The sequence below is a fragment of the Nicotiana attenuata genome, chromosome 7 (assembly GCF_001879085.1).
Source record: "Nicotiana attenuata strain UT chromosome 7, NIATTr2, whole genome shotgun sequence".
Lineage (NCBI taxonomy): Eukaryota > Viridiplantae > Streptophyta > Magnoliopsida > Solanales > Solanaceae > Nicotiana > Nicotiana attenuata.
The window spans coordinates 111,024,772-111,096,860 of record NC_031995.1 but is presented as its reverse complement, the minus strand read 5'-3'; the positions used below and the strand labels follow the sequence as shown (position 1 = coordinate 111,096,860).

At 38.1% G+C, this 72,089-nt stretch overlaps 3 protein-coding genes across 3 annotated transcripts; 1 reads left to right on the top strand and 2 right to left on the bottom strand.

The window, feature by feature from the left end:
* Window positions 17,017-20,091, top strand: LOC109229710 (60S ribosomal protein L24). The gene is made up of 5 exons (XM_019395241.1): window positions 17,017-17,111; window positions 18,735-18,810; window positions 18,934-19,035; window positions 19,503-19,651; window positions 19,751-20,091. The coding sequence occupies exons 1-5, from the start codon at window positions 17,101-17,103 to the stop codon at window positions 19,905-19,907; spliced, it is 495 nt and encodes a 164-aa protein (XP_019250786.1). The 5' UTR covers window positions 17,017-17,100; the 3' UTR covers window positions 19,908-20,091.
* LOC109230363 (putative homeobox-leucine zipper protein ATHB-51) lies at window positions 22,753-26,086 on the bottom strand. Its single transcript, XM_019395868.1, has 3 exons — window positions 25,987-26,086; window positions 24,833-25,173; window positions 22,753-23,004 (listed from the first exon to the last, which is right to left on the bottom strand). The coding sequence occupies exons 1-3, from the start codon at window positions 26,084-26,086 to the stop codon at window positions 22,753-22,755; spliced, it is 693 nt and encodes a 230-aa protein (XP_019251413.1).
* Window positions 38,708-44,970, bottom strand: LOC109229709 (ubiquitin-activating enzyme E1 1-like). The gene is made up of 7 exons (XM_019395240.1): window positions 44,863-44,970; window positions 44,386-44,729; window positions 43,474-43,691; window positions 41,699-42,493; window positions 40,395-41,263; window positions 39,885-40,317; window positions 38,708-39,602 (listed from the first exon to the last, which is right to left on the bottom strand). Exons 2-7 carry the CDS (start codon window positions 44,714-44,716, stop codon window positions 39,006-39,008), a joined length of 3,243 nt encoding a protein of 1,080 aa, XP_019250785.1. The 5' UTR covers window positions 44,717-44,729; window positions 44,863-44,970; the 3' UTR covers window positions 38,708-39,005.

Below are 72,089 nucleotides of genomic sequence, written 5' to 3'. Positions count from 1 at the left end.
CCAGATGTTGACTTATGTGTAAACGATCTCGGATTTGAATTCTGCTGGTTCTGTTAGCTCCGTTAGGTGATTTTGGACTTGGGAGCACGTTCGAAATGTGATTTGGAGGCCCATGGTAGAATTAGGCTTGAATTGGCGAAAGTTAGAATTTTGGCGATTTTGGTCGGTAGTGAAAATTTTGTTATTGGGGTCGGAATGGAATTTCGGAAGTTGGAGTAGGTTCATGGTGTCATTTTTGACTTGTGTGCAAAATTTGAGGTCATCCGGACGAGGTTTAGCCGGTTTCGGCATCGTTTGTGAAATTCAGAAGTTTAGTTCTTAGGCTTGAATCCGAGTGTAATTTGGTTTTGATGTTGTTTTGAGTGATTTGAAGGTTCGACTAAGTTTGTATGATGTTATGGGATGTGCTGGTATGTTTGGTTGAGTCCCGAGGGCCGAGGGTGAGTTTCGGGTGGTTAACGGATCCTTTTTGGCCTTAGGATGTTAGTTGATTTGTTGGTATTTTGTCGTTGCTGGTTTCGTCTTACGCGTTCGTGAGGCATGTCTCGCACGCGAAGAGCATCTGGAGATCGAGAGAGATTTGTTCTTCGCGTTCGCAAAGGAAGGGACGCGTTCGCGAAGGTTTGGGAGTTGAGTGCATCGCGGACGCGAGAGGAGTACCGCATTCGCGAAGAAGAGGAGAGACCGCTCGGAACCCCAAGCTTTTGGTCTACGTGTTCGCAAGGCAGTGGTCGCGTTCGCAAAGAGTGGGGTCGGCAAAGCTTCGCGTTCGCGAGGCCGGGTTCGCGTTCGCGAAGGGTTAAATTGAGGGGCAGTTAGAATGGTCTACGCAAACACGAGAAGGAGGTCGCATTCGCGATGAACGTATCGTTGGGCGGTATAAAAAGGTTCAAATGAGGGTTCCAGGATTTTTCACACTTCTAACATTTTTGAGCTCATTTTTGGAGATTTTTGAGAGGATTTTGAAGGTGATTCTTGAGGTAAGATCCTTGTGTTCATTTTTATTCAATAATTATGTTTCCCCGCTGATTTTCCCACCTAGTTGGTGTGTTTTTGAGATTTAATTTGGGGGTTTTAGGCTTGTGAATTGGAGAGATGATTTTGGGGATTTGAATGGTCATTTCGTGTCAGATTTTGATGAATTTGGTATGGTTAGACTCGTGAGTGAATGAGTTTCTTAGTTTTGTGACTTTTGTCGAATTTCGAGATGTGGGCCCGGCGGTTGGGTTTGAGCCAATTTCGGGATTTGAGCCCAATTTAGTAGTTTTCATATGGAATTGGTTCCTTTGGCATATATCGATTGTGTTGTATTACTTTTGGCTAGATTCGAGACGTTTGGAGGCCGATTTGAGAGGCAAGGGCATCGCGGAGTAGGATTTTGCTCGGATTGAGGTAAGTAGCAGTTATAAATCTGGTCTTGAGGGTATGAAACCCCGGACATTGTGTCTTGTGACTATTTTGGAGGTGACGCACATGCTAGGTGACGGGCGTGTGGGCGTGCACCAAGGGGATTGTGACTTGGTCCACCCCGTATAAGCTGTAAAGTTGAATTGTTAGCTATATGCTCTCTATGTGTTATGGAAATTTATTGTAAATCATGTTAGAAACGATGTATAGGCTATGTGTTGGTACTGTTGAGTCCCATTGAGGCCGCGTTACTTGTTGAATTGCCTGTTATGTGCTATTTGTACTCAGTCATAGTTATTACTCGAATATAATATCTCAGTCTCTGTTATTCTATCTGTCACTTCATGTTATTACTATTTAGGCTGATTTTCCTGATTCCTGAGAGCCCGAGAGGCTGGAGAGATTGATAACTGAGTGAGGCCGAGGGCCTGATTGTGAGGATATTTATTGGATCGGGCTGTACACCGCAGCATGCTTTATTGATTTATGACTGAGTGAGGTCCAGGGTCTGATTGATTTATGCCATGATTGGCTTGTTATAGCGCTTTAGCTGAAGGAGCCCCTTCGGAGTCTGCACAACCCTAGTGAGCGCAAGTACCTATTGAGTGTGAGTGTCGAGTGCCGAGTGCTGAGTGATTGTGAGGAATGAGTTACTGGGAGGAATAAGTGATTGTGAGGTTGGAGTGATTGGGAGGACTGAGAGATAATTGCCTGGGAGGCAGTATATGATTACATTATTGATGCACATTGTTGCCTTATATCCATATTTTGAAAACTGTTGAAAGATATTCTTATCTGGATTTACTTGACCTTGACTAAAATAAATTGATTTGACTTGAACTATCAGAACTTGGGAAGCATGACTATTTGCCTTTCTGGAATTATTGAAAATGAACTAAAATAGTGTAGCTCGTCACTATCTTCGGTTCCTTATTTATTATTGTTACTTACTGAGTTGGTGTATCCACATTACTCCCCGCACCTCGTGTGCAGATCCAGGAGTTGTTGGATGTGGAGGTTGTTGATAGCACTCGTAGCTGGTCATTGGAGATTGCGAGGTAGCTGCCGGTGTTTGCAGCCCTGCTTTCTTCTTCCCTATCTTTCCTTATTTCTTGTATTTTGGATTCTAGACTATGTTAGTCTTGATACTTTTGGATCGGTTATGTTAGATGCTCATGACTAGTGACATCCCGATACCGGGCTTTCTTTCCGCACTTTTTTTAGGGGGGTTCACCCCATTTTTATGGCAAAGATTTCAGTTGTTTTAAAAGCCTTGATTTATTTCTGGTTATTGTTGAAAGCGTTTTGGAAATGTTGGCTGGCCTAGTATCATCGATAGGCGCCATGATGACGGGTTGTGTTTTGGGTCGTGACAAGTTGGTATTAGAGCCTAGGTTACATAGGTCTCACGAGTCATGAGCGGGTTTAGTAGAGTCTTGCGGATCGGTACGGAGACATTTGTACTTATCTTCGAGAGGTTGTAGAACCCTTAGGAAACTTCACATTCTTGAATTCTTATCGTGCGAATCTGTTGATACTGGTAACTAAACTTCTGTTATTATATTCTCTCACAGATGGTGAGGACACGTGCTACCGGTCAGGACGGACAGCCACCTGTAACATCAGTTGGGGCCGCGAGAGGCCGAGGTCGTAGTAGAGGCTGTGATAGGGGCAGGGGTATAGCCCGCACAGCAGCTAGGGCAGCACCTGCAGATCCACCAGTTGCCCCAGTACAGGATCAGGTCCCAGTTGTGGATGCACCAACGGGACCAGCTCAGGCACTAGATCTGCCCCTCGTGATTCCAGGTCTTCAAGAGACCTTAGCTCAGATTCTGACCGTGTGCACCGGTCTTGCTCAGGCAGTCTCTGTTTCTACTACAACAGCCACTTCTTAGGCCGGGGGAGGCAATCAGACTCCCGCCGCCCGCATATCCGAGCAGGTTGTTCAGGGACTTCAGACACCGGGGGCACCACCAGCCTAGTCGGTTTCACCTGCTCAGGACTATGTGGTTCCGGTCATACCTGATGATGAGCAGCGTAGATTGGAGAGGTTTGGTAGACTTTAGCCTCCGACTTTCAGCGGTGCAGAGGGCGGGGATGCCCAGGGTTTCTTGGATAAGTGTTAGAGGATTCTCCGTACAACAGGTATTCTGAAGACCAGCGGGGTCTCGTTCACTACTTTTCAGTTCTCTGGAGCTGCCTTCACTTGGTGGGAGGCTTATGAGAGGCGTAGGCCTGTTGGTGCAGCGCCCCTTACCTGGCAGCAGTTCTTCGTTCTCTTCCTGGAGAAGTATGTGCCGCAGTCCCGCAGAGAGGAGCTGCGCAAACAGTTTGAGCAGCTGCGTTAGGATGACATGACGGTGATGTAGTACAAGATGAGGTTTTCTGATTTAGCCCGTCATGCTATTTGGTTGGTTCCCACAGATAGGGAGAGGATCAGAAGGTTCGTTGATGTCCTCACATATCAGCTGCAGATTTTTATGACTAGGGAGAGAGTGTCTGGTGCTTCTTTTGAGGAGGTTGTTGACATTGCTCGGGATATAGAGTCGATTTGCCACCAGGAGCGAGTAGAGAGGGAGGCCAAGAGGCCTCGTAGATCCGGTAGTTTTGGTGGTGTTCCTTCTGGGGGTCAGTTTCACCACGGCAGGGGTCGTCCCTTTAGGCATGCTTAGACGGCTCATCCAGCCCATTGTGGTGCATCATCTGGCCATGGTTTTCACAGTTCTCAGCAGGGTCACTCATCTCTCAGTGCCCTTCCAGCTTAGAGTTCGTCCCGTGCTCCATCGATTTAGGGCTCATCTATGACAGGTTCTTCTACCAGTTATCCCGCTGTTCGGGGCTCCCTTCAGTCCCCACCACCATCACGAGGGAGTTTTTTTAAGTGTGGGGAGTTTGGGAATATGTGGAGGTAGTATCCTCGTCGTCAGGGAGGTCCAGCGCAGCAGAGGGGTCAGGGTGCATCTTCAGCACTAGTTATATCACAACCCGCAATCAGCTCGGGGTGGAGCTCAGTCAGCTAGAGGTCGCCCAAGAGGGGGAGGCCGATCAGGTGGAGGTCAGGCCCGTTTCTATGCTCTTCCTGCCAGACCAGATCCATTGCTTCAGACACAGTGATCACAGGTATTGTCTCAGTATGTCCCCGAGATGCCTCTGTGTTATTTGACCTTGGTTCCACCTATTCATATGTATACTCGTATTTTGCCCATTATCTAGATATGCCCCGTGAGTCTTTAGCTTCATCTGTTCATGTACCTACTCCGATGGGCGATACTATTATTGTGGATGTTGTGTATAGGTCGTGTGTAGTGACCATTGGGGGATTCGAGACTAGAGTGGATCTTCTACTACTTAGTATGGTTGATTTTGATATGATATTGAGTATGGATTGACTGTCACCTTATCATGCTATTTTAGTCTGCCACGCTAAGACTGTAACGTTGGTGATGCCGAGGTTGCCTCGGTTAGAGTGGTGAGGTTCTTTAGATTATGTCCCAAGTAGGGTGATTTCATACTTGAAGGCCCAACAGATGGTTGGGAAGGGGTGTTTATCTTATTTGGCTTTTGTGAGGGATGTCAGTGCAGAGGCCCTTACTATTGATTCTGTTCTGGTGGTGCGCCATTTTTCGAATGTGTTTCCTGCAGACCTGTCGAGCATGCCGCCAGACAGGGATATTGACTTCGGTATTGATTTGGTGTCGGGAACTCAGCCTATTTCTATTCCACCGTATCGTATGGTATCCGCTGAGTTGAAGGAGTTAAAGGAGCAGCTTCAGGAGCTCCTTGGAAAGGGATTTATTAGGCCTAGTGTGTCACCTTGGGGTGCACCTGTTCTATTTGTGAAGAAAAGGATGGCACTATGAGAATGTGCATTGATTATAGGAAGTTGAACATAGTCACAATCAAGAACAAGTATCCTTTGTCGCGCATTGATGATCTATTCGACCAGCTTCAGGGAGCGAGGGTGTTCTCCAAGATTGATCTCAAGTCAGGGTATCACCAGTTGAAGATTAGGGACTTGGACATTCTTAAGACAACTTTTAGGACCCGATATGGTCATTATGAGTTCATTGTGATGTCTTTTGGGCTGACCAATGCCCCAGCAACGTTCATGCATTTGATGAACAGTCTGTTCCAGCCTTATCTTAACTTGTTTGTTATTGTATTCATTGATGATATCCTGGTGTGCTCTCGTAGCCAGGAGGAGCATGCCCAGCAGTTACGAATTGTGTTACAGCGGTTGAGCGAGGAGAAACTTTATGCTAAGTTCTCCAAGTGTGAGTTTTGGCTCAGTTCAGTGGCGTTCTTGGGGCATGTGGTGTCCAGTGAGGGTATTCGGGTTGATTCGAAGAAAATAGAGGCAGTCCAGAGTTGGCCCAGACCGTTCTCAGCCACAGAGATTCATAGCTTTCTTGGTTTGGCGGGTTATTACCGTCGGTTCGTGCAAGGTTTCTCTTCTATTGCATTGCCTTTGACCAAATTGACCCAAAAGGGTGCTCCTTTTAGGTGGTCGGACGAGTGTGAGGCGAGCTTCCAAAAGCTCAAGACTGCCTTGACCACAGCTCCAATGTTAGTTCTGCCATCAACTTCTAGTTCGTATTTAGTATATTGTGATGCTTCTCGGATCAGTATTGGATGCGTATTGATGCAGGAGGGTAGAGTGATTGCTTATGATTCTCATCAATTGAATCTCCATGAGAAGAACTACCATGTTCATGATTTGGAGTTGGCTGCCATTGTTCACGCGTTGAAGATTTGGAGGCATTATCTCTATGGTGTGTCTTGTGAGGTGTTTACTGATCATCGTAGCCTCCAGCACTTGTTCAAATAGAAGGATCTCAATTTGAGGCAGCTGAGATGGTTGGAGCTGCTAAAGGACTATAATATTACTATTTTGTACTATCCGGGAAATGCCAACGTAGTGGCCGATGCCTTGAGTAGAAAGCTAGTGAGTATGGGTAGTCTTGCATTCCTTCCTGTTGGTGAGAGACCCTTGCAGATGATGTTCAGTCCTTGGCCAATCGGTTTGCGAGATTGGATATTTTGGAGCCCAGTCAGGTCCTAGCTTGTGTGGTTTCTCGGTCTTCCTTGTTTGATCGTATCAGAGAGCGCCAATATGATGATCCTCATTTGCTTGTCCTCAAGGACAAGGTTCTGCATGATGATGCCAGAGATGTGACTATTGGTGATGACGGGGTATTGAGGATTAGGGGAGGTCATAATACCGGCCGAACCGTGAATTTCGGTTTTTTAGTTTCTATTTAATCGATTATTCGATCGCTGCACGATTTTTAAATTATTAAATTTTGGATTTTCGGTGCAGTTTGCGATTTTGGTGTTTCTTTTCGGTTAAACCGAAAAATTGAAATTTGTATATATAGCTTTCTCATTCCATATTTTCATATCCAATGTTATGGTGTGGTGGGTAGTTTCTTAAATGGTTTGATTGGAAAGCTTTCTGCTTGTTAGCATGTTATTTGTATATATAGATTTCCCATTCCGTAATTCCATATCCAATGTTCACTTTTTAGGCATCCATGAATTCCATAATTGAAAACAAAGGTATTTTAGATCAGTAGATGGTCTAGTTTTGTTTTGACCAGAGCTGCTTTTTGACATGGACAATTGGAGATGTCTAGGGCCAGGGTGGACATTGTGTGTTAACAGTCTCTGCGGACTTCTCATTTGAATGATGTATACATCTTAGATTTGCTTTGATGGTGAAGTTCACGAGTCACAATAACGCTCAGTTTTTGTGTTGGAGCCTTTCTCCACTGTATATATTCTCCACCGAAACAATGAAAGAATAACCACTGGTCTGGAAGTTTAGGACCACTGGAAGTAAATCCAAGATATAAAAATCTTCAACCGTTGATAATCGAAAAAATAAACCGAAAATAACCGAACTGAACCTTGAAAAATCTGCGCCGAACCGTAAATATTTGATTTGGTTATTAATATTACAAAACTGAAAACCGATAAACCGAACTGTACTTTCATAATAACCGACCGAACCGATCGATGTCCACCCTTGTTGAGGATGCAGGGCCAGATATGTGTGAACAATGTGGATGAGCTACGGGAGTTGATTCTATAAGAGGCCTAGTTCGTGGTATTCCATCCATCCGGGTGCCGCGAAGATGTATCTGGATTTGAGACAGCACTATCTGTGGAGGAGAATGAAGAAAGATATAGTTGGGTTTGTAGCTCGGTGCCTCAACTGTCAGCAGGTGAAATATGAGCATCAGAGGCCGATGGCTTGCTTCAGCAGATAGAGATTCCAGAGTGGAAGTGGGAGCGGATCACCATGGATTTTGTAGTTGGTCTCCCACAGACTTCGAGGAAGTTCAATGCTATTTGGGTGATTGTGGATCGGCTGACCAAGTCCGTGCACTTTATTCCTGTGAGTACTACCTATTTTTCAGACTGGTTGGCAAAGATTTATATCAGAGAGATTGTTCGCCTTTACGGTGTGCCGGTTTCCATCATTTCAGACAGAGGCACGCAGTTTACATCGCAGTTTTACAGAGCCGTGCAACGAGAGTTGGGCACTCAGGTTGAGTTGAGCACATCATTTCATCCGCAGACGGACGGGCAGCCCGAGCGCACTATTCAGATTCTAGAGGACATGTTACGCGTTTGTGTCATTGATTTTGGGGGTTCATGGGACCAGTTTCTACCACTCGCAGAGTTTGCCTACAACAACAGTTACCGGTCGAGCATTCAGATGGCTCCGTATGAGGCTCTATATGGGAGGCGGTGTAGATCCCTAGTGGGATGGCTTGAGCCGGGTGAGGCTAGACTTTTGGGTACAGACTTGGTTCAGGATACATTGGACAAGGTGAAAGTGATTCAAGAGTGGCTTCGTACCGCACAGTCAAGACAAAAGAGTTATGCTGACAGGAAGGTCCATGATGTGTCTTATATGGTTGGGGAGAAGGTTCTACTGAAGGTTTCACCCATGAAGGATGTTATGAGGCTTGGGAAGAAGGTCAAGCTGAGCCCTCAGTTTGTTGGGCCCTTTGAGGTGCTTCAGAGGATTGGGGAGGTGGCCTATGAGCTTGGTTTGCCACCCACCTTATCGAGTGTCTATCCAGTATTTCATGTTTCTATGCTTCGGAAGTATATTGGCGATCCGTCTCATGTTTTGGATTTTAGCACGGTTCAGTTGGATGGTGATTTGAGTTATGATGTGGAGCCGGTGGCTATTTTGGAGCGTCAGGTTCGAAAGTTAAGGTCAAAGGATATAGCATTAGTGAAAGTGCAATGGAGAGGTCAGCCCGTGGAGGAGGCTACTTGGGAGACCAAACGGGAGATACGGAGCAGATATCCACACCTATTTGAGGCTCCAGGTATGTTTCTAGACCCGTTCGAGGACGAACGTTTGTTTAAGAGGGGGAGGATTTAATGATCTGGCCGATCGTTTCAAGAGTAATAGCCCTGTTTCCCCATTTCCTGATTCTTTTGTATTCTACAGCAGTATTATGTCTTACCGGGTCAGTTGATTTGGGTCCCGAGTGGTTTTGGAGTAAATTGAGATACTTAGTCTCTTATGAGAAGGTTTAAGTTGGAAATGTTGGCCGGATGTTGACTTATGTGTAAACGATCTCGGATTTGAATTCTGATGGAACTGTTAGCTCTGTTAGGTGATTTTGGACTTGGGAGCATGTTCGGAATGTGATTTGGAGGCCCGTGGTAGAATTAGGCTTGAATTGGCGAAAGTTAGAATTTTGGCGATTTTGTTATCGGGGTCGGAATGAAATTCCAGAAGTTAGAGTAGGTTCGTGGTGTCATTTTTGACTTGTGTGCAAAATTTGAGGTCATTCGGACGAGGTTTAGCGGGTCTCGGCATCGTTTGTGAAATTCGGAAGTTTAGAAGTTCTTAGGCTTGAATCCGAGTGTAATTTGGTGTTTTGATGTAATTTTGAGTGATTCAAAGGTACGACTAAGTTTGTATGATGTTATGGGATGTGTTGGTATATTTGGTTGAGGTCCCAAGGGCCTCAAGTGAGTTTCGTGTGGTTAACGGATCATTTTTGGCCTTAGGATGTTAGCTAATCTGCTAGTATTTTGTTGTTGCTGGTTTCTTCTTACGCGTTCACGAGGCAGGTCTCGCGTTCGCGAAGAAAATCTGGATATAGAGGGAGATTTGTTCTTCGCGTTCGCAAAGGAAGGGACATGTTCGCGAAGGTTTAGTAGTTGAGTGCATCGCGGACGCGAGAGGAGTATCACGTTCGCGAAGAAGAGAAGAGGCAGCTGGGAACCCCAAGATTTTGGTCTACGCGTTCGCGAAGAGTGGGGTCGGCAAAGCTTGCCATTCGCGAGGCCGGGTTCGCATTCGCGAAGGGTTAAATTGAGGGGCAGTCAGAATGGTCTACGCGAACGCGAAAAGGAGGTCGCGTTCGCGATGAAGGCATCGCTTGGCAGTATAAAAAGGTTCAAAAACTATGGTTCCGGAATTTTTCACACTTCTAACATTTTTTAGCTCGGTTTTGGAGATTTTTGAGAGGATTTTGAAGGCGATTGTTGAGGTAAGATCCTTGTGTTCATTTCTATTCAATAATTATGTTTCCCCACTGATTTTCCCATCTAGTTGGTGTGTTTTTAGGTGTAATTTGGGGGTTTGAGGCTTGTGAATTGGAGAGATGATGTTGGGCATTTGAATGGCCATTTGGTGTCGGATTTTGATGAAGTTGGTGTGGTTAGACTCGTGAGTGAATGGGCTTTCTAGTTTTGTGAATTTTGTCGGACTTCGAGACGTGGGCCCGGGGCCGTATTTGAGCCAATTTCGGGATTTGAGCCCAATTTAGTAGTTTTCTTATGGAAATGGTTCCTTTGCATATATTGATTGCGTTGCATTACTTTTGGCTTGATTCGGGACGCTTGGAGGCCGATTCGAGAGGCAAGGGCATCGCGGAGTAGGATTTTGCTCGGATTGAGGTAAGTAACTGTTGTAAATCTGGTCTTGGGGGTATGAAACCCCGGACATTATGTCTTGTGACTATTTTGGAGGGACTCACATGCTAGGTGACAGGCGTGTGGCGTGAACCGAGGGGATTGTGACTTGGTCCGTCCCGTATAAGCTGTAAAGTTGAACAACAAGTTGTTAGCTATATGCTCTCTATGTGTTCTGAAAATTTATTGTAAATCGTGTTAGAAACCATGTGTAGGCTTTGTGTTGGTACTGTTGAGTCCCACAGAGGTCGCGTTACTTGTTGAATTGCCTGTTATGTTCTATTTGTATCAGTCACAGTTATTACTCGCATATTATATCTCAGTCTCTATTATTCTATTTGTTACTTCATGTTATTGCTGTTTGGGCGGATTTTTCCTGATTCATGAGAGCCCAAGAGGCTGGAGAGAATGATAACTGAGTGAGGCCGAGGGCCTGATTGTGAGGATATTTATGGGATCGGGCTGCACGCAGCGACATGCTTTATTGATTTATGACTGAGTGAGGCGGAGGGCCTGATTGATTTATGCCATGATTGGCTTGTTATAGCACTTGGGATGAAGGTGCTCCTCTGGAGTCTGCACACCCCCAGTAAGCGCAGGTACATACTTAGTGCGAGTGCCGAGTGCTGAGTGCTTGTGAGGAATGAGTGACTGCGAGGAATGAGTGCTTGGGAGGTTGGAGTGATTGGGAGGACTGAGAGGCAGTATATGATTACATTACTGATGCACATTGTTGCCTTATATCCATGTTTTGAAAACTGTTAAAAGATATTCTTATCTAGATTTACTTAAACTTGACTAAAATAAATTGATTTGACTTGAACTATCGGAACTTGAGAAGCATGACTATTTGCCTTTCTGGAATTATTGAAAATGAACTAAAACTGTGTAGCTCGTCACTATCCTCAGTTCCTTATTTATTATTGTCACTTACTGAGTTGGTGTACTCACGTTACTCCCTGCACCTCGTGTGCAGATCCAGGAGTTGTTGGACGCGGAGGTTGTTGATAGCACTCATAGCTGGTCATTGGAGATTGCAAGGTAGTTGCCGGCGTTCGCAGCCCTGCTTTCTTCTTCCCTATCTTTCCTTATTTCTTGTATTTTGGATTCCATACTATGTTAGTCTTGATGCTTTTGGATCGGTTATGTTAGATGGTCATGAATAGTGACACCCTGATGCCGGGCTTTCTTTTCGCACTTTTGTTTTGGGGTTCACCCCGTTTTTATGGCAAAGATTTCAGTTATTTTAAAAGTCTTGGTTTATTTCTGGTTATTGTTGAAAGTGTTTTGGAAATGTCGGCTGGCCTAGTATAATCGATAGGCGCCATCAGAACGGGTTGTGTTTTGGGTCATGACATATATTTTGACTCAAAGTATAACGAAGGATATATTTAAATTTTTTCTTATAGTACAGGGGTATATTTGGCTCTTTGCTGATTACAGTAAATAGTCATGTAATATGACTCATTTACAACTAATATATTATGTGAAAATAGAGAAAGTCAAATTTATTTATAATGTGAAAATAATTAATTAACTCTCGTGATATTGTGCATACAATTAGGGGACGTTTGGTTGCCAGTTAGAGTTGTGCAAGTATTAGTTCTACATGTATTAGTTATGTATGTATTACTTATGCAGAAATAAGTAATGCATGGATTAGTTATGTATGTATTCGTTATGGAGGGATAAGATACGCAAGGTTGAGTTATGTTGAGATTAGTTATGCGGTAGTTAAATAAGTATTAGTAATATAAATGTAATGTAAGTGTTATTTATTTTTAGCTTACTTTATTTTATTAAAATTGTTAGTATAGTTTAAATATACTTTTTTAAACAAAAAAATACAAGTTTGAATAAAGGGTATTCTTGTCATTTTGTGTTTTAATACAAGTATTACTAATACATGTATAAGTTATTCCACCTTCTACCCTACGTAAATAATACATAGATTCCCTCATAGCTTATACATGTATTAGATATGCGGAAAAGAAAAACATGAACCAAACATTGTAAACTTATGTTAGCTTCTATGTGGAGATTATTTTTCCCCTTCTTTTAACCAAACAATGTATAAAGTTATCCTAATTTTAATACATGAGTAAGAGCCCGCTTGGGTTGGCTTAATTTAAGTAGCTTTTAAGCATCTAGTGCTTAAAAGCACTTTTTGTGTGCTTGAGCTTAATTTTTAAATGAGCAGTTATGTGTTTGGATAAATGTGCTGGAGCTGAAAATAAGCAGTTGATGTGTTTGGAAAAAATATGTTCATAAGCACTTTTTCCGTAAAATTACTTAAATGCCTTGAAACTATCAAGACTAAATCAATTCGTACTATCTTTTCTTTCTTTGTTTTTTCATGGGGTCAAAATATATGAATAGGTGTAGATTCTCAAATCAAGCTGATTGCTAAACTCTATTTTCTTGAAAGTAAGAGGTATTTACGCTTACCGGAAGAAACGCATGTTATTAACTAAAATTAATTTAAACTTAATTCAAATATAAATTAACTTTTGTCTCAATTTAAAGCATCATTCTTCCCCACCCAAAACCACCCACCACAAGAAAAGAAATAGATAACTCTACAAAGAACAAGAAAGGAGAGCTTACTCATTTGGATGGTAGAGACTGAAAATGGCGGAGGAAAGGAGAAAAAGAAAAGATTATGGAATTTGGAAGGCAGAGATTGGAAATGGCGTAGGAAAGGAGAAAAAGAAAAGATTGGGGTATTTTGGGAATTACACATAAGTATCAGGGATAACAATGTAAAATACTTGGTCAAAAAGGGGTGGCTTTTAAGCTTAAAAAAAGAAGTTGGGATTACCAACTTATCACTTTTGGCTTATTTTGGACTTTTTGGCTTAAAAGCATTTGACCTTTAAGCATATTTTAAGTTTGCCAAACACCTCAATAAGCTAAAAAATGACTTAAAAGCTGGTTTGACCGGCTTAAAAGTCAATCCAAACAGGCTCTAACTCCTCTCTAAACGGCTACCAAACGACCCCTTAGTGTCACCATTAACACCAGCTTCAAAGGAGCAAATACTTTTGTCCCTCTAATCATTTTTGTATTATCTGAAATATTTAAATTCCTTATATGATAAAATTCTCTATTAAGGACCAATCATGTAACTATGTAAAAGCAACAAATATCATATAATTTATATCAAAAGAGCTTCTCTAAAGATAGTCTAAGAGCACTAAACAAAAGTTTCTATGCATAGAATAAAATGGAATTAAAGTACATACCTTGATAAGATAAAATTGTTATATTTAATATATTATAGTAGGTTGGTTACAATTTTTCGGTTATTAATTTTTATTATAATTAGTTATCTTTAACTATCTTACAAATGATCTAATTATATAAATATTTTTTCACTTTATCAATATATAAAACTTAAGCTCAATCAAATTATTTTTTATCTTTAAACATGATGTGATGATTGTTAATTTGCCACATTTAAATAGTACAATAGTCTAATTAATGGATTAATTAAGCTCTAAACCTCATTATTGTTATGAAGAATTAACTATTATTATCGGCCACTTAGCCTTTTCTTTCACACTTCACCAACTTGACCAACTTGATAAATAATTTATTCATTATATATGATGGTTTTTAATAATTAAAAGTTCTTTAAAAATAAGAAAGGATTTTGACGCATTAGTAATGCACCAAAATTACCTTACTATTTACAACAAATGAAAGTTGATAAGAGTTTGACATGTTACTTTTAATTTAATTTTTCTATAAAATTCAATTTTATATCAAGTTGGATCGCAAAAAGTCATGTCAATGAGAGTAATGGAATAATAAATATCTCCTAAATATAGATAATATTATTCCTTTTGGGACAACCTAAGAAAAATAGTTGTCACATAAAATTGGACAGAACAAATAATATGCTACAATTTTTTACAAACTTTTTGTAACTCAAGGTACTCAAACGTCTTCTTATATCGTATTATTATACCCAAGAAAATTATGACTTGTTTAGTCTAAAGAGTATAAACAGTAATTGGTTCAATATTTTTTGAAACAATATTTTAACTTGGTGTGTGTTGATTAAACGTGAATTCACTCAATTCATTTCAGCTATGAATTTGAAATAGAATAAGAACTATATAAAGTAAACAAAGTGTTTGAAACTTCATTGTTAATAAAAGGCAACACTTGTAACACTCCATATACAATACTAATTCTCATAAGAGATTCTTACACAAATAGTCGGTCGGATTTATTATTTACTTTTCCTAATTAATATACATAAATTGTGCATTGACTATATATGATTATACACATACTACATAAATTAAATATGAATTATACATATTATATATTCGCCAATTATTTGTTAGTTTTAAATAGTTGAGTGTGTGATTAACAAGATTAATTCTTGAAGAATTAGCCAAAATAGCCGTCCATCCACCAATAAAGGTTATGGTAGAGTGGTAAGTGCTCCTTCATCCTTAACTAGAGGTCTCGGGTTCAAGCCCGGGCATGGATTCACTTTTGCTAGGGAGCGCTTTACCCTCTAATATAGGACATCCTGAATCCGAATTTAGTCGGGTCCCAATGCAAGTAGCAGATACTGGATGGGAAACAAAAAAAAGCCGTCCACCCAATCGCTTACACTAAAAAAGCTGACAGATATATAATATATGTATAATATGTGTGTAACTGTATTTAGTCAATATACAATCTATGTATAAAAATCCCTTAAAATTCTTCTTCTTGTTATTGGGCATGGGCTAAATGAATAGCCCAATAGATGAAGAAATAACCTTATGAAATTTCTCGTTAAAATAGCACGGGCTAGCCAGTTTTCGGACTGGTCATTCAAAAATAGCCAGCGTTTGCCAAGTCATTGAAAAATAGCCACTATTTTGCTGCAACAGAGACCGGTCCAGTGTAATATACTGGAGTTCGGTGCACCTGTGTATAAACTTCCACCATATTATGCTGGACCGATATACTTTGCTGGCTCCAGTATATTATACAGGAATTCCAGTATATTATGCTGGAGTATTTTCCAGATTTTGAGCAGTGTTTTCGTTCATATTTATCTTTACATAAAAAGTGACTAAATTTCGATGACTTTTTGAAACTGTGGCTATTTTTGAATGACCACTTGTAAATCTAGCTATTTTTGAATTTCTCCCAAATTTCGTAAAAATTGTATGGGGTAGCCACTATTTAAAGTGGTATTTACTTTTTATCCAGCATTTTTAATGCTGAGCAAAAGTAGCCACTAGTTTATTAAAATTAATATGAAAGGACGTTGTTACCCTTTCCTTCCCAAACGAAAATACAGCGGTGTCACTGACATAGGAGTTTTGAGGGTTTATTTCTACGGAGGGGTCTTAAAAATGGTTGCTTCTCTTAAATGAAACTGGTGTATAAAGTGGCCCCAATTTCAGTTCTCTAAAAGCTTGGGATTCTCTCTTTTACTTTTACCTACTAAACTCCTTGTTAATGGATCTAAACCATTTGAGCAAAGGTTCAAATATCAATACCAACCGAAGTCATACTAGTACAAGTTTTTAAATATCTTAGTTATGTTTGTTTTTGTGATCAAATAGGAAAAAACTAAAAAGAGAATGTTGATAGCTCAAAAGTGTATATCCAGGGTATTTTCCAGTTCTCACCAGCCTCCTACTTGACATGGAACCTGCCTGTGGTGCTTCTCGTATGTATTCCTCCATAGTTGCCAGAAAGGAAGCAGGAGGCTACAAAATTACCATAAAAGAAGCAGATTAAGAAAACAACTTGATTCATAAAGATTGTGTAATTTGACATCAATCTTATATATAAATTGCAATTATTATTTTTGTGAAAGGATACAAATAACGTTTGGTTTTCTGCTACGTTATGGATCCTGAACTTACAGTTACAAGTTCAAAAGTTAAGAACACTTGGTCCTAAACTTCGAGTTCCAAGTTCAAAAGTTAAGGACACTTGGTCCTGAACTTAGAATTACAAGTTCAAAAGTTAAGGACACTTGGTCCTGAATTTAGACTAACAAGCTCAAAAGTTAAGGGCAATAGGTCCTGAACTTACAGTTACAAGTTCAAAAGTTAAGGACAATAGGTCCTGAAGTCCTGAACTTAGACTAACAAGCTCAAAATTTAAGGACAATAGGTCCTAAACTTAGGCTAAGAAGCCCAAAAGCTAAGGACAATAGGTCCTGAACTTACAGTTACAAGTTCAAAAGTTAAGGACATGTAGTCCTGAAGTCCTGAAGTTAAGTGCAAAAGTTAAGGACATGTAGTCCTGAAGTCTTGAAGTTAAGTGCAAAAGTTAAGGACATGTAGTCCTGAAGTTAAGGACATATAGTCCTGAAGTCGTGAACTTAGAGTTCCAAGTTCAAAAGTTAAGGACATGTAGTCCTGAAGTCCTGAAGTTAAGTTCAAAAGTTAAGGACATGAGCAGAAGGGTATTTTCGTCCAGGCAGTTAAAGTTTATTAAAGCAGTGGCTAAATACTAAAGACATTTTAAAAAGTGGCTTAAAAGTAAATACATATGTTACTTGTGGCTAACCGTGCACTTACCCCAAATTTCTCTTACACAAGCCCATATAGAGGTCCACATCAATTCGGCCCAGTGGTAGATCTGATATTCTTTTGGGCCTATAAAAACCTAACCACAAATTCCAATATAAGGATAGTATCACTAGGGTTTTCTCTTCTTCATTGATTGAGGTACCGCACCTGAGGGAGGGAGCTCACAGCAGCATCAACAATGGTTCTCAAGTAAACCCTCAACCCTTAATCTCTTCTCTATCTCTATTTGCATCTTATGTACCAGCAAACGTTGTGTAATTCCTCGTATTTAGAACCCATTTGATAACTTTATTGCATAAAATTTATCAGAAGTGTCCCAACATTAATGCTTATGTTTTTTATTTTGCTGATTTGAACTCTAGTTATGTGGGAAATGCTTAAAAGTCAATTCTTTTCTGTTTTTGGCATTTTTTTTGCTAGATGTATGGTCACGTGTAATGTAGATTGCAGTCTATTTTAAGGGGAAAAAGGTTTTCTTGTAAATCATTTATTGGTAAAATGTTGCTACACTTTTGTTTGGTTAATTATGTTTTAATTATTTCGATTTATTAATGTATGATTAGTGTGGCAGAAGAGAGGTGAAAAGAGGAGTGCATTGGGAGGTGTTACTGTATAGGTTATGTCATTTCATATAGACTGCTAGAAGAGATAAATTGGATATACAACAGTTAACCCATTGATTAATGCAAAACGTTTTTGGATCTTTTTGCTCTGATTGATGTGTTGGTTAATTTGATTAACCATTGAATGTTATATTCCAATGGTTTGGATACTTTAGGAGGTAGCCTGTAGTTTAGTATGACCTCTACTGTTATTTTATTGAAAGAAACTTCACGACGATGTATGTGAAGCGGATGTTTGTAGTGGCTTGTTGTATGTAGCGGAGCCAGAATTTCCAATGGTTTGGATACTTTAGGAGGTAACCTGGAGTTTAGTATGACCTCTAGTGTTATTTTAAAGAAAGAAACTTCACGATGATGTATGTGAAGCGGATGTTTGTAGTGGCTTGTCGTATGTAGCGGAGCCAGAATTTTCACGTAAATCTTTAGAAATAAATAAATACACGAAGAAGTCAAGAGGATTTAATTCATAATATATATACATAAAAAATTAGATTTACCTATCTAAACAGTGTGTGCCCTTGGAGCTATGTGGCTTCGCCACTGCTCGTGGAGTTTGCATTTCTTGTCTTTAGTATTATCCCTGTAAGTTGTGCGAAATTTTTTGATACCAAATTGGTATAACTGAACTGATTCGAGGTGACAATTTTTTCTGGAAAATAGACATTACTTCTGATGAATTTTGCTGGTTGTGTAAAGCCTGGAGAATTTGTGAACTGTTATACAGGGAGTTATTTGGTTGGCTGATTTTGAAATGCTTCAACTGTACTATCACATCAAATGTGTTTTATAATAACAGAATGTGAATTGCCATTTGGCTCTATTAGGGGAGTTACCTCCTCTTTGTTACTTCTCCGCCCTAATTTATTTGAAGGTGTTTGACTTGGCATGGAGTTTAAGAAATAAAAGAAGACTTTTGAAACTTGTTGTCTAAAACAAACCATGAAATTTTGTGTGGCTAGAAATCATTTTATTAAGGATAAAAAGGGTAATTTAAAGTTCAATTGTTACTACATATATAAAGGTCTTAATCTTTTTGGGACTGACGAAAAATAAAGAAGTGTCACCTAAATTGTGTCAGAGGGAGTATGTTATTGTAGACATGCTTTACATTTGGTTTTGCCTTGGTTACTTATAGGCTATAGCACTTGAAATCGAGTATTCATTAGCTTTTTTCTTACTTCCCTTGCAGGACAGAGCTCTGCCGTTTCAGCGGTGGCAAGATATACCCAGGGAGGGGCATCAGATTTATTCGTTCAGATTCTCAGGTAACATACTAAAAGCCATTTCTTAGCTGATGGTAATTAAAGTTATTTGTGTACTTATTGGTAAGAGGGTGCAGAGTCATGCTTTCTTGTCCGTTCTCGCTTAGTATTTTCTGGTTGTCGTAGGTGTTCCTATTTCTCAATTCAAAATGCAAGCGGTACTTCCACAACCGTCTGAAGCCTTCCAAGCTTACATGGACAGCCATGTACAGGAAGCAGCACAAGAAGGTGAGTCTGTCAGAATAAAAGCATCCACAAGTTAAATTTCTGAACTTAACATTCTGTTTTTTGCTTTGAAGTTTAACACTAACATTCCAACATTGAAGGATAAAGCTTTGTGATGTAAAGTTTTACCCTTGGGATACACTTTGTCTTTAAATATTACAAAGTGTTTATTTAGAAAACTTGGATATACAGATGAATTGGTTTTACCTTTTTCCATTTCATGGGTACTTCGCGAAATTAAATTTGTGCATTGGAACAGTTACATTTTGGGCTGCCCAAAATAAATAGCCGGCGAATGTATATGTTTTGTATATTAAGTATAAATATACGTATAAACTACATATAGTATACATATCATATACATAATCAGTGTTATATGTTCCGTATATTTGGGCTGTCGCCTGTAATTATTTTGGGCCATTGGGCCAAAAATAAAAAAATCCCTTATTTTTTGTGTTTGATAACATTAGGATATTGCACAAGAAGCTGTCAAGAAGAGGAGACGCGCCACAAAGAAGCCTTACTCTAGGTCCATTGTGGGTGCAACCTTGGAGGTAATCCAGAAGAAGAGAACTGAAAGACCAGAAGTTCGAGATGCTGCTAGGGAGGCTGCTCTTCGGTATGTATCCACAGAGCTCATGCATTTACTATAAAAGGTGACTATATATGTTGTATTTGTCGAAGATGGAGTGATTAATATTTGGTTGGGTTTCTGCAGTGAAATCAAGGAAAGAATCAAGAAGACAAAGGATGAAAAGAAGGCTAAGAAAGCAGAGGTAATGGCAAAGTCACAGAAAGGTGGAGGGAAAGGTAATGTGTCAAAGGGAGCTGCAGGAAAAGGCCCTAAGCTTGGCGGCGGCGGCGGAAAACGTTAAGCTATTGTTTATGTTTGTTTTCGAAGTAGTACTAGAGTGGTTTTTGCATCTTGATTGAATGTAAGTTTTTTATCCAACTGCAGATCAGCAGTTAAAACAATATATTTCTGAATTTTGGTCTTGTTTCGAATATGCAGATTAATTACTCTTGTTTCATTATGAGAATTATCTTCCTTGCACCTAAGCTACTTCCAATTAAGTCTTCACTAAAATTTGCCCTTTGATCCACAAGTTTGTAATGTCAAAATGCACATGTTAGTTTGTACTTAGTTTTAAGACAGTACAATTTCGCATACGGAAGGGGTGTCTTGGTGTCACTGGTGATTAGGAGGTCACGAGTTTTAAGTTGTGGAAACGGATTCTTGCAGAAATATAGGCTAAGGCGACATACAATAATTCTAGAAATGTAAGGTAAAGCTGCATACAATGGTTTGGGGGAACGTCGATTCCCTGGATTTTCTGGCTTCCCTTCAACCAGCCACTCTTTTAGTAAATTTTGTAGTCTGGTCCGCGCTTGAATTATGATCTGTTTGTTGATACGACATGTAGAAGATGAACTCAAAATAACCAATCAAACTATTGAGTTAAAACGGGTCCAATATATAACCCAATTAGTCAAAATACAATCCAAATCAAACATAAAATATCGAAGAAGATGAACTCAAAATAACCGATCACACTATTGAGTTAATACGGAACCCAATTGGTCAAAATACAATCCAAATCAAACGTAAAATATTGAACTTGGAGATTGAGGATTATGTAAATATTGCTGAACTTAAGCTAATAATTAAAGAAAAATAAATTAACAACAAGAGTTATGGTGGAGTGGTAAGTAATCCTTCATCCTTAACCGGAGATCTCGGGTTCGAGCTTTGGGTACGAAGTTGCCTTTGTTAGGGAGTGTTTTATCCCTTAATGTGGGACTTTCCCTGTGAATTCGGATATAGTCGGGCCCCAATGTGGGTATCGTACACCGGGTGAGAATTTGCAAAAAAAAAAAAGGAAAAATGTATTAGTTTTTTTTTTTTTTTTTTTTTTTTTTTTTTTTTTTTGCAAACAGATTAGGAGGGAAAGTTGGCGCTGTGGGGGTTGTGACCTAGGGGTGTTCATCGTTCGGTACGGTACGGTATTTAGATATTTCGGTTCGGTATTTTCGGTATTCGGTTTCTTAAAATGCTATACCAATACCGTACCTAATTAAATTCGGTATGGTTCGATTTTTCTCCTTTCGGTTTCGATTTATTCGGTTCGGTAACTTCGACTTATTCGGTTTGAATACTAACTAGTGCATAGAGTCATAGAAGGTAATATTCTTAATTAAAGTACTCGAAAGTACAAAACTAAAAACGTTTGTTGACAAAAGTTTTGTCCAAACCAGCAAATACCAACCCAGAGAGAGCTATACATAAAAGAATAAATTTGATCATTAGAAATGTCTTGTTACTTGCTTAGAGTTAATTGATGAACTTAGAGAATAAAGGAAAATAAAATTTTGAATTTCTTATATTTATGTTATAACTAATAATATGTGTATTGTGTAATATTATATATATTTCGGTACGGTATCGGTATTTTGGTATTTTATTTTAAAATATCAAATACCATATCTAATACCAATTTTTTTTAAACTTAAACCAAATACCATACCGAATACCAAATAAAAAAAAAATTCAATTTTGATACGATAATTCGGTATTTACCAAATTAGCACAACCCTATTGTAACCTGTTACTAATTGATATGACTTGTTTAACTTGCCCAAATTTGATCCAACTCGTCCATTTCCAGTGAGAAACTAGAATTTAGCCATGACCATTCAAAAAAATAAAAACAAGGGAAAAAAGCATGCTGGGAACTGTGAATTTCCTTTGTTTAGAATCTAAGTGAAAAAGAATAATCGTTTAACTAAACAAAAAAGGAAAGGGGATAGAATCTAATTCACGTATGGTTTAAATAGTTTCCTTTTATATCTTTATTGTTAGTATTTTATCATTATATCACCCAATACCGTAAACTACTGTCTAATATTTATCAGCTGCTCTGCTCTTTCCAAAGAGATGACATGATTCAGAGTACTATATGATGGGCAAGATATTAATTTTCAGTGTGTATTCACACACTGGTTAATGAATCTTTTTTTCGAAAATAAAAATTATATATTTAGAAATAGCAATGACTGTACTTTAAATCACATTGGTTTAAATTCGTAATTCAAATTTATACCTCCATTGAGACCAGAGGCGGACATATGCTATACCGAAAGGGGTCACCATCACCCGTAAAGTTCGACAAAAATTTCATATATACATGTATCTGTCTTTAGAAAATAGTGATATATTAGTAGTGGATACCCTATATGCAAAAAATAGTAAATTTTGGTTGAATCCAAAAGTACACCCCGACCTTCAAATCCTGGATCCGCCTCTGGTACACAGACCTCACTCCTACCCTCTGCAGGTAAAGAGGCCGTTTCCGATAGACCCTCGACTTCAAGCAAGCATGCATTATATATGATGATAGCGAAATACCTTACACATTTTGGTTGAACCCAAAAGTGCACAACCGACCTTCAAATCCCAGGTCCACCTCTGATTGAGGCGCTTGACACGCATGATAAAAAGTTGTAAAGTATTATAACTAATGACATTAATATCAATACAACAAATAATAGTACAATACTACCTTACAATTACACTAATACTGACAAGAGTCTGGTTCTAATCAAAAGAACCACTTACTACTAAAGTACTAATCTTAATTATAACAAATACCAGCTAACTACCTATCTTCTAATCAAACTTAGTTAGTGCCTGGAAAAAGAAACACTAATTATTAGTGCTAATTAAACCCAATATGGTGGCATAACTGGATTAAACCCTTCTACATTATTAACGTTGAAAACATAGCTACATTCAGCCATATCATTATTATTATTATTATTCTGATGGTTACTTGTAGTAATTCCTCTTGTCTTGTTTGAACTTGGCATTGATGTGCTTTCCACTGTCTCTTCACCTGATATTTTAGTGTATACTGTGGAATTCACTTGTTTCTTTGTAGCTTGTTCCTTCAATATTGCTCTTAATGCCAACACCTATCACAAAAACAAGAGTTTAACTCTTTGTTAATGTGTAAAAAAATTATTACACTATCAGATCATCTAAAAGATTTTAAAAAAAAGGACAACCCGGGCACAAAGTATTTTGCATTCATGCAGGGTGCGGGAAAGGGCGACACCCCCTAGGGATGTGATGTAGACAGGTTACCCTAATGCAAGCATTATTGGCTGCTCCACGGATCGAACCCGTGACCTTTAGCGTTTAGGTCACACGGAAACAACTTTACCGTTGCTCCAAGATAAGACAAGCTACCCTAGTGCAAGCATTAGTGGCTGCTTCCACGGCTCGAATCTGTGACCTTTTAGTTTTTAGGTCATACGGAGACAACTTTACCGTTATTCCAAGATAAGACAGATTATCTGCTACGACATGTTAAAAAATCTTTACATTATCCGTGTGTATAATTAGTGAAAAAAAGGAAACAGACATATGGACAAAATTCTAACTGCATGAGAGAGGATAATTAAATTAAAAGGAAAACTCAAAAAGAAAAGGAAAGGAAAGGAAGAAGAGGGACAATGTTGTATGAAACGTCAATTTCAATTTTTATTACAAGGTATAAGAAGAGTCAATTTTTTTTTTAAATTTATTTATTTGCATTAAATTAAGCCGACCTTGCTTTATAATGATGGGGACAACTGAAGTTAAAGTTGTCTCCATAGTTATGGCTCCAAATATGACGAGCCTAACGAATAATGACGCCATATTATTCTAAAATAGTTGTTTTTCCTCAAATAGCAACTATTATTCTAAGTTTCATAAAAATAGGTTATTTTCTTAAAAAGACAAGGATTCGTTGAGGACTATATTATCATTAGACATAGGTATCTAAAACCCCAGTCATTTTTTTAGTATTTCTTTCTAGCTTTAAATTTGGGAACAATCTTACTATCTATAATATTTTAAAGATTAAGTAGTTGTTCATTCAATCGCTTAAATTAAAAATAATTGATAGATATATAATATATGTATGATCTATGTATAATATGTATATAAACATGTATGATAAGTGTATATACATACCAGCTAGGAAAAATAAACAGCAGATTTTATTGGTAATTTATGTAAAGTTTGAATATTTTAAGCCACCGTTGTTTTCCATTACCATCTTCTGTTTTCCCATTATCAGAGGAAAGTTAATTTAGGTGACTACATAAACTAGATATTGATTTAAAAAAACATTAACATCACAAAGAAACACCAAAGTATAGGTTTAGGGTGACTCACATAGGAAAATAATTTTCAAAGAATGAGATATAAGAAGTATTGAAGACATAATTAAGTACTTAATTAATATATGTTCTCTTTTCCAACTTAATTTTTTAGATGAGATAATCGTACTGTTCATATTATAGTATCAAAGTAGAAATTCTGAGTTCTAATCTCACTGTCACCCCATTATCAAAAAAAATTGGGGTATTATCACATTATCAAACTATTTATATTTGGTAGTCGAAATAGTGTATAACATTTGTATACTTTATGTATATAGCATACATCATATATATATATATATATATATATATATATATATATATATATATATACAAATATTTTTTCGGCTATTATTTTGAGAGCGGCTATATAATGTCATTTTCTCAAAAGAATCTTTATGTACTTGGCTCAAGAAAAAGAGTCACGCTCACCCACAAGAGAACACGTACTTAATTTGTTCTTTATACTTTTAGATAAAACGGTCACACACAATTCATCTGACAATAAAAAACATACAACTTTTTTTTTAAAGTTTTGCATGAATTGCATGGATGCAAGAAAGTGAAGAGAGAATTTCTCAAAACTGACCTCATTTTGAAGCTTCTGTTTTTCCCTAGAAACTAAATCATAGTCTTGTTTAAGAGAATCATAGAGTCGTTCGAGCTGCTTAGATTTCCATCTAGCTCTCCTATTTTGAAACCAAACAGCAATTTGACGAGGTTGTAACCCAAGTTCTTTAGCTAGTTTCATTTTCCTATCAGGATCAAGTTTTATCTCTTCTTGAAAACTGTTTTCAAGTGACTCTAATTGTTCACTTGTTAATCTTTTCTTCTTGTCCAGTTGATTCATAGCAAAGTTGTTGTTCAGTTTGTCCATTGTTGGGAGCACTCCACCATTTTGTGTTTGCATTGCATGCTTCATTTCCATACCTTTAAAAAAGGAAAAAAAAACCAAAGATTATATTAGCATGTAAAGATATGGAACAACAACATACCGAGTGTATTTTCACAAGTGGGGTCTGAGGTGCAGAGACGGACCTACATCGTAAAGAGAGGGGTCACCGACGGCACTCGGAAAGTTCGACAAAAATTCCATGTATACCAGTATATGTCTTTTCAAAAATAATAATATATACAAGCAAATTTTAGTTGAATGCAAAAGTGCATTTGTAACCTTCAAATCACGGGTCAGCCTCTGCTGGGGAGGACAAGTATGTATGCCGGATCTTGCCTCTACCTTGTGAAGATAGAGAGGCTGTTTCCGGTAGACCATCCGCTCAAAATATATGGTTGTGAGATAAAATGGGCAGTGATCAGGCTGACAAAGTTTGTAACTAACACTTGGTTTTTACTTTCTTTAGGAAACTGAGAAAGGTCAGCAATTATTAAAGGTATCAATGGAAAAAAGAAAACTTCATAATTCTGCCATTTTAAACTTAGTGTAAATTCAAGAATATTTTTTTTATTTTAGCTCACTCATCTATTCTTTGAATAGTACTTCTTTATCCAGGAGCGAGGCTAAAAAGGAAATCCCTTAAAGACCAAAATAGAAAGGCAATTATCTATATTAAGATAACATACTTCAAGATCAAATCATGAAAAGAACCCTATGAAGAAATGGGACAAAATAATGATTAGAATAAATGTGGAAATCATGTAAAACACAATAAACATCAATGAAGACTAACATGATTGCTTCTGAGAATAACAACAACAACAACAACAAATACAGTATATCTTTACCTGGATATTGATCATAATTGTAGCTGTAGAGGAAATTGAAAGAATTATCAGGAGGAGTAGGTCGAGAAACAAAGGGTCTAAAATTCCCATTCCAGTCCATATTTTTGGACTCTTTCTTTTTTCCTTCTAAACAAGGCAAAGATCCAAGAAAACACCCAAATTCTAACCCCTTAATATATTGACACAAATCTTTCTTTATCTAGTATTGGACCAGTACTATTCAAGACTATGGACCACCTTAAATTAATTAAAGGGGTTAATTAGGGTTTGCCCTTTTGAAAAAGTATGAAAACTTTCTTGGTTTGTTTTGAAGAAACAAAAGTGAAAAATGAGAAGAAGATGTTGTAGGGAGAGTTTACTACATTTGTGGATAGAATCAGTCAGTACTTAGCATTGTGTCAATATGTGAAAGAGATGGATTGGGAGGGTAAGAATTAGTTGTGAAGTTTTATGCTTCACTTTTGGGAGCAACTCATAAATAGGACATCCTCTTTGGTTTTTTTTTGGGGGGTGGGGGGTGGAGTGGAGTAGATGGATACTAGTGTGCACTAATTAATTGTTGTTTTTATTAGTGTTAAATTTCAACAAGGACACTCTAATGATATATTTAAAGAACCATATTTAAAATATGTGTTCATTAACTATAGGTGTAATTTGAGATCACTTAATCCTTATGAAGTACTAATAAAGTTCACTTCATTTAGTGAAGTGGTAAAAAAGTTTTTTATTTATTTACTCCTTCATATCCCTTTTACTTTTCATTTCTGGCTTTTGTATGCTCCTTAAAAAAATAATTAAAAAAGATAATTTGACTAAATGATGCTTCTTTATTCTTTGACCTTAATTTATTACTACTTTTGCTTTTACTATATTAATCTCTCACAACATTTATTAGAAAATTTAAATTTCTAAAATGATAGATTTTTTGGATCATTATTTTTAGTAACCATGACAACAAAAAAAAGACCAAAAGAAGTATTATTATATATTGGGAGTAAGAGAAGGGAAAATGGAGAGGAAATTACAAGGTATGGAATCAAACTCGAACTAACAAGGTGAGAATTTGGGTAGTTAACCAACTGGGTTACTACGGTTTTTAAATAGTATAAAAAGTTCGATTTAACTTTGACACTGACAATATAAATAACTTTATACTATTAATGTAACATAATTTGTTATACCATATTATTTGCCTTATTTTTCATATTAATGTATAAATCTATTAATTTTAATTATAGGCAATTATGTGTAGTTACTCTTAGTGATTCATTTGTGCAAAATTCTTTCACATTATCATTATAAAGTTAATTAGGAGTGTAAGAAAATTAGGATTTTTATCAAAGGTCACAGTCTAAGGAAGTGTATGGTCCCCTAAAGGCCAAAAAATAGACAAGCTGCCTTGAGCTACTCTCACGCCTCTCTTCCCATTTTTCTGACAAATTAACTACTTTCTTCCCCCCTAGTACTACTACTACTTCTTAGTATGCAGTACTTAGTTTCTTCTATAGCATTTAATTTGAGTCTCTCTCAAGATGTAACTCTAGAAAACATCATAAGAAACGACAGTGTGTTTGTAAATCCCTTTCGTTGAAAAATTGTACTGTATTAATTGAATAGAAATGATCCCTTTTCTGGTTATATACTCCCTTCTTTTCAATTTATACGACAGTATTTGACTGAGTACGATGTTTAACACAAAAATAAAGAATTGAAGTTTGTGATTTAAAATAAGCCATAATCTCATTAAGAGTAAACTGACAATCTTTTTGATGCAGACTAAAAAAGAAAGCATGCTACAAATATATTGGAATGTGTTTTACCAAAAAAGTGTTAAACCTTTTCTTACAACGGATTAATAAGAAAATAGGGGATAAATCCTAGCCAAGGATAATTAACTCTAGATCCAAGGATATTAAGTGGGAAAAATAGGATATGGTTAAGCTCATGAGCTCTTTAAGATTATAAAAGATATCAAATATATATATGACGGGCTTACATTCTTGATGCTACTACTCCGTAATGTAAAATAAAGAAGAAAAAGAAGATGTACCATTAACGACTACGAGATCTATCTTTATTGATTCCGTAATGATGATCACAAAGATCAGCAGCCAAGTTCTAAACCTTCTCTTGATTTTCTTGAGAAAGATTCTCCTGTTCTTCAGTGTTAAGAGGGGAAGAAAAAAGTCCCCCTTTCTTATTCTCTTACCTAGTATATATATAATAGGTATTCCCCTTTACCCAACGGTCCTTGGCCAGGATACCCTAATCTGCCAATTGCACTTTAGGTCGACCTCCCCAAGTTCCATGGCGTGTAATTCGCCATACAGGCTTTCTAATGGTTTGACCTCGGCCGTGGCCGAGATGCTCATCGTTATGGTGCCTCATGGATACAATCACGGCTTAATCGACTCCTCGCCATTCCTTTTTGTGCCGATTCTCGTGTGGCCAGGATTCGACCCATACAGTTAGTCCCTCCGCCCATTGAGGTCGTCTTTGGGCGAACTCGATGGGCAGAACTCGTCAATAAGAACCTTTTGAGAAATCTGAGAGTTTTGGGCGATGGGCGAGTGCCTCTTAGCGAGATGATGATGTGACGTTTCGAGTGCTTTATCAGACCACCGTGTCAGTTCGAAATGACATTAAATTCGTCAGGCGTCATTATGGCACATGTTCTCTGTGCATTGCGTCATTTCCCGTGCCCTTTTCGTTATTTTTTTTTTGATAAAAGGCGGCGCTTGGTTTCGCAAACCAGCATATTCATATCTCTATAAATAGGGAAAAGTTTCCCATTCGAATGTAGTGTTTACCAATCGTTCACAAGACAATCTTAAGTCATTCTTTCTTCTTCTTCTTCTTCAGTTCTTCGTATTTCTTTTTCTACCAACAATCCTCGTGGCTGTTACCCTCATTTCTTTACACTCATGACCTATACAGTCACCCAAAGCGATGGCTAGTGCTTCTTCTAACCTTGATCGAGTCGTTGGTGCTCCGGTGCCGAAAAACGATATACCCCTACTCGAAGAGGGAGTGGGTCTGGCGGAGGATGAGAGTTTTCCGACTGTAGATGAGGTCCAGGGAAGGCAAGGACTGACTTCAATAGCCCTGCTGGGGATGAGCCGAAACCTGTTATTTTTACGATGGATGCTGCGGCCCTCACGACGTTCAAAGCCAAATGGAGAATCCCTGATCACATTGAACTAGTTCCGGCGGGTCGTGACATAATGCATATACACCGCCCGGGCTACTGTGCGTTTTACGCATATCCATTTGTCATTTGGTACACGCTTCCCCTTCCCTCCTTGGCAATGGAATTCTGCCGCTTCTACGAGACGTGTCCGGCTCAACTCTCTCCGTACGTATACAAGCTCTTCCTTATGCTTATCAGGTACGCGGAGCTGGCCGATCGAGGAATTTCTCTACAACACATGCTTCACCTCTTCGCCCCCCATTTTTATAGGGTCACAATGATTCACCTTCGTCACCGAGGAACCAAGGGTTTGGTGGTAAAGATGGATAACAAGGCCAACCGCCACGTTTGGGAGAACTTCTTCTACGTCCGAACAGAGCACGTGGTATCGTACCGTGCAGGGTTTCCTGAGGCGTGGAATTTTGCCCATAGGTCTTCCTTTCCTTTAATTATATTATATTATTTTTTGAAAATGGCTGTTGGCCGTCTCCCTTTAGTGACCGTCGAGTGTTTTATATTTCCGCAGCCGAGAGGGTACCTCCTCCGCAAGTTGCCAATATTCGCGAATGGGTGAGCTCGATTCTTCCCCACACGATAGGGATCCGCGAATGGATGCCCTTCCACGAGAGGTTTGGGCGCAAACCTTCCACTAGTGAGTCGGCTTATTTCGGTCTTAGTTGCTTTGTTCTTTGCTCCGTCTTTTTCTTACCTTATATCTTCGTTTGGTCGAATTTCTCATTGGCAGGTCGGAGAGGAGCGAGAAGGGCAAGGGATCCTGTCCTTGCTTTTCGTCAACCGATTTCCTCTGCCTGGCCTGTACCAAGGGTAACTGTGGATGAGGGCGTCCAAAGTTTGGTTGTTCGGCGGACCGCATCCGCGACCGAGCCTATTCGTTCGGAGGTTGCTCTTAGGTCGGACACTCCGGTTCCCGCAATCCATTCAGCGGATGAACCTTCTCATGGTGGTGGCAAAGAAGTCCCGTCAATGAGGCGGAAGTTAATGTCAGAGGGGCATCTTTGGTTGAAACGCCCTCGAGGGGCGACCCTGTTTCGGCGATATCTGAAGCTGGCGGTGATAGCGGCCTAGGTGTGGAGGCGATGCCCGTCTCGAACATAGAAGAGCTGTCATGGCAGGGGACATAGTTCGGAGGCCGCTCCAATTGTTTCTAGTGGTCCATCGGCGTCTCGGCAGGCCCATACCCCCTCTTCGGCTAATGAGAGGTTGAAGGACGTAGTGGTAGCTGATTATGAATCTGATTCTGATATCGATCTTGAGGACATGAGGATGTTCGAGGAAGGTTTTACCAGGGTTAACGTGAGAGCGGAAGTCCCTTCCCGTGTGCTCGAAATTCCGTCAGATTTTAACCTGTTGGAGGACACGGTGGACTTGGTGCCCCAATTTGAACTTCTGTGCTCCGCCGCCGAAAGTAGATCTCTTCGGGAGATCAGAGACTCTGGTTTTTCGCATGGTGTGGCTGGGATGGCCTTGAGGGTGAGTTTCCTTTTGCTTTTTTCTTTGTTTTGTGCCATTTGATTTCGCTGATTCTTCCTTTTTCCTCCTTAGACTTACATGCTGGGGATCGAGAGTGCTCGTCGGGCTGAGACGCGAGCCGATGTCTTTCGATAAATGGCCGCGAAGTACCGCCGGTGTCGCAACAGGTGCTGTGAGATGCACGCGCAGCTTAGGGGGCAATAAAACTCAATCCCTCAAGGAGGAGTTAGAGATGAAGGACGAGGATCTCATGTAGTCTATCCACAGATGTAGCGAGCTTGAGGGGTTGCTTAGGGCCAAAGACGAGGAGCTCAAGGTGGGCAAAGGGGTTGCAGCAGAATGCGAGGATCTTCAAACGAAGGTGTTATCCTTGCGAGCCGAGCTTGAGCAAAATGACACTAGAGTTGCCAATATAAGTGCAGAGTGGACGGAGAAGGTGGCTGAGCTAGAAAGGAAGATGGTCGAGTTGGAGAGGGCCGAGGGAGCCCGAGTGGCGGCTTTGGCAAGGGCAGCGGCACTGGAAGACACCATCCGCGTCCTCAAGTCTGAGTGGGAAGCCGAGAGGGCGACAACCACACTGAGGGAGGCAAGGCTTGAGGAGCGGATTGGTGAGCTCGAGCAGGATGCCTCGAACCTGGGAGACCAAGTTGTGGCTCTCGAGGCCGAGAAGGCGCAACTGTTGGCTCAGGCCCCCCTCAGGAATCTGCCTCTGTTACTGTCCCCCGCCATTTATACGAGCTATGGGTGCATGTTGAGGCCCAATGATATATATATATATAAGGGTTTGTGGGCGGCGGGGAGCGTTCCTGAGGCCGCTTTTGAAGATGCTCGGGTTAAGGCGCATGAGGCTCGTCTTGCCTGCGGTTATGACCCTGCGACACCGGAGGTCGGTGTGGGTGCTGAGATTGAAGATGGACTCTCTTCTGATAATGAAAACGCTGACGAGGACGGTGGTGGAGATGAAGCCGAGAGAAGTTTTTGTGGCTTTTTGCACTTAGCTCTTTTTTTTCTTTTGTTGTTGCTTATTTTTCTTTTTACGGGGGCCCGCTTTCGGCCTTTTGTAAGACGCCGTCTTGTATGTATATATATCTGAATAAGATAGTTGGTTTGCCTTTGGTTGTATATCTCAGACTCTCTTTCTCATTCATTTTTTTTTGAAAAAGATCTTCAGATTTTCTCGTGATGAGTCCCTGATTTTTAGTTGGAAATTCGAATGAGGTCGAATTTAGCTCGTTGATTCAAGCGAGGTCGGATCTTATCTTATTAGTTCAAACGGGGTCGAACCTTACTTTGTTAGTTCGAGCGAGGTCGATCCTTAATTTATTAGTTCGAGCGACGTCGATCCTTATTTTGTTAGTTCGAGCGAGGTCAAACTTTGTTAGTTTGAATGAAAGTCGAATTTTTGGCGATGGACGGGGGCCGTAAGGGTATAAATTTGAGCGAGGTCGAGTTATAGCCCGTTATGAGTTCGAGCGTGGTCGAACTTTAGCTTGTTGATTCGAACGAGGTCGAATTTTACTTTCGTTTGGCGATGGCCGAGGGCTGTTAGGGTGTAAATTCGAGCGAGGTCGAGTTGTAACCCGTTATGAGTTCGAGAGAGGTCGAACTGTGGCTTTTTGATTCGAACAAGGTCGAATTTTACTTTCGCTTGGCGATGGCCGGGGGCCGTTAGGGTGTAAATTCAAGCGAGGTCGAGTAGTAACCCGTTATGAGTTCGAGCGAGGTCGAACTGTGGCTTTTTTATTCGAATGAGGTCGAATTTTACTTTTGCTTGGCGATGGCGGGGCCCGTTAGGGTGTAAATTCGAGCGAGGTCGAGTTGTAACCCGTTATGAATTCGAGCGAGGTCGAACTGTGGATTTTTTATTCGAACGAGGTCAAATTTTACTTTCGCTTGGTGATGGCCGGGGGCCGTAAGGGTGTAAAATTGAGCGAGGTCGAGCTGTAACCCATTATGAGTTCGAGCGAGGTCGAATAGTGGTTTGTTGATTCGAACGAGGTTGAATTTTACTTTCCTTGGCGATGGCCGGGTGCTCGGTGGAGTGGTAAGATTGTTGCATGCTGCCTTGTTTTTATTGGAGAATATTACTCATTATTGCATCGTTTATGCATGCTTCGGGGTGAGCCCCAATCTATGTAGTCCCTTTATTGCTCGGCCTGGAGAGATCGTTGACGGGACGGGCGATGAACTTATTGCTTGGGCCTCTGAGCACCTTGGGGCTCGATTGATTTGAAAGAAGTACGGACGTTACTCGTAGTATTTAGTCGGCCGAATTAGCGTAGCGTTGCCATGGAGAGCATACGGGCAAGCTTTCCCTGTTCATTTCTGCCTGTATTGGGGAGATTGTACGTTCCATGGGCTCTTCGCCCAGTCCCAAGCTGTGTAGATTGTTTCTTAATGATGCTGGCTTGTTCTGAGCCGTTTGTCTGTTATTTGTAATATGGTACTGTGTGGAGGGTTTTCCCGATTTTCCGTTCGCTGTAGCGAGGAATTTAGAGCCTGTATGTCGGCTAGCCTTTGTTCGCGAATTTGAAAGAACGTCCCTGTTCTCTGTTCCACTTCCCTCTCTGTCTTTTTTTTTTATAAAAAAAAAGGCATAGCGGGTTAGAAGTACATGGAATAATCTGTTACCTTGGTCGGCTGTTTAGCTGATGAATGAGGGGGATTGGCCACGTTTCCCTCATCCGCTGCGCTTTTTGGACCTGGGCAGTTCCCTTGTTCGGCAATGAACTAGGGATCGAGCCGCAGGGTGGCTCGCCTTGTTCTGTATTCTGGTACTAGTTTCCGGCCTGATGTTGGCTTCGGCTTTACGATCATCCTCGTCATTGGTTGAGATTTGGCATTTCGCAGGTGGACAATCCACTTCCCCCATTAGGGTCTCCAGTTCGAGTCCCAGTTCGTCAGTCCCGGGCATGCAAAGATGGCAAAAATGTAAGTCATACCACAAACATACAGACGATGAGTATCTTAGTCAGTAAATTACACAATAAGCATCGTCTCGTATAGTAGGAGGGGAGGCGATATGCGCGGGATGTAGGAGGCGTTGGGTACTAACCTGGAAATGGGATTACGGACGCGTTTGGTACGCGTAGTTGCAGTCCGCCTATGATGGCTCATGTTCACAATGCCTCAGGGCTGCTGCTGTGGAGCAGCGCAGTTTTCGTGTGTAAACCAGGCGTAACTCCGATTTCGCGTAAGGATTTACCTTTGGTTGGTTTGGCGGTTTCGGGGGTTTACCGACCGGTTTCGCAAGTCGACATTCGTAATGAAAGGGTGAAACTTTACCAAATGGGAGATAAAGCTAAGATCATGTTCGGATCTAGAGGGAACTAAAGCTTTGGCTAGAAAATTCCCACAGATGGCGCCAAATTGTTTTACCAAAAAAAGTGTTAAACCTTTTCTTACAACGGATTAATATGAGAATAGGGGATAAATCCTAGCCAAGGATAATTAACTCTAGATCCAAGAATATTAAGTGGGAAAAATAGGATATGGTTGAGCTCATGAGCTCTTTAAGATTATAAAAGATATCAAATATATATGACGGGCTTACATTCTTGATGCTACTACTCCGTAATGTAAAATAAAGAAAAAAAAAAGATGCACCATTAACGGCTACGAGATCTATCTTTATTGATTCTGTAATGATGATCACAAAGATCAGCAGCCAAGTTCTAAACCTTCTCTTGATTTTCTTGAGAAACATTCTCCCGTTCTTCAGTGTTAAGAGAGGAAGAAAAAAGTCCCCCTTTCTTATTCTCTTACCTAGTATATAATAGGTATTCCCCTTTACCCAATGGTCCTTGGCCAGGATACCGTAATCTGCCAATTGCACTTTAGGTCGACCTCCCCAAGTGCCATGGCGTGTACTTCGCCATACAGGCTTTCTGATGGTTCGACCTGGCCGTGGCCGAGATGCTTGTCGTTCGGGTGCCTCATGGATACAACCACGGCTTTATCGACTCCTCGCAATTCCTTTTTGTGCCGATTCTCGTGTGGTCAGATTTAGACCCATACAGAATGGAGAAAGTATAAACATATGTTGCTCGGACTCTCCGAAAATGTGTGGCAGTGTGCTTGTCGGATCCTTCAAATGTAGCTAAAAAACAAGAATTAACAATGGACAAATTTTGTAGCTAGACAGAAAAATCCGTTGCTAATCCTGTTTAGAGACGGATTAGCGACAAATTATCAAGAAATTTTGTTAGCTATGAGCAATTTAGCGACATATTAGCGACGAAGTTCTTGTTAATTTCAGCTTTTTTAGTGTGACTATGTTGCGCGAACTATCCAAAATGGCTGCCACACTGTGTTGGATCCTCCAAAAATTCACTACTTTTGGAAAATTCGATATGCAGTTACTTCAAAGAGCCCCAGCAATATAGCAAATTGATAAACAACGAGGTAGAGGGCTAATGAAGAGTAATGAATCAAGCTGCTACTGCAACTGCTGCTTAATGACCTATGGGTAGTTCTCCTATAATAAATGGACTTACAGTACAAATTGGGTTTATAGAATCAGAGCAGCATTAGTAAAAGGACCCTGAATTAGGTCCATTCGAAACTTCTTTTTCACTTCACATACACACACAAAAGCACACAGAGAGAAACAGTCTTTTTTCTTTGGTTAAAATCAGTGGACCTGTATATGGCTCATTCACTAGTATTCAATGCAATATATGCCAGAGAAGAGGAAGAAGAAATTAAATTAAAGGGGTTAGCATCCCTAAAAACGTGAGGAGCAGACTTTGACAGGCATACAACCTTGACATGTACGGCATAAAAGAGTTTTTAACTTCTATATACTAACAACATGCCGTGTCATTCGTGCCCGTTTACCTTAATATATTGTTGTTACTATTGTTTGCTATTTGTTGCCTTATCTCTATTGTTCCTTGAGCTGAGAGTCTATCGGAAACAACCTTTCTATCTTTATAAGGTAGGGGTAAGGTCTACGTACACACTGCCCTCCCCAGACCCTACTTATGATAATATACTGGGTTCGTTGTTGTTGTTGTATATACTAACATCATATATAAGTTTTTTACGGTATCATATCACCTAAAAGATAATTAAGAGTTTAAGTTTCATACAGTGACAATGTAAAGTATATTTACACAATCAAATTATTTATTAGGTGATTATAGGTAAATCTCTTGATAATTATTAATTAGTAGTTTGATAACTATGGTAACTAACATGATATCATAGATTCAAATTCACTAGTAGTTTTAAGAAAACTTAATATTTTCAATGTATATACGCTTATTCCAAACAATAATGAGTTTAACTAATATACACAATCACATCATTTTTACCTGCTGTTAAATGTCATTTTATATTGTCGGTCATCAATCCATATTGTCACAGAAAGTTACTTGTATCTTTTAAATGACTTTGATAATGCAATATTTCTCTATCACTATCAGTCTGTATATTAATTAAACTCAAAGATAGTACAGTAATTAAGCGAGATTAATAATATATTTGTATGACAAATTACTTTGTACAATAGGTTTAATTTAAAGGACTTTACACTGGCAGTACATAAGTTAAAATTTATTTTTTAATTTACTTTGTTGTCTGATGCAATGGCAGCAACTTAATTAACGAAGAAGATGACAAGTCTTCACAAAGAGAAAAAATGGTACAAAAAATAAATAAAGGTAAATGCAAGAAGACAAAAAGTGGAAGGAGAACTCGTGAACACTCCTCGGCAATATAATTTTCACTAATTTTATGGATACATATAATATGTATATATCCTCAATATATTTATCACTAAATTGAAGTTAAATAATACAAATTCACATATTAATTTATTATTTAATCATAATAAAATCAATATGATATGATATAAACATCGAATACGAGCGGGAGATGACAACAATATAGGAGAAGAAGGGAATCCCTGTTTTTTTTACACACAACTTGCGGACAAGAAGGAATTGCTCAGATGATCAGCAACCCCGACCTACAACCCAAGGGTCGTGAGTTCGAGTCACCGAAGAAGCAATAAGTCCAATAATGGAGACCAACGGAGAATCAAATGGGGAGGGAAATAAATTTAAAAAAAAAACACACACACAACTTGCTCACCTATTTCTGCTTCTTCTTTTTGGGCTTGTTTGCACTATTTTGATAAGATCGTTTTACGAGTTTTTGAAATGGTAAGAGTTTTTTATCCAACACTTTTTCCTTTTTATTAATTTTAATAAAAGAATTCAATGTATAAATCTAGAGATTTACACAATGATTTTAAAAGTACAAAACATGTAGCATATGTAATTGTAGAGCCTACATATAATAACTGCCGACAGGAGCGGAAGCAGCAGCGTTAGAGTGCGTGAACCCAGTACTTTCGACGCGGAATATAAATTTATAGGTGAAAATCCACCAAAACTATAAAAACTAGTATTTATGCGCCCATAAATTTTAAAATATAACAGGTTCAATAATACTAAATTTTTTAAAAATTAAACCCAAAGAGTTTAAATCCTAGATTCGCCTCTGGTGCGAAGAGAGATCTCTAGTTTTTAATAAGACTGTAATTTCCATTCAGTAAAATTCTTGCAAGGCTTTGTGTTGAGTGCATGGCAACTACCAAGTTATAGACCCTTTTCTACGTACATAGGATCTTTGTGTGAAAATTGAAATTATGGATTTTCTGCTCCATCCGTCTCAATTTTTTGTGTTATACCTTTTTTTTGTCTGTCCATAAAAAAATTACATTGCTTTTTTATTCAGAAATAATTCACTTTAAATTCATGTTATCTTTGATGAGATTATTTATGGTCATACAAATATCTTTAGCTTGTTTTAGATCATAAGTGTCAAAAGTCATTCTTTTTTCTTAAACTCTTTATCCAGAAACACCACCACGTAGTTTGGGACGGAGGAAGTATCTGTTATGCTTATTTTATCATAGGCACTAAAATGACAGCACGGTGCACTAAGCTCCCGCTATGCACAGGGTTCGGGGAAGGGCCGAACCACAAGGGTTTATTGTACACAGTGTTATCATACATTTCTTCAAGAGACTGTTTCCACGACTCAAACTCCCTGGTCACATGACAACAACTTTACCAATTACGCCTCTCGAACCAGTTATTTTATCATAGGCACTGCTATGATATAATCAACCCAATTTTTACTTAGGATAGAAACGTAATTATTATTGAAAGATGAACAAAATTTTATTTGGACCTGATGTGGACATATCAGTTGACTTGCCCAGGAGTACATTTTAGATTTGAAAAAGGTAGCCGTGGTGCTTAAATGTCATTTATTTCCTCAATTATAAATGCATTTTCGTAGTTTTCTCTGCAATTAAAAAAATAATCCAAAGTTACAAGACTAGACTTGACTAAGCTAGAGAAACATAATGGAAGTACATGAAATAAAACTACTCTATATTTACGATGAAAATGACTTAGTTTTCTATAAGGCAGCAGCAGGTCTGTTGTCAGCGGCAGTGTCTTTGGCATCACGGTCTGCGCGCGCGGCGCTGTTGGCTTCTGCCCGCGGCTTGGCGCTCGCGAGGGATATCGGTGGGGCGACAGAGGCACCTGCACGCTTGTCACTTGGCGCGGCCAAGAACACGGGGCCGTCCGTGGCGCCAGGCATTGGGAGGTTCGCTAGGACGCCACGGGGCACGCCCACGGGGTCATGGGGCATGGCTGGAAAGCCGCCCATGACAGATCAACCAGCTCCACCAGAGGTGGTCAAACATCAAGACGTGAACTGTTGTTACCCTTTCTCGAGGTCAACATGCTAAGCAGTTTCAATCAAATAACTAAGATTACCGCTCTACAAACTCTAAGACGTATTATATAATTAATTTGCAAAATAAATCAGCACCATTAGTTTTATGTTTTGTTTTCACATCTTGCCATGGTTTTGTACCCTTTTTTTCTTTTTCTTTTTTATTTTAAATTTTTAATCATATCACATCAGGTCAACAACTCAGGCTCAAACTACCAAAAAGATCACTTAACCAAGTTTGCAATGCAAATATCACAGCAGCAATTTAGATATCCCTGAAACGAAGCTCATGGATGTCATAACTTCGAATCCACCATCCAACATCAACTATATTTCTTCAAATAGTTGAGCAAGAAAATCGAGACATGTCACAAATCAGATACTAAAAGTCATAATAGTCATCATCTTTTTACGACTCAACCAATGTAGGTTCCGACTTTGTATGCAAGCTAGTACAGAAAAGAAAATATCTAGCTCTGCAACGAGAAAGACCAAAGGTAGCATGAAGAAAATAAACTGTAACCTAAGATTTTTAGGCTATTCTTGTGAGTGGTTACAAGATAGAACAAACAATCTACCTGAAGTAAATGGACATTTGAGGGATATCAACATCGTTATCTTCCTCATCCTCACAAGCCACTACCACATCAAAATGTTTCCTGTATGGAGGCAAATCTGCCTTGGCCACTTCCCTGGCCAGATCTACCATCTTCCGATCCATCCGCTCTTTATGCTTAGGGAACATGCTGTTATAAAGTAAGCAGCTCCCATAAGAGATGCTATAAGCATTCAGACCTTTGTTTTGAAGCCACTGAAGAAGCTCCCTCAAAGTTGGATTGTCTTTCAAAATCCACCTGTCCCACACAGTCCAGTTCATGTCTTGATGTTTGACCACCTTTGGTGGAACTGGTTCAGCCATGGAAAATAAAGGAAGAGCCAAGTTGGCAAAAGTGTTGCGATAGTCCTCCACCTTATGACCTCCATCCAAAACCTTATAAAGCTCTAGACAAACAAGACCAGTGGCCATAGCAGTGGAAGTAGCAATAGCTGGAATGATCCTCCCTGCTATGAACTTGGCCTTCAGTTTATCCACTTCAGGGATGCTATAGTTTCTAGCCCTCATGTTTGCAAGTCCAGCGATAAGGTCCATATGATAGTTGGTGTCATCGTCCTGTACATTCAAAGAGCTTAGTTGGAGGAGCAGATGGAAGAAATAAATAAACACATGACTATAAATTGAACATCTATAAGAATTTCAATATCTTCCTCGTACAATGTTTGTTAAAACATCATGTGGTTCTTTAAGAGTTTAAGTTAGGCACAAGGCTGTATATACACCTCAGATCCTATTCCTTGTTTCCTCCCCGAAAACATGTTTACGGTATCAAACGATCGCATTCCCAAAAGATGCCTCTAACATATGGAACATGCAAGAGAGAGAGAGAGAGAGTACCTTCTCAAATTGAATGGGGTTCATCTTGTAACCTGAAGGCAATTTCTGGCGACACGTTTCCAGCTTCATCACCAATTCATTAATGACTGCAGCATCATCAATGGATGAAGCCGCCATGCTGGTTGCTTTCTCATCTGTCACAATCTTCACATCTTTCTTTGGCTGGAAATCGGGGACAATCACTTTATCAACAGCTTCAGCTAACTTTTGAGGAGACTTAACCCAATCTGGAATGAGTATGCCAAATGTTTCTGCTCGTAATATAGAGGCTGCCAGTAGAAACTGAAGGTGACTGGCATCGTCAACAGAAAATTGCAATGGCCGAGGGAAACGCTTTGGTGCAGACCAAAATGGGGCACCACTACTAGTAGTAGCCTCCTCAGGAAAAGTAAATGTCAACTGCTTCACACGGTCTGCAAAGTAATCTTCAAACCTGGTTCCAGGAAAAGCAAGTGGTTAAAAGCATATATCAAAAAGCTGCTCAAAAGGGTAAAAGTTTAGTTGGTTAACCTCAGGCGAGCCCAAGTTATGCAGTCTTGAAATGTATCACATCTCTCCTTGTCGAGGCATTCAAGAACACGATCCAAAGTGTCCCTGGCCTGTGCATCACCAGCCTTTTGCATAGCAGATATGTAGTCACTAGGATTGATCAGATAAGCATTAACTTCAGTTGGCGTCTTCTCAAGCAAACCCTCAAATTCTGACCGTGCCCATGTTAAGCAATGGTCGATGTTGTGTGGGAAAGAGTGAACTGTACACATAGGTGCCTGTTTTTCTGGTGGATCCCTCGACGCACCATAATTCTCTGTAAGGTGAGGAATTACCATCTGAGTGTTGCACTTGGCACCCAGGGTTCCAGACTCCAATAATGGTTTTTGAAAATACAAACATCTCTGATCAATGTAGAGCCTGGCATTTACATTATCTAGTGCATTGATCACAACACTCAAATTCTCCCAGAATGTATCATCGAATACACTTTCTGTCTCAGGGCTTGCACGGTTTTGCAGTGCTTCAATGTGAATGCGAGGATTGATCAAAGAAGCAGCTGCAGCAGCAACAGTAGACTTGGCTTGCCCAATGTTCCAGTCACGGAAGAGAAATTGCCTACTAAGATTGCTCTTCTCAATGACATCATCATCTGTAATTGTTAGCTTCCCTTTATCACCACAACAAACCCCCATGAGAGCTAAATTCTTCAGGAACTCACACCCAAGCGCACCAGACCCAACAACAAAAGCTTTTGCCTCTTCCAGCTTCTTCTGTAGCTTGTTTCCAAAGACTGAGATTTGAGCATCATAACGACTATTCAAGGGCTTCAAATCATTTGGATCCAAGGGTGCGGTTGGAAGAGATTCAATAGAGTCAAAGTAGAAAAACTGACGCAACAAATGAAAAGGAAATGGTTTAGTGACAGAACATTCCAAGTCTATTAAAGAGCAAACATAAATTACAATATAAGGCTATATGCAGCATCACAAACTAATTTAATCGAAAAATTTGGAGATCAAGGAACAGTAACCACAGTGCCAAAGATACATGGGATACCAAGATTGATAATCGAGAAGACAAAATCATTTCATATCCACAAGATCGGGCTTCAGAGGCAACAAAATGTTGAGATAGAGTTCCATTGCAATCCAATCTAATTGTGTTACAAATCTAGAAACAAATCCAATATAATCTACTACGAACTTATTCAAGCAAGGCAGCTACAATTTAAAATAGATAATCCCGACAAAAACTGCAAGAGATTTAAGGGTCCTTTTGTCACACTAGATTTGCAGATCAATTATAACAATTCATTTACTAACCTGGTAAAGTGGATGGAACTTCCCAGAGCAAGCCTTCACAACTTCTTGCCCAACAATACCACCAAACATAGCAGCCATTGGGTTTAGCACAGCCCTTGCACCGAATGCAAAGTTCCGAAGAAGTTTCTGGTCAATCTCCTCTAGTTTTCCATCAGAGAGACTATTGTTCAGGTCAGTCACAAATGATATTAGCCTCTGAGCATCTTCCTCAGATCCAGCAAGAGGGAAACGTCCTGATTCAGACACAAACCTATCTAGTGCCTGGAAGGCCAAGTGTAAAATAGGTGGGCGGTCAAACTTGGAGAAGTCACTCAGAAGAAAGTCACCAGGATCCTTAATTGCTTCTCGCAGTGGCTTGAATTTTAACACTTTAGGTTCCTTGACCTGAGTGACAATACCCCCTCTTTCATATGCTGCATAGTTTGAAGTGTCCTCTTCAATAGTAAATGAATATGGCCTCGCATTTTTTATTTTTCTAGGCTTCCCATCATTCAGTTCTGTCATGCCCCGCACTTCAGAAAATATAACCAAGTCCCCGTCCTGAAACTCGAGCCTCTCATCATCAATACACCCCACAAGAGCAGGGTTGTCATTGCTAATAGACGCAATTATTCCGGTGTGGGGATCCTCACCATCAACATCAGCAACTGTAAATTCAGGGCCAAAGTCACAAAACACGCTACCAAAAAGGCCTCGAACTTCAGCTTTGATGAAAGCAATTGGAGGCTGGTGCTGATGACAGTAATCATCAAATTCAACTGCCTTCTCTAAGCTGATATCTGTAAATACAACAGCCTGCCAAGGATATAGCAATAAGGATGTCATTTCCCCCACAACCATGCCACAGTATTAGTTAAATAATTATCGCATCTAAAGAAATTGACTCTGTTATGTTCATATCACTGACAATAAGAAACATAACTAATAACACCAATTGCTAACATTGTACCAAATACTTCACCGCCCAAACAGTAGGAGACATCCTCAAATAAATTGCCATTGACATAGTTAAGATAATTCGCCCCTCAAAAATCTTAATGACTGTCGCTTTCCACAATAAATGCGAACAGAGGTCACTTGTATTTTATGTAATCTTAACCATTATCACTGTAACAGTGTACGTGGAAAGCAACTCTATTTAGTTTAACTATTATGATATTTAAATCAGATCTCTGTTTGGTTGTAAATGGCTATATCGCTTTTGCAACTAAACTAACTATTTAAAAAATCACTAATAGCTTTTTTTTATAGGTAAAATTCACAAGAGTTTTTAACCTTGAAAAGATGACAATAAGACAAATAAATTGGAGGTATTTTCTTTACACGATTAATGAGGACATAGGTCATTTCTGTCCTGGCAAAATTCAAAAACTTTTGCTTCTCCAATGGAGAATCTTACTAAAGTCACTTCCACATTAACCAAAACACCGGTCATTTCTGTTCTATAAGATCTTACACATTATCACTATAATGTAGAAATCAACCACAACTTGGTTTAACTATAATAATTAAAATTTGATCTCTGTTTGGTTAAGGACTCGTATGCCACCTATTTTTTCCTAAAAGATAATTATTGAGTAGTGGAATAAAATGGGCCATAATAAAGCACAATGGATGTAGACATTAGAACATTTATATTAGCGACCCCAAATAGTTTGGGAATGTTTTGAAACTACTATATCAACATTGCAATGCTTGTACAGTCAGTAAGGCATTCAGAAATGAAAAATCTGCGTAATTGTACGAATCAAGACATCAGACACATGTGTACTTGCCTGAAATTTGGAGAGTTGTTCTTTAGTCAAAGCATCCGTCAAAGTAGAGATAATGACAGCATTGTTTAGCTCTTGCAACTTCTGGATAGAAGCAAGTGCCCTATTCTTCCCAACATCCTCCTCTGTAAAAATAAAATTGCTAGATAGATCCCACAATTCCACATTTCCTTCGTCGTGCAAAGTAACGGACTTCACACCCGCAAGAATAAGGTTCTTTGCTGCAACACGAAACAGAGTTACGTTATATCAAAAACTTTAACAGGAAGTGTTCAGAATTGTTGTCATATTCAGCACATTGAGAACTCGTAATCAAGTATTCCTCTTATTATATATCTCAAAAATGTAAAGAGTAGGTCATTAAAAGAGCACATACAAAACATATATTTATAATCAGATAGGCATCATAATCCATCCTACTGTTTTTTAATTGTACATTATCCATTCCACTCTATCTAGGCCTATTTCATTCCAATACTAAATTATGCTCATGTTTATGTGACACTATTTCCTTATTAGTACGTTAAAAAAAATGACATACTTCTATACTTCGAAAGAGTTAACTTTACTCATCCCATTTTACCTTTTATAGTCACACAAATGTTGTGGTAGTTTTTATATCACACAAATGCTGGCAATGTATAAGAACACTGGTTTCAAAAATATTTCCCTGCCGTTTCAACACGAAACATGGAGGGAGTAATAAAATAAACAAAAATGAATTATGGAAAAAAGAATGATCACTAATAATCTCTCTGGAACATCATATTTTAAAAAGATTATCAAGAGTGGGCACAAGTTTCAAGCGTGAAAAATTGGAAATGAAAACTTTACAAAGAAGAAAAGGAAATAGCAACTCTAGCACAGCAAATAGCAAAAGAAAGAAAAAGAATAAATACAGGAAAAAAACTATACCGATTTCAGCGCCAAGGCCTTGCAAGCCAGAGACGAGAACATTAGATGCAAAAAGTCGACGCATAGTTTCACGGCCATAAACGGCGAGTTGACGGCTGTGAAGATCCTCATCGATATCAGGAGAGTTACGCGCATCGATCGGAGATTTGCCGTTAGTCGCGTTGCCGTTAGCATTAACATCACCAGTAGTAGCAGAACTAGCACCTCCCATAGTCACCGTCGATGAATCACCAGCAGCGGCGGCGGTGGCCTTGTGCTTCTTCGTCAAAGGATCCACTGAAACGATGTCGTTCTCTCCTCCGACTTCAACTGTCCTCTTCACGGGAAGCATAAAGTGCTGTGAACTGCTCGATTCAACCATTTCACAAATCAAATTAATCAACAGATAATTCACAAGAAATTAAAGAAATTATAAAATCATACGAAAATTGAAGAACTTGTAAGAGATAAGGAAGATAAGTGTATTAGAGAAGATACCAGAATCTGGAGAATATGAAGGGAGTGAAGGGAAGTGAGAGATGCGTGTGATGATTAGGGTTTGTGTGAGGGTTGTGGGGGGGGAGGGGGGGGGTAGGGGGGTGATTTGAGCTAAGAGAGTGGAGGGGTGTGGGTGGGTTCGTTTCGACGATAACGAAAAATGGGAGGAAGATTGTTTTGGGTGGGCCGAAAAAGGGATGTTGTTCGTTTGGGCTTTTGGATTTCTACATTTTGGTAAGGGATTTTTACATTCCTACACAACATAGGAAATATTTTTACCTAAATGTTTAAGGTTTGACTTAATTACATTTAGTATACCAAATTATCATTTCTATACCATAACTAATTAAGGGTATAATTAATGAGATATTTTTTACTCCTTAATTAAAGGGTTTCCGTTACCCGCCCAGTATCCCCACTCCTCCCTTACTTTCTCTCTTCAAATCCCTCAGCCCCGTACCCACGTTCTTTTACCCATACCCACTAAAAAGTTTGTGGAGGATTTGAGCATGTTTAACCAATTTCTATTATTTTCATTGCCACAAACGATGAGATTACAGTAAGTTTATAAATAAAATAATTGTGGTTTGAGTGATAATGGATACTGGTAGCAGAGGCGGACCAAAGATTTGAAGGTGACGGGGGCACCATTATTTTTCAACATAGCTTTACATATCAATAGCTTTAAAGTTTAGCGTACAACTCTCTTGAAGGGTATATGAGGTCTTTTGATTTAGGAATTTAATTAGAAATAGAAGGGGGCGGGGAAGTTTGAGGGAAACAAAAGCAAAAAAAAAGTAATTGTAGATATTTTGTGGACAGAATAGTTTTATTGCTGTATTTTACTGTTTGTAGTGTAATTGTAGTTAATTTGTAGCTTATGTAGAACATTACAAGATTAATTGTAGTCTAAAATGTAGATATAATGTAGACATGATTGTGGATGTTGTATTGCCTGTTTGCCCTGTAACTGTAGGTAAATTGTAGTTATTTTTATATTAGGTACTTAAACTGTAGGTAATTTTTACATTCACTGTAGGTAAACTGTAGGTAAATTTGTTTAAATTGTAAATCTGGTTTTATACATAATTGTAGAGTTTTTGTTTTTGTTTTTGTAGTTAATAGTAGTTATAATGTAGGATTCATGTACCGCTTCACACCATCTATCACAGTATAGATATGATCTGTTGAAGCCCTCACCTAGAATTACATAACAAACAGCAATAAAAATATTTACAATCATAAAATAGTTTATCTAATATTTATCTACAACGTATCTACAATTATATCTACAAATTATCTACAATCTACAAATTAACTATAATTTGTCTACAAATTATCTAAAATCTCACTTTGATATTCCTCTATGACGGGAGAGGCTGGCATATCCCACACTGTAGTTTATTTGTAGATAAATGTAGGTATTTCGTAGATCTTATCGTAAAATCAGACTTCCATATTGAAATCTCGTACACTTATGAGTAACGGATACAATCCTAAATTTTTATTCTCCTTTTTTGTCTCCATATACACACTAACCCCCATATTGTTCCTAATCTCCATTGAAGGACAATTCTCATTCACAATGTATTTGATTTCTACATTTTTTTCTGAAGTATCAATCATTAATTGCTCTGCAATTGTAGAAATCAACATACTGTAACTTGCATCCTCATCGAGCACAATGCCATCAACTTGAAAATCTCTAAATCTGACATAGCTATCCCAATTTCCATTAAAATGTAGCATGATTGGGATTTTGGACATGATTGCTTGTCGTTGCAGAGTTATTGTTTAATATTTTGCCGCTTTTTTGATATTTTGGATTCAGAAAAAAAAAAAGACGAATAACAGAGAATCGCAGAATTGATTTCTATAATTTGACTTGAACTTTTTGATTAGGGATTGATGAAAAAAGTCGACAAACTGATGCAGAACTGATTTCTACAATTTGGAATTGAGCTTCTGATTTCGATGAACTGATAGTTTGATTTGTAGCGACGAACTGATTTTTTGATTTCGACGAACAGAATTTGTTTATAAATTGAAGATGAGCGATTTCCGTGATATGATATGATCTTATTCACGCCAAATCTGTTCAGAATATTCTGCTCCTAAAATTTAGCTCGCAAAAATAGGAAGATACAGGTGCTATTAATTAGCTTTTAATGATTGGTACAAAAACTGTAGAAATAATGTGGACTGGGCGGGTAATTTAGGAATTATGCACATTTTTGGTAATAAGGTTTCATATATGGTATAGGTAAGAAAAAATCCCTTTTGGTAAAGCAGTATTATTTAGTGGCTATTAACTTACTATAACAACTATATACATAAGTAATAATAGCACGGCTAGCCAGTTTTCAGACTAGTCATTCAAATAGCTAACATTTGCAAAGTCATTAGAAAATAACTATTATTTAGATGCAACACGGAAAGTTCCGGCATAATATACTGGAGATCGGTGCACCTATGTATGAACCTCCAGCATATAATGCTGAAACTCCAACACGCGGAAAGTTCGAGCATAGTATACTGGAGATTGGAGCACCTGTGTATGAACTCCCGGCATATTATGCTGGACCAGTAGATATTTATCTTTACATGAAAAGTGGCTAAATTTCGATTACTTTTAAAATTGTGGCTATTTTTGAATGACCACAAGTCTGGCTATTTTTAAATTTCTCCCTATACATAATTACTTCATATAGCTACTATTTAGTTGTTATGGTATATATTTGTTGTTACGGTAGTAAATTCGCGCAATACAACAGCAAAAAACGCCTAAATATTAGGGCAGTCCAGCTGTACGCGCATGTATTCATGAATACAATAATGACAATCACCTTAAAAATAGATCTGTTCAGCTGTCTAATAATGGAAATAATATCAATTAGCGTGATAAAGTCCTATATAACTCAACAAAATTAATTCTAACATGCCTCATTATCAACCCAATTAGTTAGAATAATTTTCCAGTTGTATATAATTATGGTATTTAACTTTTGTATTTAGTGTGTTTCAATATATTTTATTTGTTGTTGTTGCATTCATTAGATTCAATGTTTATATTTATTGTATTCGTTATTTGATAGTCAGTGTATTCAAATGCATTTGTATTAACAGTATTTTAGTTATTCCTAATACAATTTATTACTACTGTATTTACTATATTTCATTGGTTGTATTCAATGTATTTCTATTTGTATTCAGTGTATTTTACTGTATTTTTTAAAATTAAATATATTTACTGTTTATACTCTGTTCTATTTTAATATTTGTATTTAGTGTATTTCAATGTTTATATCTTGTATTCATGCATATTGTATGTAAAGTATGCATGAATACATGTGTATTCAGCTGTATTAAAAAAAATACAAACCTTTGAAATACATAAATACAGGTAAAAATACAAAAATACAGTGTGTTTGAGTGAATTTGTAAAGAATATAATGTATTTGTATCATTGTATGTGACTAAATTGCAAAGAAAAGAAGAAATTTCATCGGAGATGGCATTTTTCAGGCAAGCAAAATACAATATACTTTATATTAAAACTAAAAATGGAGATGAACAAACTTCGGCGTAGAAAATATTGCAGTATCCGTCATTTATGTTACCGTACCTGTAAGCACGTGAATTTTGCCCTATACGAAATACTCCTATAAAATCCCTAGAAAATAGATTTTTTTGTTAATTATCGGTCATTTTAGAAATTTTTGTAGAATTTTATTTAATTGTTTGCATTTTGTGCATGTTTAAATTTTACTTAAATCATGAAAAAATACCAAAAATATCGTGCATTGCATTTAGGATCTAGTTTTATATTTTTAGGATTAACCAGTAATTATTTATTTTATAAAAATCGAAATTCACAAAAAATGCTTCATTTTTACACTTTTTCCTTTTATTAATTTTTTTCTTTTAATTTAGGATTAAGTAGTTTTTATAATTTTTATAATTAGCTAATTAGTTTAGTTCCACACTTTTGGATAATTTAGGATTTTTTAATTTGTAGGATTTTAATTAAAAGAAAAAGGAAAAATTAAAAAATAAAATAAAGAATTGGAGAATAAAGGTTTTTCTTGTGAAATTGGACCAAAATTAATGCTGAGCCCAAAGCCTATACCATCTGCCCAAACTCAATAACCCACTCAAAGCCCAATCTCCCTACCCAAATACCCATTACGCTTTGCCCTAATGCCTCACATAAAGGGGAGCTAACGCACAAAAAGAGATCAGATTTTTAGATAGATCCTTCACCCCTTAGAACCTAGAACGGCGGCAGAGAATGAGCTCCATTTGCTGCGATTTACTTTTAATTTCGCTGAAGTCGGCTATTTTCTGAGCTCCATCTGCTGCTTCTCGCTAGGAACAAGGACAGAACAAAAAAGAGAACGAAAAAAATGAAAATTAAAGGATTTGAAGGCTATTAGAATTTCTGCTCCTCTATTTCAATTTTTCAGGAATTTTTGAGTGACATCTGGGTTGCAGAAGTTTGCTGCTCGTTGCTGTTCCTGTTGCTAGACCTCACCTTCTATTTCAAACCTTTGCTGGTTGTCTTTTGTTTACTTTCAGCTGTTTAGGTACGTGTACATTTATCCAAAATCCTCTTTTGAATATGGATGAATATTTGGATTGTTGACTCTATGAATATGTTCAATGTTTCCGTACTCCTTGTGTTCGTCTACCAGATTTGTGGAGTTTTCGTTTTCTTTGTCAAGTATCTTATTGTGATTCTTTGTTTTGAGCTGAAGGTATCAAAATTGGAATTACTTGCCAATTGATTTTTATTTACTTAAATTAAGCATGTTTACAGTGAAATGTTCAGGTTCCTTCACGTGATTTGATGAGTAATGGACAGTACTTTTAGAACCATGTTGGTTTTCTCTGCTGGATTATCTTTCCAATTGTTGTTGGTGATATTGTGTCCTTTGTGACCACAACGCGTCAATTTAATTTGTTCAAATCTGTTAAATGTATGTAAGTGAGTCATAAGGGATTTATGTTGGCCAAATTAGAGGTATCTATTTCTGTTGGACTCCGGCAGCGTAATTGCGCCTTGTTCGACCTCTGTGTTCACTGATTACACGTTATTAAAAGCCAAATGGGTGTTCATGGAGGATGGATTCTGTTTTCAACGTTAGTGCAAAAGAAGCCTTTTAAACTAATGAGTGCAAAATAAGTCTGCTTAAACTAATCAGTGCAAGAGAAGTCTATTTAAATTGCTTAGCTAGCCAAGTCTAATTAATGTGTGATTGTCACACTACTAAAACGTGAACAAAGACATTGTTGTTTACTCAGAAGTTGTTCTGTCCCTTTGGATAGTTTTACTGTAATTATTTGGTATCCTTTTTTTTTGAAAGGTAAAGGATAATTATATTACTCATAATAATAATACTAAACCCATGATATTGTCCTAAGGGACGTGTCCCATAGGGCCATCATGGTTACATACTTGTTCTATGCCACTCAGGGCATTGTCGTTTTCAAGTGATGCCAAGATATTACATGCCAACAAAGTACATTCCCTAACATTATTCCTACCCTCCTTGTCCTTGTAGTACATATTTTCCAAAAAATTAGGAGGTTCCCTAAGAAAACTAGTTATATTATATGTAGGCTGAAGTAAAGCTTCCTTGGCCAAGAGGTGTGCCACCTTGTTTCCTTCACGAAAATTATGCTTCATTCTCGTCTCCCCCCTCTCCATTAGCTTCTCCATTAAGTACCTGCATTCATCAAGCAAACTTTTGTAAATAGGGTAGTCTTCTTCTAGAAAACATATTACCTCCGTAGCATTTGTCTCTATTTCACATCGTATGAAATTTCCCTGCATGGTTATGTGCAAAGCTTGCCGAAAAGCTAGTGCTCTGNAAGGTGGAATTTTCCGGCGGAGTTTGTAGTGGGAAGTTGGACATTCTCTCTCAACCCTTGGACTTGGTTTAAAAATGAAGCTGACGTGATTCGAACTAGTGACATCTAGTAGGAAATTCAAGCGCCTGACCAGCTGTGCTACACATCTGTTGTTTTGATTCATCTTGTTGTAGCTATGCCATTCAAAAATCGGATATGCTGATCATGCAATATAATACTCATTATGTCCCAATTTGTGTCATCGATGCAGTTTGAGTATTAAGAATTAAACGAATTTTTCTTTGATTGTAATTTTTTTAATTTCTTTTAAATATTAACTATTAGAAATTCGGCAAAAACCGATCAACTTTGATCGGTAAAAAAATCGGCCAAAAACCGACCAAAGTTGGTCGGTTTTTCAAAATATTTTAATTTTAAGTTTTTTTTTTTTACGAAACCGACCAACTTTGATCGGTTTTCTTTGGCGCGAAAATGCGGGAAACTATTTTTGAGTCCCGCGAAATTTATTTTTCAAGGAATCGACCAACTTTGGTCATTTTTTACAATTAAAATAAATAAAAATTAATATTAAAAAAACTGACCAACTTTGGTCGGTAAATTCGGCCGGTCATTTTAAAAAGCCGACCAACTTTGGTCGGTAGTTTTATTTTTTAATAAAACTGACCAACTTTGGTCGGTTATTTTTGTGCGAAAATACAATTAAAGAGTATAAATAAATAAAAAAGACAATCTTAAAACAAAATGCTCCAAAGGTCTAGTGGTAGAATAGTATCCTGCCACAATACATACCCGGTTCGATTCCCAGACGGTGAATCTTCTGATTACATAATTAAAATACCGACCAAGTTTGGTCTGTTATTTTTCTTTGCAATATTTTTTTTTTGAATTTAATTTACCGACCAACGTTGGTCGGTAATTTCCGACAACCTTTGGTCAGTATACTAAAGCGACCACCAAAATACTGTCCAAGCGTATTTGGCCGCATTTTGGTCGGTAATTGGCCATAACCGACCAAAGTTGGTTGGTTTTTTTGATCGCTAATTACCGAATTTCTAGTAGTGATTACGAATTGTTCATTATTACAATTTATAATACTTTTGATATAGTTTACAAATATATAAATTTTATTTTTAAAAACATAAAGATTTTATGTTCGAATTTATGATAAAAATTAAAAGTTTGACTCTCGATATCCGAATGTCATCACTTAAACTGAGGCAGAGAGGATATAGCTAGACAATTACACATCACAGCCTCGATATAGATTAAATATCTACTGTTGACATTCATTTTTGTCCCTCCTTTCTTCTAATTAATTTTCTTGAGCTTCTAAGTTACTAATAAACTGAATACCCTATTTTTGCTACAATTTATTTTACANCCAAACTTAGGGATCCAGTTTGTGTCCCAAATGGACATGTTGGGATTTTTATCCACTGGCCATCTAATGCCCTCTCTACAATAGTTCCAACCTTTTAAGAGGCTTTTCCAAGTGTGAGAGGCCTTATTTGTCGATTTTGTTTGATTGTAACAACTGCTAATAACACGTGCCCAAGTAGAGGAGTGGTTATTTAGGAGCCTCCACACTAGACTTGTTAGTAGGGATAGGTTCTTGTTCTTAGCTTTTCTAATTCCCAATCCCCCCATCTCTTTGGGCATTGTTACCTTATCCCAATTTATTAAGTGAATCTTCTTTTTTACAGTAGTAGTACCCCATAGGAAACCCCTTTTAGTTTTGTCAATTTCTTGGAGGGTTCTACTAGGGAGCATTGATAACTGCATTTGGTGGTTAGGGATTGTGTTAAGAGTGGATCTAATAAGGGTACACCTTCCTGCTATATTGAGCCAATTGGCATTCCAAATGTTTAGCCTGGCCCTCATTTTCTCTATTAGAGGTAAATAGTCCTTATGCTTAGGAGGGGTGCCACTCATTGGGAAACCTAGGTAGCTACCAAAGTCCTTACTGACCTTAATCTCCAACAAGGAAGTGATCCAATTACACATGTCCTTTGTGCAATTCTTAGATAGAAGTAATTTAGACTTTTCTTTGTTGATGTTTAGGCCAGATAAATGGCAAAAGATATCCAGGTTCTTTTTCATGGTAGTAATTGTATTCTTATTAGCTCTACCCATTAATGTTAGATCATCAGCAAAAAATAAATGGGATAGGGGGAGGGGGGGGGGGCTTTGCCTATTTAATAGTATTGGATCCCATCGAAGAGTGTCAACTTGATGTTCAATATTTCTGGATAGCATATCCATACATAAAATAAAAATGTAGGGTGACATTGGGTCCCCTTGCCTGATACCCCTTGAAGGGCCGAAATCCTTAGTCTTATTGCCATTAACAAGGATTCAGATAGACGTAGAAGAAATATAACTCAGAATTAGAGAGGAAATATTAGGAGGAAAATTATGGAACCTTAGGGCTTGATAAACAAATGACCATTCCAATTTATCAAAAGCCTTTTCTAGGTCCAGCTTTAGGAGCCAATTTCCTTTCCTTTTTTGTTTATTAAAACGTTTGAGGACCTCCTGAATAATGATAGCATTATCACTAGGTCTTCTATGTTTCACAAAGCTAGTTTGGTGTTCACTAACCATTCTACTTAGTAAAGGCTTAAGCCTAGTAGCAATTATTTTGGTAATTACTTTATAAAGGGTGTTACAAAGACTGATAGGTCTAAAGTTTTGTAGTTTGTTAGCATTGTTGAATTTTGGGATTAAACAAACATATGTCTTGTTAAGCTCACTCGGAATTTTTCTCGAGCTGAAAATCCCTTGACATAGTTTAATGACTTTATGACCTAGAGTAGGCCAGAATTTTTGGAAAAAAGGGGGTGTAGCCCATCAGGGCCAGGTGCCTTGGTGGGGCTGAAAGAGAATATAGCTCTTCTCACCTCATAATTTCTAAGGGGTTTGTCAAGGAAAGATAAGTCTAATTTGCTAAAATTAGAACTAGCATCATTTAACTGCTTCCAGCTAGTGACTTCATGGGAAGTAGTAAAGATGTTTTGGAAATAATTGGTCACATGATCCATGATAGCGTTTTGATTTTCAATCCAGCAACCATTGTTATCTTTAAAGAAAACAATGTTGTTCTTTCTTCTCCGGTTTGTGGCTTGTGTATGAAAATATTTCGTATTAGCATCTCCTTCAGTTAGCCAATTTACCCTAGAACGAAGTTTCCAATAATCCTCCTCTATTTTGAGAATAGAGTCATAATCATTTGTGAGAGTAATTTCTAGGTCCCTAAGAAATTGACTATATTGGTATTTAGGAGAGTTTTGTATTCCTATTATACGTTTTAAAAGGTTTCTTTTTTTTGCAAAAATATTCCCAAATGTCTCTTTTTTCCATTCCAAGACGTTTTTTTGGAAGTGCACTGTACCTTCTAAAATATCCTTATTAGCCCAACTTTCTGCAACTAACCTAGGGAAATCAGGATGACAGCACCAATAGGTTTCCATTCTAAAGGGTCTAGAGTTATTGTTGTTAATATTGTTACTAATATTAACAAGTATAGGATTATGGTCAGAGTGTAATTTAGGAAAGTGGGTGACAGTAACTTTATTGAATTCTTGTAACCAGTTGTGATTAGCATAAACCCTATCTAATCTTTCCATAATCAGGCCCCTATTTTTTTTACGGTGATTAGACCAAGTATATTTACAACCCTTGTAACCAAGGTCCATTAGGTGGCAGTGTTCAATGCACTCCATGAGTGAACTAGCTCTTTTTTTATTAATAGGTCTACCCCAAATTTGTCCGTAGAGTTTGTAATTTCATTAAAGTCACCCGTTACTAGCCATGGCCCCTTATATTTGTCATATATTTATTTAAAATCCTCCCATAATAATAATATATTATCAATATTGTTACTAGCATAGACAGTAGAAAAAAGCCAAGTTAGATTTTTAGGCTTTACCTCAATCATTGCATGGATGGATTGGCCATTTCTTGTGAAGTTGTACACCTTCACTATAGCCGTGTTCCAGAGGAGCACCATTCCACCAGAATTTCCCTCAGCTGGGACCTCTACCATCTCATTAAAATTGTAACCCTCCAAGATAGAAATATGGCTATCCATTTTTGTTTCTAGCAAGGCAACTAGACTGGGTCGATGTGTATCCATTACTTCACGAAAATGCCTTTTGAAGTTGTCATTGTTTGCACCCCTTACATTCCAAACAATTATATTACTAGGCTGACTCATTGGACTCATTGTGGGGGGGATGTTGTTTGGATTCCTCCTCAAGGAAGGGACTAAGATTACCACATTCTTGCCTACTGTGGGATCGTGGGGAGGACGAATGTCCAAGGAGCACTTGTAGAGTGTCGTTGGGCAGCTGAAGATACATTTCCTGTCTAGCACTTCCTTGAATATGAGTATTTTTACCTCGTTTAGGTTTGAAAAGGCCACTGGTGGCTCCCACAGTATTTCTAGGTCGTCTTCCTCCTCCTCTTCTTCCCCCTGAGCCCCTTGCTGACCCTGCATGTTTGGCACTGGAGGTTGCACCTCCATTGGCTCTGGTTGTGGACCTAGTGGCTGGTCTTGCATGTGCTGCTGTGGTGTCCATTGTGTGAAAATGGGGTTCAAAATCATTAGATCCTCCGGGGCAAAGAATGGTAGGTTGATCAGAGGATTTTGTGGAAGTTGTTGGTTGGCATTGTGTGGTATGTTCCACATCTCTTGCATCTCTTGCATATTTTGCACTAGATGTTGGTTCATTGATGGAGCAAGGGGTTGGAGAATATTGCTCATCCACATTTGATTGATATAGTTGTTCATGGCTAGGGTCATTCCCTCCGAGATTAGTTGTGCAAGAAAATGTGTGTTTTGGATGATGAGTATGGAGTCTTGGCCGTTGATCTCCATGTTGAAGGAGATGGCTTGCCCCTGAAGCCCTAGTTCCACCCAAGATTGGGGTACATGGTTGGGAGGGCTTGGTGGTTGGGCATAGATTACTGGTTGAGGTTGTATTTGGGGTGGAAGTGGTGGAAGATTGTTCATTGTTGGGTTCCTTGATAGGTGAAAAAGTTGGAGTAGTCGGTATCTTCTCCTCACTGTGAGTGGAGTCCTTGCCATTATCAGACCTTGGGGGTAATATAGATAGGGGAGGGAGTATTTGGGTAGTAGGGTTGGTAGTTATGTGATGTAGAGTGGTAGAAGAATGAATATTTTGCGTGTGGTTTATATCAAATTTTGCAAGATCTTGCATGGATATGCTGACGTCCATTTGGCAAGTTTCATCTTCCAAGTGTTGCATGGGTGATTGGTCTTTAGTGTAGGTAGTTTGCATGTCGTTAATAAGATGATGATGGTGATTGATATGTGATTGGGTGTTAGTGCTTCCAAGTTGGCTAGGGGTAGAAGTAATTATGTTTTTATCTTTTAACATGTTAATTAGCCCGTTAGTTAGTTGTTTGTCCACTTTGTTGGTTAAGAGATTTGGATCATTATTATTAAGATTGCTTTGTGACACGTATGAGCCACTTGTTGAGATGGTGGCATTAGTGCCATGCAAAATATTGTTTTTGTTTATAATATTTTTGTTAGAAAAATTATGCAAAACCGTGGTCTCATGTGGTTTTTTTCTAAAACCACTAACACTAGTGTAATGTGGTTTTCCAGTGGATTTGGAAAGTTCTAAGGTTGTCTCTTCACCTTTTCCAGATTGTGTATCAACATAGGTATTAGTAGAAACTGATTTCAAAGTAGAAGCTATATATGCAGAGATGTTTGAGAAATCCTTACCTGGGGAGTTGAGGGACTTACCTGGCCTATGTGCCAAAAACTGTGCACTACTACCTGTTGCTTTTGGGGTGATTGCCTTCCCTTGTTGGTTATTGGTTGGTTTGTTTTTCCCCCTCCTTGGAAAATACACTGTTTTCCATTCATTTGTGTCTTCATCTTCAGGGATTGCTCCTTCCTTGATGTTGTCCATTTGGTGCAATTTGATATTGGCATTCAATGGTTGCATGCCCCAACTGCCCACAATTCTTGCATAGGAAGCCCTCACCTTCATATAGGATAGGTTGATTATGTTGGCCAATTAGAATGGAGATTTGAACTGGGTGATTTAGTGGCAACCCCACACAAAGGCAAGCATATCTGCCTCTCAAAGTAGCAGACGTGCATACATCCACCTTTAGAAGCTTACCAATGCAATTTCCAATTTTTGTGAGGATAATCCCATCATAGAATTCCGTAGGTAATTGTGGTAGTCTAATCCAAATTACTGTGTAACTTTGGGATGCCTTATTAGCCACAAAATTTGGGGTCCATTTTTGGACTGATAAAAAGTGGCCATTTATGAACCATGGACCGTTTTGAAGGATCTTGATCATACTCTCTTCCTTCATTAGCTTCACAGTGTAGTAGTCTTCCCCTAAGTCAATTAGGGGGTAATTTATTTTCCACAGGTCTTGTGTCTTCTTTTTAAGGTATTGATGCATTATTCTTTTTTCCAATAGCTTAATAATTAATGAGTATCTCCAAGGATTGTACATTCTTTTTTTGTCTTCCTCACTTGGGGTGATTTGCTTCAAATTCTTGCATATAGGTTCCAAAGGAGGGTCTTCATTCTCATAGACCTGGGTATCCATTGGTGTACACTGTGCCCCTACGTATGAAACATGTTCCATAGAGAATAGTTCCCCTTGGGATAATTTATCCCTGTAGGAAGCTAATGTTTTGGGATGCACTGTTTCATTGGGTGATGAATTTGGTGTTTGGATTAGTTTGTCGGGTGGTTTAGGAGGGATTAAGGTGGAATTTTCCGGCGGAGTTTGTAGTGGGAAGTTGGACATTCTCTCTCAACCCTTGGACTTGTTTAAAAATGAAGCTGACGTGATTCGAACTAGTGACATCTAGTAGGAAATTCAAGCGCCTGACCAGCTGTGCTACACATCTGTTGTTTTGATTCATCTTGTTGTAGCTATGCCATTCAAAAATCGGATATGCTGATCATGCAATATAATACTCATTATGTCCCAATTTGTGTCATCGATGCAGTTTGAGTATTAAGAATTAAACGAATTTTTCTTTGATTGTAATTTTTTTAATTTCTTTTAAAATATTAACTATTAGAAATTCGGCAAAAACCGATCAACTTTGATCGGTAAAAAAATCGGCCAAAAACCGACCAAAGTTGGTCGGTTTTTCAAAATATTTTAATTTTTAATTTTTTTTTTTTACGAAACCGACCAACTTTGATCGGTTTTCTTTGGCGCGAAAATGCGGGAAACTATTTTTGAGTCCCGCGAAATTTATTTTTCAAGGAATCGACCAACTTTGGTCATTTTTTACAATTAAAATAAATAAAAATTAATATTAAAAAAACTGACCAACTTTGGTCGGTAAATTCGGCCGGTCATTTTAAAAAGCCGACNACGTTTCGTCGACTAGTAAGGACCGCCTACCTACTCTATAGAGTAGTAGGTGTATAGTTGGCCAATTAGAATGGAGGTTTGAACTGGGTGATTTAGTGGCAACTCCACACAAAGGCGAGCATATCTGCCTCTCAAAGTAGTAGACGTGCATGCATCCACCTTTAGAAGCTTACAATGCAATTTCCAATTTTTGTGAGGATAATCCCATCGTTGAATTACGTAGGTAATTGGGGTAGTCTAATCCAAACTGCTGTGTAACTTTGGGATGCCTTATTTGCCACAAAATTTGGGATCCATTTTTGGACTGATAAAAAGTGGCCATTTATGAACCATGGTCCGTTATGAAGGATCTTGATCATACTCTCTTCCTTCATTAGCTTCACAGTGTAGTAGTATTCCCCTAAGTCAATTAGGGGGTAATTTTCATCAATTTTCCACAGGTCTTGTGTCTTCTTTTTAAGGTATTGATGCATTATTCTTTTTCCCAATAACTTAATAATTAATGAGTACCTCCAAGGATTGTACATTCTTTTTTTGTCTTCCTCACGTAGGGTGATTTGCTTCAAATTCTTGCATATAGGTTCCAATGGAGGATCTTCATTCTCATAGACCTAGGTGTCCATTGGTGTACATTGTGCCCCTACGTATGAAACTTGTTCCATAGAGAATAGTTCCCCTTGGGATAATTTATCCTTGTAGGAAGCAAATATTTTGGGATGCACTGTTTCATTGGGTGATGAATTTTGTGTTTGGATCAGTTTGTCGGGTGGTTTAGGAGGGATTAGGGTGGAATTTTCCGGCGGAGTTTATAGTGAGAAGTTGGACATTCTCTCTCTACTTTTTTATCTTGTCAGTGAGTTTAATTATTTGGTATCCTACTTTAACTCGTTTATTCCATTTACAACTAGCTTGAGTAAGGTCTAGTTGAATAAGTGTGAAGATATCAGTGGCTCTTCCATAACTCATGGCCCTCACTTAATTAATCTTAACTCTTTAGAAATCGAGGTGTGCCATTAGTGAATTTTCCATGGCCCTCCAAACTTGAAAGCGCGTAGTTGCTTTAGGCGCGTCATTTTAATAAATTACCTTCCTAAACTCGGGTACGCATTTATGTGACCCAAATCCAAATCTCAACGTTAGATAAAATGTGTTGCGGACTACGGGTGCTTTATGTGACGTGATCCAAGACATATTTTAAATGACGTTGCAAATATCCTAAAAATGAATAAAAGCGGTTAAAGAGTTAAAATTGCACAATAGGCTAAAACATGTTTTAAAATCAGATAATTGAGCTAATTATAACAGTTGAGCGACCGTGCTAGAACCACGGAATCCGGGGATCCTAACACCTTCCCTCGGGTTAACAGAATTCCTTATTCTGAATTTCTGGTTCGCAGACTTCGAAAGGAAAGTCGAAATTTCCTCGATTTGGGATTTAAAATAAACCGGTGACTTGGGACACCAGAAAATAAACTATCCCAAGTGGCGACTCTGATAAATAAATAATCTCATTTCGATTAATGTTACTTAAATTGGAAAAACTCCCTTATACTACCCTCTTTCGGGGTAGGTGAAAAGGAGGTGTGACAGCTCTGGCGACTCTGCTGGGGAAAAGAACCCAGAACTTCTGGTTCAGGGTTTCAGAATTCGAGCTTAGATGAATTGTTATATTTGGCTTTATTTATTATCTGATTTTATTACATGTGTGGGCCTAATGTGTTAAATGTTGCTTTTACCGCTTTGATATTATCTGAACTGTATATATAAACTGCTACGAAACCCCTATCTTCTTTCTCCTGAGGAGTGCACGCTGGTCGTGACTTCTTTCTGTTAGTGTCATATCCCAAATAGAACGAGGTTCAGACAAGTTGCAAAGCCGGATGATCTTTTGGTCACCGGTACGCAGCACCCCCTCGGCTCGAGTTGTCGCTCGGGTAAGCCAGGTCTAGAACAATACACCCAGGTTTAAAACCTAGTATAACAAAGCCTCATGCCGGATCCCTAGTAGGAACGTTTGTTTGCATCACGTGCATTTGACTTAGGAGACTCAACATAGGGGTTGGGTCTGTCTAGGACAGGTGTACCTGAAATAAAAAGACCATCCTGATGCATCCTACTTGCTACTTGTGCATTTATTTGCTTCAGATTTGCATGTTGACCGGCTTCTAAAATCGAAAAAAAATCAAAAAATCAAAAAGAGAAATAGAAAAATATTTTCTTTCTTCTTTTAAAGCATTTCTTTCAAAAAATTCCAAAAAAAAAAAAGAAAATTGAGAGGTAGGTATTTAGAAAATTCTGAAACTCTGCCGAAATTCTGAAAAAAAAAAGAAAAAGTCATTTCAAAAGGAGCCAAAATTTTCAAGTTCCATGTTCTTGTTCAGTCAAATCTGACCGAACTACGCGGGTCTGATTCTCACCAGATGTGAGATACGTAGGCAAATCTCGTCGGTTCCGACCCCAATTTTCAAAAATTCAAAAATATTTTCCTTTAGTTCCTTCTTTAAAAAATTTTCCTTAGAAAATTCAAAAAAAAAAGTAGTTTTTAAACTAAAAAAAAAGGGTTTCCTTCTTTCTAATGTCTTTCATACGAAAAAGAAAAATCAATAAAAATCAAAATCCAAAAATACGGGTTTCCTTCATTTTGAAGTATTTTTCCCAAAAAAAATTCAAAAAAAAAAAATCAGAAACAAAATCCCCATAAAAAAAAATACTCCTTAGAAGTTCTTTCTTTTGTAAATGTCAATAAAAATTTTGAAAAAAAAAAATTGAAGTCCAAAAATATTTTCGCTTTTCTTTAAAAGTGCTTTTGTAAATAAATAAAAGCTGAGAAATCCAAAATATTTTTCTTAAAAGTCCCTCTTTCGAAAATTAAGAGGCAACTTCCAAAATCCAAAAATATTTTCTTTCTTCTTTAGAAAAAGAGAAAACAAATAAAAATTCGAACAAAAATATTTTCTTTTTACTTTTAAAATTCCCAAAGTTCAAATCAAAAGCAAATGAATTTTTAGAAGTCTTTCTTTCAAAAACAAAGTAAAATCAAAATCAAAATCCAAAAAAAAAAAATTCCTTTCTTCTTTTAAAGCATTTTTTTTAGAAAATTCCAAAAGAAAAAAAATAATAAAAAAAAATCAAAAATATTCTTCTTTTGCCTTAAAGCTTTCATGGTCTGAGTTTTATAAAAAGAAAAAAAAGAGTTAGTACGCAATCCGCATCGGATTCTATAACTCAATTCCCAATCTTCCCGAACTACGCAAAGATCTGATTCATGCGGGGTCATGATACGTAGGCAATCCCCATCGGATTCGATCATAGCTATAAAATAAAACTGAGTGAAAAAATAAACTGAAAAAAAAAAAGAAAAATTGAGTGAAAAAGAGAAAAGAAAAAATAGTGAAAAAAAAGAGTGATAGAAATAAAAGAGTGACAAACGAAAAGAGAAAGAGAGAGTGCCAAAAATAAAAGAGCGGCAAAAACAAAACAAAAATCAAGAGTGATTAGAGAGAAACAAAGATGAAGAAAAGAGGTCCATACTGGAAAAGTTAGTTAAGGCCGGGATGAAACAGGCAACCGTTCAAATACATGGTAGAAGCGTTTAACTGTTAGGTGCATTGCATCCCAACGTGCGATTTCCTATATGTTAAATGTTTCAAAACTAACAAGGTTGTTGGATGTGCAAACTAGCCAGGTTTTGGTGGTTGGTTTTGTTGGTAGTACGGCCTCCCCTCCTTCACAAGATCCAAAGGCACAGATGGCCTCCTCAAGCAATCTACCAATCATAGGTCTTGAGGATAGCCCGGCATCATCTATTCTACAGCTAGAATCAGCAGCTGTTGAAGAGAATAAGATGTTGCGTCTCCGCATATGGGAAATGAGGGACGCCTGGTCTAATGGTAGGGAACCGCCAAGTGCAATCCCTGGATTCCCTGAATTGATCCCCAGGTCAGGTGAGGTTACCAATGTCCGCTCATCTCATGCGGGGCACCCTCCAATGCCCTCCAATGATCCTGGCATGCCTTCTGTGGTTCGCCCCTAGGCACCGGCTCCAAGGGTACCGCCTCCAATGTTTACCTTCCAAGGTCCACAGCTTCAATCAGAAATAACATATGCGATCCCGTACTCTTTCACTCAACCTCCGCGATATGATCTCTCGGTGGAGCAAGAAAAGGTTGCTAAAAATCCCGAGCAAGAGGAAATTACTCGGAAGATGAAGAGCCTGGAACAAAGCTTGAAAAACATTCAAGGTCTGAGTGGCCAAAAGAGTGTCTCATACTCTGACCTCTGTATGTTTCCCCATGTCCACTTGCCAGTTGGCTTCAAGATGCCAAATTTTGAAAAGTACGACGGGCATGGAGACCCGGTCGCTCATCTGAAATGATACTGTAACCAGTTGAGGGGTGCTGGTGGAAAAGAGGAGCTACTAATGGCCTATTTTGGGGAAAGCCTCACCGGAATCGCTTCTGAGTGGTATACGGATCAAGAAATTGCTCATTGGCACGTGTGGGATGATATGGCCCGATATTTTGTCCGCCAATTCCGGTATAATGTGGACATCGCCCCCGACATAAACACTTTGTCCAATTTGAAAAAGAAAACCGCGGAAAGATTCCGCGAATATGTTGTCAAATGGCGTGAGCAAGTTGCCAGGGTAAAGCCTCCAATGGACGAAATTAAAATGGTCACGGTTTTTCTGCAGGCCCAAGAGGTTGACTACTTCCAGAACATGATGTATGCTGCGGGTAAGCCGTTTGCTGAGGCTATCAAAATTGGGGAAATGGTTGAAAACGGTTTAAAAACAGGCCGAATCTTGAGTCATGCTGCTTTTAAAGCCACATCACCAGATGTTCAAAATGGTTCAGAGGTTTGATGAACAGAAACAAGAGTGAGGAGGGAGCCATGATGGTTTCAAGCTTGCAGGGGGCCTGCACGTAATTCAGCCAGTCATATGTGCCTCCTATGGTCCCCCCTACTATTATCCCTTTCAAGATGATGCTTATGCCGTGGCACCGCCTCCCTACGCGGTTATGAGCCCGCAATCTTACACGCAGCCACAACATCATACACAGAACCGAGCTCTACCTCCAAGAAATACCCATCCTTACCAAGCTCCATATAATCCTCAACCAAATGATCCCCAATACAATCCTCGCCCAAGAGAGCCTTTCAGAAAGAATCAGTTCACCCCAATTGGTGAATCATATTCAAGCTTGTTCCAAAAGCTAATCAGGCTAGATCTATTGCAGCCAGTGGCCCCGAACCGGCCGAACCCCGAGTCCCCCTCGCACCGAGCTGATGCTATATGTGAATACCACTCTGGAGCAGTGAGACACAGTACAGAGGACTGTTGGACCCTCAAAATGGCAGTTGAAGATTTGATTAAAGCTGAAAGAATTGTTCTTCGGGATGAAAAAGCTCCGGATGTGATGAACAATCTGTTGCCTGCCCCCAACATTGAGCCAATAGTCGGGATGATTTGTGAAGCTGAGGAATTTGATCCGGTACTGAAGGCCATTGCCGAGACAGAAGAAAAGCCAAAAGTGATCGCCAAGCATGAAAGTTCCCCATCAGACGGGAGTCTCGGTAGCCAGTCTTGCTATCCTTTCTGCGTCCGGATTATCTCAGGGTGTGATCCGGATGTTTTACTTTATTGTCTTACTTTCCGATGTAAACCCTTCTATCTTCAAAAGTTAAAAAAAAAAGGAAAAATAAAAAAAATCAAAAAAAAAAATCAAAAAATCAAATGAAATTAATATTTCATTTTCTAAGAATGTCTCTTTTCTTAATCTTGTCATTTTCTCATTCTCTTTTTTTTAGTTCTGTTAAATGCAGATTTCAATAACATGACATGCTTGTAGACTTCATGCCCAGATTCCAAAATGCTGTCAGACTTCGAAATAATGAATCAAGAGTCGAAGTGCAAAGAAGATAAGTTTGAGGAAATAAAAACAAAGAGTTGGAACAACTGAAGAAAAATTGGTTCTAGAGTGGAAAGTTCCATACATTGCAACAAGAGTACTGCCAAAAGAGTGCGTTGTACTTGGGGCACATCGAAGGAAATATCCCTGAAACAACTGTCAATGCAAATGCAGTGAAAAAGTACTATGTTGGATTCTCCGTATAGTTCTAATATTCTCCGGTTGGGATGACGAAGGCTTTCATTCTCACTATCCGAACACTTAACCCTTGGCAAACCTACTTCAGCCGGATACTCTTCTTTGATTACCCTCTTTGGAACCTGGAAGTGTTACTGAAAAACAAATTGAAAATTGAAAATGAAATGAAAAAAAAAAAAGAAAAAGAGAAGAAAAAAGGAAAGTAATAAATAAAAGGTAAAGAAAAACGGACGAAAGAAAAACTAAGAAAAAAACGGNGGAAAAAGAAAAAGAAATGAAAAATGAAAAAGAAAACAAAACAAAACAGAAAAACAAGTCAAAAACAAAGTTTCCTGAAGTACGTTCGGTTTTGATTCCGAAAGGATACGTAGGCAACCTCTCTCTGGGGTTCAGTCACACCGAAAACAAAAATCCACATTCCCCTCCAAAGTTGAAACTTGGGCAGAAGTTATAATGGTTCGGCGATGATCCCGCCCAAAAGGTTCAAAAGTTGTAATTCAATCCAAATTCTTTTTAACCCAAACCTTGTTCAAGTCCTTCTGATCAATCGGCAAAGAGGTTCAAAATGGGAGGATGGAGTTATTTGGATCTGATACAACAAAATGAGAGGAATAAAATGAGGAAGTCTTATTGGTGAAAACTCACACGGGCACCATAAGGCGATGGTAAGCAGAGAAAATCAAAATGAGAGAGTCTTGTTAGTGAAAACCCACACGGGCACTATAAGGCGATGGTGAGAAGAGAAATGAGAGAGGTCAGCTAGTGAAAACCTGCAAAGGGCCCCACTGATCGAAAAGAAGATCCTCACAGCCATCGGCATCGACGAAATCCTGGTAAGGTTTCTCGAATTTTGAAGTAGAAGTTGTGATGAATTTCTGAGAGTCGGACAGTTAAACAGATCAGGCATCCAGTCCAAAAGGCATGTCATGTTCATTGAAGTCCGTATGTACTCCAGATAAGTCCATCTTTCCTCTCCCCGAAAGGGATACCTCTCGTTTAAATTCATTGTCCTGTTCATTATTTATGTTTCTTTGAATCCCTTTCGGTCTAACTCTGTTCCTAAGCTGAGGCAAAAAGAGATGGCAAGAGTGATTTACAGGGCTTTCGTTTGATACAAGCTAATATGCAAAAGGCACCCAGCCTCGTCAGGGGCATCAAGTCGACTTCGACCGGCCATGGTAGCTAATGTTTTGAAATTGAAAACTCTTGGAAGGAGAAAATCAAATTGAAGTGCTTACAAAGGCAAAATGAAGCTAGAAAGGTTGAGTCCCACGTGGCTAATTATCCTGGCAAAGGTCTGAAAAGTGAAAGTGCCTCAAATGCTCTTAAATTGAAGTTAGAAGAAGGAAGCCGGAATTGGAAGGCCTATGAAGGCGAAATGAAGTTGGAAAAGGCTAAGTCCCACGTGACTAGCCGTTGCAGCAAAGTTTGAGGAGCCAACAGTTCCCCAATGCTCCGAGGAAGAAAAAAAAAGAAAGAAAGAAAAAGAAAATAAAGGTCAAAAGGGAAAGGCCTACGAAGGCAGAATAAAGTCGATAAGGTTGAGTTCCACCGATCAATCGTCATGGCAAAGTCTGGAAACACCAGAGATTGTCCAGGGCCTGAAATGAAATCGGTCCTCAGGGAACGACCAGTTGCAGTTGAAATCTTCATCAAAGAAGCCAGGCCGAGATCAAGTGATTGAAACAATCAAGACCGCAAAACCAACCACCGTTTCAAACTAACAATTGTTCTTTGTTTGAAAACATGAAACAGGTGCAATCCAAAGCAACCTTGCAAGAGGCAGGTGCAACCAAAAGAAACTGCGCAAGGGCTAGAAACAACTTTGCAGCCATAATCAATCCAAAAGGGAAGTCTCCTCCAAATTCTTTCCTGGATTTTTACTCATTTTCCTAAACAAAATAAAAAAAATATGATGAAAAGAAGAAGAAGAAGAAGAAGAAGAAGAAGAAGAAAAATTCAAAATCATGGTAGCATAGGGCCTCCAATCTCTAGTTGCACCCTTTCCAACATAGGGCCCCATTCCCTAGTTATCCCCGGCATAACCNAACTCATGGCCCTCACTTAATTAATCTTAACTCTTTAGAAATCGAGGTGTGCCATTAGTGAATTTTCCATGGCCCTCCAAACTTGAAAGCGCGTAGTTGCTTTAGGCGCGTCATTTTAATAAATTACCTTCCTAAACTCGGGTACGCATTTATGTGACCCAAATCCAAATCTCAACGTTAGATAAAATGTGTTGCGGACTACGGGTGCATTTATGTGACGTGATCCTTATATATTTTAAATGACGTTGCAAATATCCTAAAAATGAATAAAAGCGGTTAAAGAGTTAAAATTGCACAATAGGCTAAAACATGTTTTAAAATCAGATAATTGAGCTAATTATAACAGTTGAGCGACCGTGCTAGAACCACGGAATCCGGGGATGCCTAACACCTTCCCTCGGGTTAACAGAATTCCTTATTCAGAATTTCTGGTTCGCAGACTTCGAAAGGAAAGTCGAAATTTCCTCGATTTTGGGATTTAAAATAAACCGTTAACTTGGGACACCAGAAAATAAACTATCTCAAGTGGCGACTCTGATAATAAATAATCTCATTTCGATTAATGTTACTTAAATTGGAAAAACTCCCTCATACTACCCTCTTTCGGGGTAGGTAAAAAGGAAGTGTGACAACCCATGCTCTACTCGAATTATTGTGACATCGTTTTTGCTCCCTGCGCAGTGGCCTAGCCTTAGAGAGAAGAGAGAGACTATATTGATTAGAAAGAAATATGTAAGATGTCATTTGCAATAATCAAACAGCAAAAGAAATTCTCTTTTACTAATTATTTCATTTGAAGGAAGTTTCAAGACCTAAAATAGCTAGAGAAGGTAGGAAAAAGGGAGAAACTCCAATATGTATCTTCCATAAGAATGTCTTCCATGTAGTTGCACATTAGATAACAGGAGATTTAAAGAGAGTGAGACGCTGCATATTATCTCATAAGAGAGAGAAAGAAGAAAAATTCTTAGAGAAAATCGTGTGTTAATTGAAAGAAAGAGAGATGAAAATCATAAATAGCGTATTTCATGCCTCAATTGTAGTATATACTATAAATACCTATTTTGCTATAAAATATAAAAGGTAGCTATAGAAAATAATATTTTAAAATGATGTTTATAATAAATAAGGCGTATACCTTTGCTATAGGAGGTAAAATTTCCTATACAAAAACAAAAATTACCTCCTATAGCAAAGGTATACGCCCTATTTATTATAAACCAAAATTATTTTAAAATATTATATTCTATAGCTACCTTTTATATTTTATAGTAAAATAGGTATTTATGGTATATACTACCATTGAGGCATGAAATACACTATTTATATTTTTCTTCTCTCTTTCTTTCAATTAACACAAGATTCTCTCTCAGATTTTTTGTTCTTTCTCTCTCTTCCTTCTCTCTCTTCGAGCAACTCAAGCCTAGTATTGATGGCCAACGAGAAAGAAGAATATCTCTCTTCGAGCAACTTCCACCGACAAGCTTTATAAATTAGCAATACGACATAGATGTTTACGAATTACCTACTGGATTTTTCCTCTTTTGCAATTTGTTTTTCCCTTTTAGTTTTTCTTTTTGTGTTTGTTGCTTAACTCGAGGGCTGCAATAAAGATTCACTAACATTTGTTGGCATAGTTTCATATTTTTCTTTGGTAACCTACTCCTACAATGTATTTTATTGAGAAAAGGAAAATTGATTCACTAATCATAAATTTGTTGTACGTATCCGATGAACTTTCTTCTCTTCTTGGCTGGAAAACGTCATCTCCGACGAATTTTCTTCTCTTCTTCGCTATTTAGTCACATACAATGATACAATATATTGTATTATGTACAAATTCACTCAAACACATTATATTTTTATATAAATATATATTTTTGTCTTGTATTTTATGTATTTCGAAGATCTGTATTTTTTTACTAAAGCTGAATACACCAGTATGATACAATATGCATGAATACAGGATATAAATATTGGAATACACTGAATACAAATATTAATATATAACATGATATAAATATTAAATATATTTAATTTTAAAATATACTAAAATACACTGAATACAAATAAAAATACAGTGAATACAACCATTGATATATACTGAATACAACAGTAATAACACATATTAGTAATAACTAAAATAATGTTAATATAAATACATTTGGATACACTAAATATAAAATAGCAAATACAGTAAAATACAAATATTGAATCTAATGAATGCAACAGTAAAATAAATATTGAAACACACTAAATACAAAAATTAAATACAACATTTATATACAACTGAAAAGTCATTCTAATTAATTGAGTTGATAATAAGGTATGTTAGAGTTGATTTTGTTGAGTTATATTAAGAGTGTATCACGCTAATTGATATTATTTTCGTTATTAGACAGCTGGACATACCTATTTTCAAGGTGATTGTCGTTACTGTATTCATGAATACATGGCGCGAATACATGTGAATACATGCGCGTACAGCTGGACTGCCCTGATTTTAGGCGCTTTTTGCTGTTGTATTCATGAATACAGCATTACGAATACCGCGAATACACTACTGTAACAACTGAATAGTAGCTATAGGAAGTAATTATGTATATGGTAGATATAGGAAGTTAATAGCTACTAAACAATAGTGGTTTCTGAAATTCATCTTAAATAAAGGGCAAAATATAAAGAGATTTTTGCCCTATCTATACTATATTATAAACTTATTTACCCCTCACATATAGATTATTACTTAATTATATTAGCATATACAATTTATCATGTACATACAAAATAATATATTAGGCTCCAATCTTACCCATTTTAGGCTTCATTCTTCTCTATTTTTCTTCTCCGTGTAGATATTTTTCTCTTCGTTCCTCTTTGATTAAGCTTTTGCAGATGAACATGCTCTGAGCTTTGAAGAATGGTGAAGAAAAATAAGTCAACTAGTTAAAATCCATAGGTACATACATGAAGCACCAATACAAATGAGTTACCGGAATTTTTTTTAGATGAATAAATAAGAAATTGTCAACAGGAGTGGCGTTTAGAACTAAATTAAAACTAATTAACAGTGTAATTGAAACTACACTGAAGTTGGGCATGTATACATGAGAGCTTAGACTCCATTGATAGCCATTAGAAAGCTTAGAAGCTTTGAATTTAGGAACCATAATTTGCAAAATTATTTTGTTTGGATTGAGTGCAATTGGAAATGATTGGGAATATCCTTTGGAGATTATATCACAATTTTGAGAGAATTTGGTGAGGATTCGAGGTGGTTTTTGTTGAAATTTCAGATTGAAACTCGAAAAAGAAGACATAAATAGATTTTATATATTTTATATGTCGAGTGTAGATGGTATACAAAATATCAACAACTTACATAATTGCATACAAGTTGTATATAAATTGTAGTTTTTGACCGCATTCTGTACAAAAAATATATTTAAGTTGCAAAAATTTATAGATTTTGACCAAATTTGTATATATTTTGTAAAAATCTTTAGTTACTTTCTATAAATATTAGAACTTAGACAAACCGCATAAATAAGTTTAAAATCTTGTATATATACGAAAATGTCACGACCCAAAATCCGTCTAGTGGCGATGACACCTAACCCAACCAGCTAGGTAAGCCAAATAACGTTCAACACAACTCAAATGAGAAAAATAGGACTCAATAAGTAAAAACAACTGAATTTCTATACAAACTCCCAAGGATTGATAGTACAAGTCATGAGCCGCTTAGACTTTAGATTTACAAAGCCGGTGAAAAACATAATTACAATGTTTGTTTGAAATATACATAAACATAACTCAAATCTAAAACTACCAAGAACAAGTGGTAGCTATATCCAAAATACCGGTACATCTTCAATGCCAGCTCCTGCCATACACAACAGCATCGACTCCAAGATCTACACGCAAGGTGCAGAAGTATAGTATGAGTACAACCGACCATATGTACTCAATAAGTAACAAACCTAACCTCAAGTTGAAAGCAGTGACGAGCTTGGAAGAAGGTCAGAGTCCAACACAAATAGCCAAATAACAACTCGTGATAATGTAATGAAGACAATAAAAATGAATAACTTAAAAGGCATTATGCTTAGCTCATTCACAGCTACGGGAAAGTAGACATGCTTTTCAAGTATAACAGTCAAAGGCCAAATCTTACAACTGAAATCAATTAAACTGTAACCCATATTCACATATGTTAGTTCATGCCATAAGGTCGTCGACGTAAATCCATGAAGAGATTATCTTTGAGATGATAAGAGATTAATCCTATTGGTCTTAAATGATACAAAGGTGTATAAGGGTGGTTAACAAGTATTAGAAGTTAAACGAATCAAGGATGTTGTCAGCCGTATTTTTGGGTAAACCTAGGGGTGCTTAATACTCTCAAGAGGTCGTATTTTAAGGTATATGAATCATAAAATATCCGTATCATAGTCTTGAAGTCAAACGAGTTATGAAACAAAAGTCGACAAGAGTTGTTGCAAATTAAGTTCATAGTTTTACTTAAACTTTAGGTCAAATGTTATTAAGCTTTTCTCCCAATATACTTGGAATTACGGGCTGATTTACCCACCAAATTGAATATCTATGAGTCTAGTTTCCAACGCATTAAACCTTTTATCAATACGACATTGGAGTAGAGAGATATAGATATTTTTGCGAGACTGCACAAGCTACTAGGTGACAAGTAGGTGGGTCACCTACTTGGTTAAATGATAGCCCAAAAAGAGGCAATTTCGGGTCAGATAAAGAGCCCATTAAAAGGCTTATCTTCTGCAATATATCCTTCATTATATTTCACAAATAGCCAGACCTAAACCCCTGCAAACTTCCTCCCAAAAATTATCCACAAACCCTAATTGATTTTCCCTCTCTTTCAAGTTCAAATTGGGGATAAACCCTAGAGTTTGAAGAGGGCTGAGTTATCCAACAAGTAAGGTGAGTTTACTGCTATCTTTCATACATTTATTCTGCTGTGAATTCATGGTAATTCGTTCTATACATGTAAGAACTCACGGGATGGTGATTGAAAGCCGTGAGTTCGAGTTATTCACTTGTAGCGGACTGTTTTGTGTTGCTGTTGGGCTGCGTGTTTTACTACTGTTTTGTGGAGTTTTGGAGGAGGAAGGGTGTGGAGAAACACCATATATATGTAGGGTTGTGGGCTGGTAGTTCTTCGTAACATTTCCGCGTCGTTTGACACGACTACGGTGGCCGTCGTATGTATGAAGTGATTTAGTTGTGCGTGGACTGTTTTGGGAGGCTCAATATGATTATTATTGATGTTGTTTGGGCTGTTTGGTGATTGTTTGGAATTGTGTGAAGTCATATATATAGGGGAGGTGCTGTCCGTTTCATCGTAAAATTGGTTGTGGTCGATACATAATAGTTATGACGCTTGAATGGTAACTATAGTATCGTTTCTCTTATTGTAGACTAAGGAGTCGTGAAAATTGCATAGCTTGAGATTGGGGCAGCATATACAAGGTATGTGAGGCTATCCCTTTCCTTCTTTTGCACGACTCCGATTGTACATAATGTAATGAACGAGCTTCCAAAGATACTCTACTCTTAGAAGCTAGCAGTACTTACATTGTTTCCCCTCTTATGGAACGATTGATGTTGATGTTGCTTCTCTTATTCTTATGTTATCAATGTTATTGGTACTTCCTGATTCTTATAAGGTTCATGGTGAAGAGTTAGTCCTAATAACGTGTACAGAGGATACCGACCTTACGTCACTCCGAAAGGTTTAGAACGTGCGTCCATGAGTCGAGCA

Excerpts from the sequence above, each read along its gene's own strand:
- LOC109230363 (XM_019395868.1), bottom strand. The coding sequence starts at position 26,086 with ATGGACTGGAATGGGAATTTTAGACCCTTTGTTTCTCGACCTACTCCT. Across the intron at positions 25,174-25,986 it reads CAATTATGATCAATATCCAG|GTATGGAAATGAAGCATGCA; the intron begins GTAAAGATATAC and ends CCTTTTTTAAAG. Across the intron at positions 23,005-24,832 it reads AACAGAAGCTTCAAAATGAG|GTGTTGGCATTAAGAGCAAT; the intron begins GTCAGTTTTGAG and ends TTTTTGTGATAG.
- LOC109229709 (XM_019395240.1), bottom strand. The coding sequence starts at position 44,716 with ATGCTTCCCGTGAAGAGGACAGTTGAAGTCGGAGGAGAGAACGACATC. Across the intron at positions 43,692-44,385 it reads AGGCCTTGGCGCTGAAATCG|CAAAGAACCTTATTCTTGCG; the intron begins GTATAGTTTTTT and ends TTCGTGTTGCAG. Across the intron at positions 39,603-39,884 it reads ACCCCATTCAATTTGAGAAG|GACGATGACACCAACTATCA; the intron begins GTACTCTCTCTC and ends TTGAATGTACAG.
- LOC109229710 (XM_019395241.1), top strand. Across the intron at positions 18,811-18,933 it reads TTATTCGTTCAGATTCTCAG|GTGTTCCTATTTCTCAATTC; the intron begins GTAACATACTAA and ends TGGTTGTCGTAG. Across the intron at positions 19,036-19,502 it reads ACAGGAAGCAGCACAAGAAG|GATATTGCACAAGAAGCTGT; the intron begins GTGAGTCTGTCA and ends TGATAACATTAG.